We start from the raw sequence: 60948 nt of genomic DNA, 5'->3' as shown, positions 1-60948 counted from the left end.
TCCAGAATCCAGACCAGAGTCCAGAATCCAGTTTTCCAGACCAGAATCCAGTTTCCTCCTGATGACATCTTACCACTTCAAGAAGACAAGAGAACTCAGAGACTTTATATGAACTGTTTTGCTTTATTAGCTTTTACTATCTCCTTTCTGTTATATACTATCTGTAACATGTACTCTCTGCAGAGGCTCTCCCTTTGCAAGACTAATGTCAAAGCGTCGGTTCATGAGGAAAGAAAAAAAATCGTCCCTCTGGACAAAACTTTCCTCTCTTCCTTTTCTGTATTGTTGTTCGCATATTATTAGTCAGCAGAAGTTATTATATTCTTTTTACTGTTCCATCAAGGAAACATTCCATTTCTTGAGGAAGCAAAGGGGGGAAATGTGGTAAAATATGAAAGTTTTTAACAGTCGGCTAGGATAACTGAAAGACGCCAGTTTTTCAAGGACCACCCTTTTGGGGAGGAGATGAACAGTCCGCCTGCTGCGCATGTCAGACTGCCTGCCGGGTACAGTCCGCCTGCTGCGCATGTCAGACTGCCTGCCGGGTTTTTTTGACTTCCGGGGTGGAGAGAAGGGGAGTAGCCTTTTTTTGCCGGCTTGGCGGGACTCCGGGCGGCGCGGCACAGACGGTCTGACTCACTCCAAAGGTGGCCTAAATCGGTTTGGTGAGTTTTTATAAGGAATATAGACTAAGCCTAGATTTAAGACGATTTGTACTGTATTTCTGTTTTCCTATCCTTCTAATCAACAACACCTTATATACAATAAAGGCTCTATCTAGAAAACCAGAAGCTTCTTCCATTTACTAGTCTGGGAGATGAATTAAGGGAAGGGTTAAGTAGGGGAGATTTATGATCTAATATCCAATTTTAAATCTCACATTATGATATCATAGCATAATGCTTAAGGTAGTCACCTAACATTCAATAGTGATTTTGTAGATTTACATTAGCTGGTCTCTAATTTTTATAATATTTCACATTTACAAAGTGTTTTAAGGTTTGCCAAGCTATTTATATAGTTAATCTCATTTGATCCTCAAACAACCTTGTGAGGTAGGTTCAAATATTATCTTCATTTTACAGATGAGGAAACTAAGACTGAGAAGAGTCATGACTTTCCCAGGGTCACCCAGACAGTGTCATTGGGTCTGCATTCTATCCACTTTCCCACCCAGTTGCCTTGAAGAATTAGTGTTTGTTTTTTTTTTTAATTTTAAGAATTAGCTTTATTTAAAAGTTTGAGAAAGAGGATAAAACTCACTGAAATTAAAATTGCAAAAAATTAAAATCTGCAAAATTGCAGAATCATTGGATTAAGAGCTATTTTAGAAGTTATGTAATCCACTTCTCTTTGAAGTATGAATTCCCTTTACAAAGGGATCTATCTGGCCAGCAAGCAGTCATTTGGGCATCCTATTCTATTTGGGGATATCATTGTTAGGAAGTTCTTTCTGATATTAAAGCAAAATCTGCAACCCTGTACTTTCCACACACTAGTGCCTTTTCTGTTCTTTGGAGCAAATAGAATGTCTGTTGTCAGTCCTTTTCTTTGAGACTGCCTTTTGGAGATTATATTTTTCCTTACAATCTTGGTAACCCTTTGACAGCCTTTTAAGTAGTTCTTAACCACCTTATTACCTCAAGTAACTTTCCTTTTTCTCAATAACCTTTTACTTTGGTCTACAAATTTGTTTTACTTACCTTGCCTTATCTTATTCTCTTGAAGTCCTTTTCATATTTCTCTGGTTCTTGTACAACCTGAGTCCTTCATCTCCTTTAGATGGAATGTTTCTCCTCCTCTTTCAAGCTTTTTCCTTCAACTTTTCCTGTTTTCCCAAAATTCTATTCCTTCAATCTCTGACTTTACAATACCAAAACCTCTCTCACCTTCACAATTTTCAAGTTTCTTCACTCCCTTCCTGTTGTTACCAGAACTCAGAATGCATCTTAAATCTTTGTACATTTGCATAAACTATCCTCCATGCCTGGAATAAAGTACTTCCTTATCTCCAGCCCTCAAGAGCATTATCTTCCTTCTTTGTTTTGCTTAGGTGTCATCTCCTCCTTACACACTTCCCTGATTATCCCAGTTATTAATATTTTCTTCCTCTTAAATTACCAAGTATTTATCTGTACAGGTGTATTTTCTTTCTTCAGTCCTCACCTCTCCTAGTGATAAGGGACTATTTCTTTTCTAATCTTTGTGTACCCTGTGTAAAACTGAGGCAAACTTCTCTAAAATGGAATTTAGAGCTCTCATTCCCCAAAGGGGAAGACTGGAGAACACAAAGGCCAGTTCTACAGAGAATTCAAAGGCCAGTTCTACAGAGAATTCAAAGGCCAGTTCTTGAGATTCAAATTCTCTTCTCCCCCTAAAGGGGAAACCAGAGAAAGACAATGCCTGTAAAATTAAAAGGTTTTTATTAAGCAGGGAAGAAAAATTTAACATGTTGCTTGGGTATTATCCTAGCCTATGCTGAATAAGACACCATGTAATAGATTGTGTGGGTTTATATATATTTTAAACAAAGGCAGTTAAGGACGGGGGGGGGGGGGGGGAAGGAATTCTAGGGTTCAAGAAAGTGGTCTTTGATACACTAATCAGAAAGCATCCTTGGTGTTAAGCATTTCACAGTTCAAGGCTTGCTTAGGAGATGTCTTGATAAAGAGATCTCTCAAAAAACAGGATAATTCTGAGATTCCCATAACCAAAGTTGGGGGAGAGTTGAAGACAAAAAGACCATAATATGTTCATAGTCTCATAATTTGTGGTCAAGTAAGATAGGAATGTCTCTTGAAGGTTCATAAACCATTATCACCAAATAGTTCAGGATCTGCTTCAATGTTGGTATAAGTTTAGTTGGCTTCAGAGTTTCTAATTCTCCAGGTAGATTGACTTTGGTTACTGGAAAGGATTGTTGGTGTGTCAGCCAATGCAGCCAGTCTTCATAAATTGTTCTGATTACCTGGATAAGTGGGGGACTCAAGCAAATAAAGGTATCTATTTTCACATTAGTACCTAAAACGGATTAGGAAATTTATGTTTGTTGAATGACAGATGAAGGGAAGAGTGGAGAACTAGAACTAGCTCTAGACAAAATTATGAAATAGTCTTAGTATGACTTTAATTTCTCAATCTCCCATTTCTACACTCTTTCTTCACTCACAGTGGTGACATGTTCCCCTACTTTCTTATTAATAAGGGAGAGTTTGGAGGGAAAGATAATGTATTTAAATTTGGACATGATGTGTTTAGGATGATTATAAGAGAAATTTGTGATGTCTAATAGGTAGCTGTAGATGTGAGAATGGAGATCAGAAGAGGACTTAAGGCTGGGAAAATAGATCTAAGAATCATCAGCATAAAGAAGACAATGGGAGCTAATCCATGGGAGCTGACCAAATAAAATAGTATAAAAGGAGAAGAGAAGAAGGACCAGGGAAGAGCCTTGGGGGGGTGGGGATGGGGTGGGGATGGTGAGACCTGGGTAGAGATCCAGCAAAAGAAACTGAAAAATGGTTAGACAGGTAGTTAGAGGATCAAGAGAGAGTAGTGTGAGGGGCGGCTAGGTGGTGCAGTGGATAAAGCACCAGCCCTGGATTCAGGAGTACTTGAGTTCAAATCCGGCCTCAGACATTTGACACTTACTAGCTGTGTGACCCTAGGCAAGTCACTTAACCCCCATTACCCCGCCAAAAAAAAAAAAAGAGAGAGGGTAGTGTCAGGGGGCAGCTAGATGGCACAGTGGATAAAGCACTGGCCCTGGATTCAGGAGTACCTGAGTTCAAATCCAGGCTCAGACACTTGACACTTACTAGCTGTGTGACCCTGGGCAGGTCACTTAAACCCCATTGCCCTGCAAAAAAAACAAACGAACAAACAAAAAAACCCCCCAAAAAACCAAACAAAACAACAACAAAAAAAGAGAGTAGTGTCACAAAAAGTAAGATAAGATGGCATTTTTTTACTCAAAATAAGAAAAACAAAAGTGCTTGAAATCAGCAAAGAATAACCCATAAACCCACTTCATCACTCAGTTCATTTCAGTCATTTTCAGTCATGTCTGACTCTTCATGACTGCATTTGGGGTTTTCTGAAGAGGTTTGCCATTTCCTTCTCCAGCTCATTTATTTTATAGATGAAGAAATTGAGGCAAACAAGATTAAGTGACTTGTTCAGGGTCACATGGCTAGTAAATTTCTGAGACCAGAAAACTCAGGAAAATGAGTTTTCCTGACTCCAGGGTCAGTGCTCTATCCACTGTGCCACTTATCTGCCCTTATCATCACTGCAAAATCTTTTTAAAGACTGGTTTGTATGCACATACCAAAGGTGCATATTTCAACAAAAATATGGAGACAGAAGTCAGACTTTCACAAACCTTATTTTTTGTGGTTATTTCATTGATACCTTCTGTTTTTATATCACGGTTTTTTGTTTGTTTTTTGTGGGGCAATGAGGGTTAAGTAACTTGCCCAGCTGGGGTCACACAGGTAGTAAGTGTCAAGTGTCTGAGGCTGGATTTGAACTCAGGTCCTCCTGAATCCAGGGCTAGTGCTTTATCCACTGCGCCACCTAGCTGCTCTGATCACGTTTGTTTTAGAATAAATCCCTCACCTCGCTTCCTTACTGAGCAAGCTTTCCTTTGTAACAGATTAAAATAGAAAAAAGGAGGAAAAGTGAACCCAAATTAATCAACACATTAATTCTGACATGTATCATATTCCTCGTACCTATAGGTACCACTTCAGCAATGAAAAGGGAAGAACATTTTTCTTATTTTAGAAAAAAATATGGCATTGAGCAGAACCAGGAAAACATTGTACACAGTCACAGCAACATCATACAGTGATAAACTATGAATAACTTAGGTCTTCTCAGCAATATAATGACCTGAGAAAATTCCAAGGGACTCATGATGGAAAATTTTATCTTTTTCATGTTTTCCCCCTCTGGTCCATTTCATCTTTAACCAACATGACTAATAGGGAATTATGCTTTACATGTTTGCACATATACTTAACCTGTTTAAAATTCTTGCCTTTTTAGGGGGAGGGGAAGAAGGGAGGGAGAAAATTTGGAACTCAAAGTTTTAAGAATGTTAAAAATTGTTTTCACAAGTAATTGGAAATAAAATACTATTAAATATGATCCCAACATAAAAAGAATCTAAAAAAATTGCATAGCAAAAATAAAAAATAATGAACTTAAAAATAGAGCATTTCCACACAGAGCAGACTATAAAAAGACTTTATAAGAAACCATTAATCTCCATGTTGTATTGCTTGCTTTTTTTTAGCACATACAATAATTGTAACATGTTACTCTCAAAATTGTCCTTTTTGCCTTGATTAGTTTTGAAATTCTTTTTGCTCCCTTCTGTGCATTTTCCTACAAACATTAAAATGGCCTTTTTAAAAAAATTCTACTGCTAACCTCTTCCTCTTGACATTCCCCTCACTTACCACAAACATTAAAAACTGAAAGAGGTGGGAAAAACCTCAGTATTTTTAGACAAAAAAAGGGGGGGAAAGGAGCATGACTAGTCAGTATGTTTGCAGTGTACACTCGTAGGCCTACCACCTCTACAAAGGGCTTGGTTGGGAGTATCTTTTTTTGTTTTAAGCCATGTGAATTGCTTATTAATTTGTGGGATTATTAAATGGAGTAGGCATGCATGGTTCTTTGGGTACTTGCTGGGAAAGACCATGATGGCATTGGGGAGTAATGTTTCAATATTTTTTTTTTTTTAGTGAGGCAATTGGGGTTAAGTGACTTGCCCAGGGTCACACAGCTAGTAAGTGTTAAGTGTCTGAGACCGGATTTGAACTCAGGTACTCCTGACTCCAGGGCCGGTGCTCTAACCACTGCACCACCTAGCTGCCCCTCAATCATATATTAAAAAGGCACAGAGGGCCTACAGGGAAAATGGCAAAGTATAGAGAAAAATGGTGGAGGGAGAGGTAGTATAGAAGCAGATAGCATGAACATGGGGAAGAGATGGTGGGGGAAGGCAGGCAGCATGGAGAAATCTGAGGATGGGGAGAAGCACAGTCATTCACATAACCATGGATTAGAGTTGGGAGTACTTAAACAGGATGGACCCTTAGGAGATGGAAAGTTCCAGGTCAGAGCTAGAGTTTGGGATCTCATTTTTACAAGATTTTGATGTGGGGAGGGGCAGACTAAGTCTTATTTGTGACATTTGGGGGTTACTTCATTAACATATCTGCATCATCTCAGTCACTAGCAACATTTGGCATTTTGCAGTTGTTTGTCCTTCATTCTCGCTCTCTTTTTTTTTCTTTTTTTAGTGAGGCAATTGGGGTTAAGTGATTTGCCCAGGGTCATACAGCTAGTAAGTATTAAGTGTCTGAGGTCAGATTTGAACTCAGGTACTCTTGATTCCAGGGTCGGTGCTCTATCCACTGCGCCACCTAGTTGCCCCTGTCCTTCATTCTCAAAGAGGACCATGATATTGGGATGATGTCATGATTTGCAGTGAATTACATTTAAGTGAGGGAGAGCTGAGGTGTTCTGCTAGTCTTACTGTGGATATTTGGAGCTTGGCCGAAGGTTACAGCTCATAGGACCAAAAGATCCTGACAAGAAGGCCTGTCTTCCCTGATCTAACATATAGTCATAGGATGTGATTTTTAGTAAATATATGATAAAGTTTGCAGATTATGGGACAGTCTGTGATTCCTAAGTTTCCCATTGTAGTTTCACTTCCTGCTATTACTACACTGGCTACTTATAAACTTACTATACTAACCAGAAGTTAGTAGTTGTGGTTAAGGGGAGCAGAATAAGATACAATTTTAACACACCATGCTTATTCTTTATAATTTTGCAACATTCACTTTTTAAAAAAATTATTGTCCTGTCTACATTGTTGTTTTGTGTATATTGTTTTCTTAGCTTAACTTCATTCTACATCAGTTCATGTATGTCTTTCTGTGCCTCTTTGCTTCCTTCACATTCATATATATATATATATATATGTATATATATATATATATGTATATATATATATATATATTTTTTTTTTACAGCACAGTAACTCCTTAACCTCTCTTCAGAATCAGATTACATTTAGCTTGCTTCTATTCTCTGCCTGGTATTATTTTCCCTCTTACCTCCTACCAGCTCCCATGCTTGCTCTTTTGCCTGTTCAATTTGATGTATTTCCACAGCAAAATGGTGGTGTGTGTTCAACCTTCCTTTGTCTATTTCACATGAGGTCCATACGATGCTCATTTTCCCCATCTTTTCCTCCATGTCTGTATATTCTCATCTACACAATTATGAGAAAAAACCAAGACCAATCCCCATTTCTGGACTAGTGTCTTCCTGTTTTCACTTCTCTTTTTCTACTCTTAAAACACTGAGAACAGAAACAATCCAACTTCCAAGATATATTTTTCTTATCTAACTTTCTCAATACCATTTGAAGATTTTTTAAGATTCTGAAAGGATATTTATTCCTTCTCCCCCATTACAATGTTAGCAACTACATCATCCTATAGTTTCTTTCAATTGCTCAAATACATTTGCCTTTCTAGGCATTACTGGACTCCTGTGGATGCAGTTCAAAACAATATTTAGATCTGGTCTTTTCATCAAAAATGCTTGAAAGTTCTATATTCAATTAAAAGCTCTATGTTCTATTCCCCCCCCCCATAGGATTATACTCAGCTTTGCATGGTAAATTATTCTTTGTTATAAACTTCAGAGTTTTTTTCCTTTTGGATTACTATATTCCAACATTTACTCTCTTTTTCAGTAGAGGATACCAGGTCTTATGTGATAATGAATGTAGTTTCCTGGTACTTGAACTTTCTTTTTTGGATGCTTGCTGTATTTTTTAGTTGATATATGAGTTCTGGGTTTTTGATTTGACATTCTTGGGATTTTTCATTTTTCATTTTCTTTTAGGAGTTGATCAGTGGATTCTCTCTTTGCTCTCTGGTTTTAACAGATCTGGCAAGTTTTAATTTTTGATTTTTTGAAATTGAGTATTTTTTTAAAATCCTGTTTTTTTCTGGTAAGTGCTGATTGTTAAATTATCTCTCTTTGATCTATTTTCCAGATCAGTTGTTTTTTATATCAAATATCTTACTTGTTATATCCTATTTTTTTAATCTTTGGACTTTATTCTAATATTTCTTGTTGCTTTATGGACTCATTTCTTTTTGGTCTATTTTAGTTTTCACAGAATCCATTTCTTGGGTAAAGGTTATCACTTTCTTTTCTAAGCTGCTTACTTCCCTTCCAATTCTTTCCCATTACATTTTGTCATTTTTAATCTCTTGCTTTATTACTTCTAGGCATCATACTGTCCTAGCAGAAAATCTATTCTTTTCATGGACATTAGAGTCTCAATAATTTTTAATTATGGTAGGTGTTTATTCTGTCCAGCTTTAGTTCCTGATCTGGGGATTTATGCCAGGGTTGAGCTTTATCCCTCTGCTGTGCTTTTGGATGAGCCAGTTGATTTTACATATTGGGTTACTGAATGGACCTTTAATCTCCTGGGGTTAGGCATCCTTGGATTTTTAAAGTTCTTGAATACCAGCTCTTCAGGGCCTTCTCTGATATCTCAGGATAGAATTTTATGGATCTTATATCCCCTGGGCTTGGTATGTACTTGTCTGAAAACAGCAGTACCATACTGGTCACTGTCCACTGTTACTCCTTGGGACTTCCAAGGTTCCTACACTATAGTTTTCTCATTTCTTCCATTCGTGCTACCTCTTAACACAGAGCTTTGCATGCTATATGCATCCCTGGACTTCTCTGGTTGTGCTGGGAGGCTAAATTGTGTTGGTACTAGTGAGTTCCCTTTCTTTTTTATCTAGGGTTTTTGGCTGATTTCTTGTATAGGGTAAAAGGTATGTAGGAGTTAAGCAGCCTTCAAGATCCAATGAAGCAACCATCTTGGCTGAAAATCAGTGTGTGCATTTTCTCAACTCTTTTCTGAGACCAACTGTAGACATTATAATTATACAGGTTTGGTCTTGTTTCTATTATTCTTTCATTATGTATACTTATTTTCCTGGTTTTGTTTACCTTTTTTCAATTCATGTCTTTTTATGCTTTTCTGAATTTTTAATATACGTTCATAGTAATATTCCAATATTGATGTACCACAATTTCTTTAGCCATTTCCAAATCAATAAATATCAACCATGAAGATTTTGAGATAGAGTGGATCTTTAAGCCTTTCTGTATTTGGCCTTTTGCTTAAATGTACTGGGATTTCTGAGTCAAAGGGTATGGGCATTTTAAGTTATTTTTTAAAGCACAATTTAATTTCAAGTTGCTTTTCAGAAGGGTGAGACTAATTTGTAGCTCCACCAATGGTTTGTTTAGTATTACTGTTTTCCCATTGCTGTTCAGTATTGACTATTTCCATCTTTTGTCACCTTTTCCAAATTGTATACTGTGAAGTGAAACCTCAGAAATGTTTTGATTTAGTTTTCTTGCTATTAGTGATTTGTAGTAATCTTTCATATGGTTTTAAAAATTAACCTTTGATTTCAATTCCCTTTATCAGTGCAGATTGGCACCTTCCCTGCAATTTAGAATCTTAAAGCAAGTTGCCTAGGCTGAAACTGCTTCTTGATTACCACTTCCTGATCTGATACCCACCCATGTCATTCTCATCTCTCTATTGTACCTATCCTATTCTCCCCCATCTTCTGCCCACAATCATTTTGTATATAATTGTATACAAGTACCACTAGTACATTGGTACTAGTGAGTTCCCTTTGTATCTGTACCTGTATCTGTACCTATTGTCCCCCAACACACAGAGAATATAAGCTATTTCATTTTGGTTTTGCATCCCTAGTGCCTACCACAATGGCTGACACATAGTAGATTTGAAATTTTAAGTCTGTTGAATTGACTAGAATCCAGAAGTTAGTGCTGAAGATGGGCTCTTAAATTGGGGTCTTTAATTATTATTTAATATTTTGTCCACTATATTTCAATATGTGTGTATGTATGTATATATGTATATATATATATACATATATATATATATATATGTATACACACACACTAAACAATAGGTGAATGGAGACTCTAAGGAATTATAGCGGTTAATGGGATCAGGAAAGATTTTCTGTGAGAAGTGGCACTTAAATTAAGCTTTGAAGAAAACTAGGAATTCTAAATGGTAGAGGTGACGAGGAAGTATAATCCAAGCATGGGAGATAGTCCATGCAAAGGCACAAAGATGGAATATTATATGTGAAGAGTAGTGAAAGACCAGTTAGGCTAAACTGTGAGTATGTAAAGGGGAGTAATGTGAATACCTTAACATCTACACTGATTTTCTGAATCTCAAAAGTTAGAAGGGACACCACAGTTCAACTAGTCTAATACAGAGAATGGGAATCTCCAAAATAACATTTTCCTTTTCCTTATGGCAGAAGAGATATTGTTCAATATCTTAGAACAAGAAGAGATGTGAAAACCTGACAAATATAGAAAAGTGAGAAACAAAACCAGAATCTGACAGTGGTATCCCTTAAATAAAACATTTTAACCCTTCATTCCTGAGACAGAGAAAATTTTAAAACATAATCTTATATGCTGGTCATCTGACTGAATTCCATGGTGCAAAATCTGCCAAATTGATGCAAAATAAAATAATGCAAAGTTATAGATGTTATATAGACTCTGAAAATACAAAAAATAAGGCATGATGACTAGATTTTATTCTCATTTATAAACATAATGCATCAAGGAAAAAATCATAATAAAACCACATATCCCAATTTCCTTGTAGGCTATATATATTTTTTTCTGTACTCATTATTATTAAAGATGCAAACAACAAATTACATTTCCAGGAAAAATTACTTGCATATCTGAAAGAACTCATTCCAAGAAAGCTTATTCTTTTATTTAAATAAAAACAACCCATGTAATTACTGAAATGATCATAAGCTGTAGTAATCATTCATACTTTATTAGGACCTAAAATAACTTTTCTTAATTTTTTCTCATCAGAATATCAAAATTTTTGTTGTTATTAGGGACTAGCTTGTTTAAATATTCTTTGGTAGAATAACCTGTATGATATGCTATTCACAGATAACTAGATATGTATATTACATAAAGGAATCATATCTATATATGTCTATATGCATACATATATACATACACACATATATGTATCTCAAGACCAAGAATAGTACTTATAGTCAGCAAAAATGTGCTATTTTTTTGCAAATATATTTTAATCCTAGAAAATACTTAATATTAACTTTTGCAAAGAGGAACTCCTTCCATTATTAAAGCCAACTCTTGAGCTTCGGTATTTAAAGTATTCGATATAGGCCTTCTTGACAGGAGACCATGGTTTCGTCGGATTTTCCCCACAATATTATTCACCCTTCTGGATGAGCTAGAATTAGTTGCACCCCAGTTTGCCATATGATGAAAAACCCCTGGAAATGTAACATCTGAACTTTCATTGTCAATTCTTATTTTAGTGGCAAGAATCTTCTTCAGTGTAAGATCATCCATGCACTGAGACTCTCTGTTCCTCTTTGGCTTTTGTTCAGGGTGATATAACTTTCTATTTACAAATGGGCTTCCAGGTTTAGCATAAATTCCAGTCTTGGTAATAGATGGAAGAAAAACTTGAGATGACATTTTTCCTGCAGCACTAAGGGATGAATCCTGAAGATAGCTAGGGAAATGGTGATTTATTTTATAATCAAAGATTAATTGACTTGAATTTGAATCACTTGATTGCAAAGGGTGAAGACTATCTACAGTTAAATTCTCATTCAAATCTGTTGAATCTTGATGATTATTGAGTCTTTCAAAATTATCTTTAGATCTTTCAGGTAAGTGGTCAAATTTGCCTTCTTTAAATAGCAATCCAGTACCAGGTATGAAAAGTTCTGGATACACCTGCTTTGACAGATGAGTGGCAGCTGTATGTGGTGTTGGCTTTTGTATGGGTCCATTAATCAGTGGATTTTTCCAAATTAAAGGGTTATAGACAATTTGGCCATCAATAGGGCATGAATTACATATGTTTAGCAACCAATCGTCAATGCACTTCCTATGAAACTTTAAAAAAAAAGATAGAGTTGTAATCATCTCGATTATAATTATCAGTAATACAATATATGAAGTCTCATTAAAACATGAGTGATATAACCATTAAGCAAAGACTAAAGATATAATTCATTTCTCAAGGAGTTATGTTTTAAATTTTTGATAAGCTAAGCCTCCTTAAATACAATTTGAGCGACCATTTTGTGTACTGATTACATTTTGAATCATCTGATAAACACTATTTTTACAGGTCATTTTAAAAACTCAAAATTAAATTTTTTTGAATGGTTAAATTCCATTTAAATTTATCCATATATTTATTTTCTGGCATAGAAATTAATAAATCAGTTTAAAAATTAAATATTGTTAAAAGTTTCAGACCCTAGGTTTAGTTCACATGGAACAATAATTACACATTTATATAATATATAGTATGTACATATATTTGTATATATCATATGTACATGTATAAACATAGACACATATTTGTATATGTGTATAAATTTATATACACACATGTGTGTATATATTACACACACACATACATATATATATAGATATATATATACACATACTCGTATACTTTTGGGGGGAAGAAGACTAAGTCTTCCTATTTCACTCAGGCTGGAAATACTGTGGCAATTCACAGACCTCACCCCACTGCTGGTAGTTATGAAAACTTTGGTCGGCTTCATTTCCAATTTAGGCCTGACCTGTCCTAACTTAGGCATCCCAGTGGCCCTTTGCTCTTGCGGACTTGCCACACTGGTGCTGGGCTTAAGTACAAAAATGCAATTGACTTTAGCCCTAATGCAGTGCTACCCTCAGCTTCCCCAGTAGCAATGTCTATAGGCATGCATCATCATCCAACGGTAGAGGATATTTTACATTCAAAAATTCTAAAGCACTTCATAAGATTTAAAAAAATTATGTAAGTATTAACATCCCACTTTTTTTTTGGTGAGGCAATTGGGGTTAAGTGACTTGCTCAGGGTCACACAGCTAGTAAGTGTCAAGTGTCTGAGGCCGGATTTGAACTGAGGTCTTCCTGAATCCAGGGCCGGTGCTCTATCCACTGTGCCACCTAGCTGCCCCTATCATGGATACAGCATGGCAATAAGGTAAGAACAAAACCTACTGGAAAGAAGGATTAATCCTCATTAGAAATCTTTCCTTACGGGGTGGGACATTCTTCTAAGCTCTAAAGTTTTCTCAGTTCTAAGATTCTATGATATTACAATTCTTTGCTTCAGCTCAAAATCAAATTTCTGCAAAGATTAATAAAAGGATTGAACTTCTCTTCCCTATTCTACTTATTCACTATGTATACATCACCAATAAGTGATGTAACAGATTATTAAATCACTACTGTATTTACTTATATGTGAAGCTATGAAATATAGTGAAATGTTGAAATGAAGGAACAAGGTTGACCAAAATGATATGGATTACTACTGAATTTGTCTTTACCTTGTGATTACATGATAATAGTCTTGTATGCTGACCAAGACAAAATGCCTTCAAACAAAGTCGACACTGGTTACCTGGAGCAAGCAGCTTACTTTTCTTTGTAATTAATATGAGAGGAAGCGATGTTACTACATGCTTTGGTGTGCAAATGATACTGAAATAAGAAGAAACATGGAAGTATAAATAGTTATTTATTGCTACATATCCTACAATAATTATATACTACTGCTATAATGCTGGCCCCTCATATCTAAAGACAATGCTAATTATTACCCTCAGGGTTTTTCTTTGATTGAAGATAATAAAGTTATGTGAATTAAAAAGTTTGGAAAAAAATCTTCTCTCTTATCCTGAACAGTACAATTCTAACACTAGTTGGGAAGATGGAAAAACACTTAGAGGTTTCATTCAGAAAATAATTCTACTATACTTCAATTAAACAAACATTTATTTAACACTATGTATATGTGTAACTTACCTCTTCCAGAATTGTGTTTAGGTTTATATTAGTGCCCCCCAAAATTTCTGGATTGGTTCTCAATATTTTATTGATTACAAATCCTGGTTTATCCTCTGGTTGACCCTATATAGGGTGTTTAATTTTTCAGTCACAGTCATGATTGAAAACAGCACAGTAAGTCATAAAAGGGATGCAATCTACATCAATTGAAGAACAATCAACACTGATGAAATTATAGATTAATGAATAAGTAATTGGGAATAAGAATAAGAGAAGTGTGGCAGGTCCTCTATCTCACAGAAACACAGGTTTATGGGGTAAAGTTTCCTTTTATCCTCAACAACGGGAGAAGGAACTTAACAGATGAGTTTTTCTTTGAATTCATTATTATTTAAGCAACATTAACCTATATATCTATTCAGGGAAATAAAAAAATAGGGAACCTCAAAGGAAAGCATTCTTCTTCCCTTCTGGAAAAGACAATCTTGAAAATTTTATTGAAATAATTCAAATTGTAAAGAAATAACTTGAGACAACTCATAAATGATAGAGAACTTTTTGAATTAAATTTTCTTATAATGTCATTCTTACCTTTTTTCAAGGTGTGTCATCTCTTCTTCAGTCTGATTTGTAAGTTCTATATTTTTTATGACTCTCTCTGAAGGACATAATCCTGAATTTTTTTCTAGTGATTTCCACCTTTGATTTCTCTTCTGTGTTGGGTAAAAAGAGGTGATTATTTTGTAATTCAAAGGACATTTAGTGATATGAAAATCAATTGTAAAATATTTACTTTTTAGAGAAAAGTTTTTTCTTTCCTAACCTACATTTTATTATTTATTTTATTATAATTTATAAATGTTTCACACTGCAACATAAGAGTTGTAGTACCATAGTATATTTTAAGGCAAACTATTAAAAGCAATTAAGTAATTTTCATTAAAACCATCTTGGTTATATCCATGTTTTTTTTTCTTTTATCTAAAAATAGAAGGCAGGTATTATTTTCCATCATTTTTGACATTTGGTAATATTTTTTAAGTAGCAGGAAAACACCATTTCTAAATTTCTAATTAATAGAATTCTTCCTTTCTTAGCCTAGCATGGAGGCATGATACAGTAGAGATGGAGATTTCAATTATTTAGACATTACCTGGAATGTGCTCTCTGCCAAAAGCAGAGAAGCTAATTGACTTGCCTTAATAGTAACTTCATCTTTGAAAAGTGGCAGAAGGAATGTGAGGAAAAATTAATATGGGTTTGATTCTTATCAAGAATGAGGAACTGATTGCTGAGATAAAAGTAATAGGAAACTTAAGCGGAAGTGACCATTCCATTTGGGAAGCTGTATTAGAGATGGAAAGGAAAGGTAGAGTAGTCAAGCAAACATTTTAGGTTTCAGAAGGAGAGATTTTTAACGGCTTCAGAGAAAGAATAAATAGATTTCCATGCTCCTAAAAATCTAGAGAGTGTGGTAACCAGTAGGGAGGGATAAGAAACTCTTAAAAATCTGAAGACATATGGAAAAATGATTCTAATGAAGAAATGGAAGCATTATTTAGAAACACTGAAGAGGACACACATGGAGTTCATTAACTGCTTCAAATTTTAAAAGTCATTTTGTAGAAGATGAAAGCAAAGGTAGGTAACTGAGGATGAATACAAAAGCATGAGATGATTCTATAAGTATAAAGTCAGGAATGGTGATGTTTTAATAAACTAACAACACTGCTGAGGAATGTCAGATACCAAAAAGTGTTATTTATTTAATGCTACACTGGAGGGAAGAAAAAGATCAAAGAAGACGTAAGACTACTGCTTAGAATTGCTATTATGATAATAGATGGCAGGAGGAAAGACAGAACTACTTTTCTTTTGCTTCTGTTTTCTCTAATAAATAGAGTTTTCAGATGGGAAAGAACAGATCAAAAATAGTTAAGTGGGAGCTGAAACCCAAGAATAGGTAGGTGAAATGAAAAGTAAGAGTACTTACCTGTTCTTGGAAAGTTGAGATGAAGAGGCTTAGATGAATGCTTTCTGATTGTACTTAAAGAATCAGTAGATGTGATTACAAAGACATTATCAGTAATCTTTGCAAGATCTTGAAGAGTGGAATATTGGAAAAGAAGAAATGTCTTGATTTAAAAATAAAAATTAGAGGCTGTGAATGAACTTGATTTTGATAGGTCCAGTGAGCTTGATTTTGATTTCTAGCAAAATTCTAGAAAATATGATTAAATGACTCTTTGGTGAATATCTAGACAGTGAAGCATTGATCATCAAAGGCTAGAATGATTTCACAAAGAATGAGTCATGCCAAACTACCTTAATTAACATTTTTCACAAAACAGAAAGATTAGAGAAATATTACATAGTTTATATTTTAGGAAAAATTTAACAAAATCTTCTATCCTTCTATGAAGGACAAAAAATATGGTCTAGATCAGTGGTGTTAAATTTAAGTGGAAATGGGCCACTAAACCAATCATATTTAAGGGTACCTGTAAGCTGTTGCATATTGACTTAGAAAACCACACTATTATATATTTTAAAAATTAATATATGGGGGCAGCTAGGTGGTGCAGTGGATAGAGCACCGGCCCTGGAGTCAGGAGTACCTGAGTTCAAATCTGGCCTCAGACACTTAACACTTACTAGCTGTGTGACCCCGGGCAAGTCACTTAACCCCAATTGCCTCACTAAAAAAAAAAAAATTAATATATGAACACATTAAAATCATAAAAGAACTACATTTTAATCTAGTTCAAGTCACATTAGAGAATGTTGTGCGATGTGTATGTAACACTTCTGGTCTAAACAATAATAGTTATTTGTACTCAATACCACATGAATGACTGAACACAAAGAATTATTATTAATTCAACCTTAGAATGGAATAAAAAAGAGCACCCCAGAAATCTTACTTTGGCTCTGTGTTAACATTTGTATCAATGATTTGGATAAAGGCATATTTTACATTCTCATAAAATGTGGCAGGGGGAACAGTATGGAATGTTATCTAGAATGAATCTAATAAAATGAAATTAAATAAGGACAAATAAAAAGAATTAAGTTTAAAAATCAACTTTATAAACACACTTTGCCTGGCACATAGTAATCAATCACTTAATAAATATCTATTATCTTGACAAGATAAGGGGCTCATGGTTAGAAAACAGCTAATATGAAAAAAAAAATCTGGAAATTTTGGTTAACCTAAAACTCAGTATCAGTAACCAGTATGATATTTTAGCCAGAAAACTTAAATGTATGCACCAGCTGTATTAAGAGATATATATTGGGGCAGCTAGGTGGTGCAGTACATAAAGCACTAGCTTTGGATTCAGGAGGACCTGAGTTCAAATCCAGCCACAGACACTTATTAGCTGTGTGACCTTGGGCAAGTCACTTAACCCTCATTGCCCTGCAGAGAGAGAGAGAGAGAGAGAGAGAGAGAGAGAGAGAGAGAGAGACTTAGGACTAAGAAAGTTAACAGTCTCACTGTGCTTTGCCCTGGGAGGACCACATTTGTATTATAGTGTCCTGTTTTGGACATATTTTAAGACAAGCTGAAGAATATACCAGATACGGAATATTTATAAGCCGGAGAATATCCAGATATGGGATATAAAGATGGTGAAAGATTATGCCATAGGAATATCAATAGAAAGAAGTGGGTATATCAGCCTGGAAAAGAGAAGACTTTTAAAAGGGACATGATGGCAAAGGTCCAATATATAAAGGGTATTATGTGGAAAGCCAATTAGATTTGTTTTGTTTGGACCCAAAAGGCAAAATGAGGTGCAATGAGTGAAAGTTGCAGAGACAGCTTTATGTAACAATTGTAGCTATCCAAAAGGGATTCTGTGGTTAAAGTTCAACATTACTACTAACAGTAAGAAATTCTTCATTATAATGTTTGTTGGCTGAAAGTGTTAGCAGGATAAATTAGCTAATGTTGTTGGAAATTATGTGTGATGTTAATCACTTCTGAATTTAGGCTGAAGTAAAGCCATAAAACATTTACCTTTTCCTAGCTATCCATTTAGAAGTAACTTATGTACAAGCAAATGACTATCTGGTAGATATCAATAAGATAATAACTACACCCAAAATAAAAGGTCTTGAGTCTCAATGAAATGTCCATTATCATTAAGTCAACTTTTCTTAACATTATTTTTTTGTTTTGTTTTTTTTGTGGGGCAATGAGGGTTAAGTGACTTTCTCAGGGTCACACAGCTAGTAAGTGTCAAGTGTCTGAGGCTGGATTTGAACTCAGGTCCTCCTGAATCCAGGGGCAGTGCTTTATCCACTGTGCTACCTAGCTGCCCCCAACATTATCATTTTTTACCACGTATCTGGACCACTTGTGCTTGACCAGTGTCATTTATTCTATTTTGATCTATAATAGCATTTCTATTCTGCCTTTTCTATTACTACTACCCATTCCTCAATTAGCCCTCACACCTTACATCAAACTTCCTTTCTCCTTTTTTTACTTTTTTGCCCTTTCTCTACTTCTTTTGATTATGTCTTTAATTTTAAAATTCATTACAATTGGGGCAGCTAGGTGGCACAGTGGATAAAGCACTGGCCCTGGATTCAGGAAGATCTGAGTTCAAATCCAGCCTCAGACATTTGACACTTACTAGCTGTGTGACCCTGGGCAAGTCACTTAACCCTCATTGCCCTGCCCCCCCAAATTCATTGCAATTTATCATCACAATTCAAATGTATTTTTGGAATGCCTATAGACCCTATACTGGAGAACATAATAAATGTTTGAGATGAATACTATACCTGTCGAAAGGTAAAAATATGTGGAGGATGATAACAACTAACAAAACATTCGTGGCATAGGTGATATTCAGTACATTCAGTGCACCTAAAATACCAAAAGAAAGAAAGTGCTAGATCCAGATGTTTTGGAAAATTATGATTAAGCATCTGATAGCTTTCTTAGCATGCCCTTTCTTTACTTTTCCAAATCCTAGCCATTCTTCAAGGCCTGGCTGAAGCTACACATCTTCTATGAAGTATTCCAGAACTATTTTTGCCCTCATCTCCATTCCTATAGCATTATATTAACATTTTGGCAATTATCAAACATTTTTAGCATTCCTTTCTATTTAACTTGTTCACTAATTGTTTCATCTATATTATTCATGTGTAGGAACAGCTAGATTATATGTTTCTTGAGGGTAAATTTCCTGTTTCATTTGGCACAGTGATGAGTAGGTGGTAAGTGCTCACTAGACACCTGTGGATTAAATAAGGGAACATAATTTTAGCATGTTATTATTACTATAGGTCCCCTGAAAGGCTAAAATCCAAACTTACTACAGGAAAGAAAATTTTATGGAATGTTTTTAAAAAACCTACACTGACTTCTGATTTTATTCAAAGCTGTTGAAACAACACTCTGAATAGTAACAAAATACATTTATTCATTAGTATGAAAAATACAGATGAGAATTTACCTTTTTTTGTGGAAATATAATTTTCAATTGCCATCAAATTTCTGTTACAATGCCTCATCATGGCACAAAGGTGATCTGGGTTCAGGACAGTAGGGTACAAGCTCTAGCATGTTCTACCCAACTGGAATGGGCCCCCAAACAGACTGTTTCTGCTTCTGTTCAAGGACCAGCCTAGCTAAATATAGAGAGAGTAATCATTAAAAAACTGGCCTAGAGGTGAAAAAAGTTTTGACTATGGTGTTCCAGGAAGCGCATAAAATAAAAAATGGTCTCCCAGTCCTATACAGGTTCATCCTGTTTTTATAGGGGTCTTATGGAAAAGAGGGGCAAAAAGTATTAAGAATTACACAGTTTTTAATTATGTTATAGCATTAACTATTAGTGCTCTGAGTTGGTTTGATTTTTTTTTTGGTCCAAGACTAATGAAGTAATGTACAATATTTATGTTCATATTTTTAGTCACAGGAAGAACTAGATCTGTGATTTCATTGGTATAGGGACTCCTGGGTGAGGAAGCTTCTTCTACCAATGTAGGTCAGCACCTTTTCTGCAGCTTAGAGTCTTAGAGAGTTGCTTAGAATACTGAAATATTAAATGATATGTTTCAGTTTACACATCTGGTACATGTCAATGGTGGGACTTGAACAGAAATCTTCCTTGTTTTGAGGCCAGCTTTCTATAGCCATACTTTTATATGTATGAAATCAGAATGCAAGTATAGGACACAACTGTAGTTTAATAGAAGGATGTCTCAAAGGTTCTTCTAGGAAAGGCAAATAAAGGACTTGGAAGAAATTGTTTCATCAGGTGTCTGAAGGTAATAAGTAACATTATTTCATGGGAAAATTTGTCATTTGACTTAGCACTCCTAATGATAAACACAAGCAGACAAAAATAAAGACAATTATAATTGATGTTCCAGTATTTTTAGATGTTTAGGACATAGAAAAAACTCTAAGAAGAGCTAAATAAATTCCAGAACAAGTCAAAATATACCTTGATATTAATATTTTCAGTGCAAAGATGGGAACAGGTGAGTATAGTGAAAACTATGATAGAAAGTGGCATCTAGGAAGTACAGTGAATAGAAGTAGACCTGGAATCAGGAAGGCCTGAGTATTTTCTTTAAAAAGCGGCATCTTAAAAAAGAAGGCATCTGACATGGTAAGCACTGAACAAGTCATACCAAAAAAAGTGAAAGTCACTATAAATAAATAGTGAATTTAGTCCAGAATTAAACAGGAGATCATGATGGATAACATTTAGGAAGCGAAATAGGTATTTCAATGAATTCAAATGGCTTGCTGCTTAAAAGCTCATCTTTTAAAAACTATTATTCTTTGGTTGATGGTATATGGCTCCGACTCAAGGAACATCATGATCCCTGAAAAATCAAAATCAGAGGTGTCACAGAGAAAATGGTAAGATGTATGATGGGTGTAATTAGGCTATAGCATATTGCCTATGATGAGCTGTGTGAAAGAAGAGATTGTCAGTGATATATATGACCAGAAAAGAAAGTGGGGTCAGTCTTGTAATGAGAGCAAAGGATAACATATACATAGCCTGAATATTGCTCTAGTATTCCCTAAATAGTAAAAGAACCAGAAGAAAGTCTCTGTTTTGGGTGAATCTTCTGGGGAAGACTTACAAGACATAGGCAAGACAGAAATAATTGTGACTTGGGCTTATGCCCACCAATAAGTTCATGAATCTATCTAAATGGATTTCCCTTAAAGACAATACTGGATAGGTTCTGTGATTTTATTTGTAAAGAGAACCACTGCAGGATGAAAGTCTCTCTATCAATGGATATCAACATCCTTTCTGTAACTTAAAGTCTTATAGAATTTTCTAAAATACTGAAAGGCTAAGTGACTTATCCAGGGTTACAAGTCAATTTGTGTTAGCAATGGAATTAAAATTCAGGTGTTCCTAGCTCTGATGCTAGCTCTGTCTTTATGACCTAAGCTATATAGTGTCTCAAAAAGGTAATATTTCTTGTTGAATATATTCACCAATAAATAAATGATATTTTCTATCACTGTTTTTACTTTTTCTTGCTTACTATTTACACTCATCTCTTGTTATTCACATTAAAGAAGGGAATCAATGGGGAAATGCAATCTTTAACCTAAAATTTCTGTATAATTGGCTTTGGAACACTTAGGGTATTATATTAAATATATTTTAATATTCCCAAAATTCATTTCATACATATGTCCTTCTTTGACCACCTCACTTAGGAGGGGCTATAAAATAATCTCACTGCTCAATTTCATACTGCAATGTATTGGAAATGAATAGTTTGGATTTCAGACTAATGTAAAGCAACAACAAACTGGGGCAGCTAGGTGGTATGGTGGATAGAGCACTGGCCCTGGAGTCAGGAAGAACTGAGTTCAAATCCAGCCTCAGACACTTAGCATTTACTAGCTGTGTGACCCTGGGCAAGTCACTTAACCACAATTGCCTCGCAAAAAAAAGAGAGAGAGACTGTGGAGAAGTTATATGTGATAAAATTGGGGTAAAAAAAAGAAGGTATAAGCAACAACAAACCAAAACCCTTATACCTTTAACATTCTTGAAGCAAGGAGTATTCAACAAAGCTAATAATTATTTAGGATCCTCACTAATTGATGATCAATAGGCTTAAGATGAAGACTTCCTAGAATTCAGGTAATCTAAAATAATAAAACAGTAAAATTGTTGATATTTATAATAAAGTACTTAAATGTTTGTAAAGTCTATACAGAAGTTTAGCTCACTTAAACCTCACAAAAATGTTTGAGGTAAGAGCTAATTAAATCCTCATTTTTACCACTACTAAGTCTTGGAACCAGGATATAAACCCAGGTCTCTTGATTCCAAGTCTAGCTGTCTCTTTCTACTACACCAGGCTGCCTCTCATGAATATTATTATCCTCTATTGTTAGAGTATAATGTTATATGATGATCATTCTTTTATCTTCTAATAAATTATATCCTGATAGTAACAACTATATATGTGGTACTTTAAGGTTTATACAACTCTTTGCATAAAACAACATTGTGAGATCACCATTGTGAGTGTTATAGTTCATGTTTTACATGTGAAAATTTGAGGGTCGGTATAGTAGAATGGCTATAAGTGTTGGATCTGTTATAGTCAGATCTTCTGATTTTAGCTTTCTACCTCACCCATACACTTCTTTATCATATGAATTCTAGTCTATATAGATAGATATCTATGATCTATGGACTATAGTAGATATCTATACATGTAGATCTATAGATCTATATCTATAGACTATCAATCTAATTAGCTGTTATCTATCAGCTTTCTTTCTTTATACCTATTTATCTAACTATCCATCCTTAAAGAGATGGAACAATGATCACATAAATTTTGGGTCTTCTTCCACTAGCACAGGTCAAAGGCCCTGTGCTCCCTTCTTAATCTCTGTAATTCTCTTCCAAGTCTTTCTATAAACCCTCCATAGGGAATATATTTAATATACCTTCCCAATTCTTTCTAAACCTTGAATATTTTAGTGTAGCATTCATTTATAGCAGGAATGTCAATATGGATACGGTCTACTTCTAGTAATATGTCAACTCACTGGATGAAGTTTACACTGAGAATACTAACAATTAAATCAAGGTTAGTTGATGGTCTAAGAACTATGTAATTCTTATTAACTTCTGCCCCCATTTCAAATGTTAAAGTATTGTCACTGCAGGACTGATGGCTGTTTTGTATTTCTATTTTGCGGATCACCATGGAAAAAATATCACCTCTGTATATACTACACTAAATTTTGTTTATATCACCTTTGACCTATCTCTCATCTACCTAAGGCAATGGTTTACATGTCTTCATTATATCCTGCTTCTTTCCACTATACTTCTCCGGTTTGCACAGGACTAATTAAATTCACCTGCATCTCTTTATTGCTTCTCAACCAATCAACAAGTATTTATTAAATATCTATTGTGTAACAGAAACTATAATAGATACTCGGTATACAGATACAAAATGCAACAGACCCTATACTCAAAGAGTTTACATTTTATGTACATATCTAAGTAGATGCTGAATATATATACAAAGTAAATACAAAGTCTTTTTTTTTTGAGGGGGAAAGAGGCAGTCATACAGAGGGGAGAAATCATGAAAGGCCACATGAAGGAGGTGGCACTGAAGCTGAGTTTGAAGACAAGTACGGATTCTCAGATGTAGAAGTGAAGAGTTAACAAATGTATTTCAGACATGGAGAGAGCCCATGCAAAAGTACAGAGATGGGATTATGATTAAATAGCATGTCTGATAGCTTTCCTACAAAGCTCTTTCTTCATTCACTCTTCCACTTTTCCAAATTCTACCCCTTTTTAAAAGCCTGGCTTAAGCAAACCCTCTCCATGAAGTATTCCATGACTCTTTTCCCCCTTGTAATCATCCTTCCTATAGTATTAGGTTATGTAATATATGAAGAACAAAGTGGTCAGTTTAGCTGGAAAGTATGGAATAAAGGTCTTTAAAGCAAAGAGAAGTATTTTTATTTGATCTTAAAGACAATAGGTAGCTACTGAGCTTCTTGAGCAGAGACTCAGGTACTCCTGAATCCAGGGCCGGTGCTTTATCCACTGCGCCACCTAGCCACCCCCATAAATTTAATCTTATCAAATCCTCTCAAGGTTCAGATAAGGAAACAGGTCCAGGGGGTGAAAGTGACATAGCTGTCAAGTGGCAGACTTAAAACTTGAACAGCAGTCTTTCCACTATAGCATCCTTCTTCCTAGGCCACCCTTTGTCATTGGTAGTTTCTATTCTTTAAGTCTGTTCCCCTCTCCTCTGCTGACTTTCATTCAGGACACATGGTATAACCTAGCAGTTATTAATTTAATCAATAATTATTTAATAGCAACTATATGTACATTGCTGACCTGAGAACTAGGCTAGGTGGAAAAGACACAAATATACTCTAAAAAAAGATGTTTCTTAGGAGGCCCTGATGATTAACAAGCACACAGTTATTATAATGTGTATGTAAGATACATATATACACAGAAACATATATGCAAAACATATATAAATATATTTTCTTGCTCTTCTGCTTTCTTTTAATTTGTTACTTATATACCATACAAAATTGAAAACTGAGCAAGAATAATAATTTACTTCAAATATATAAAGATAAAAGTAGTAGAAACTTTGAATAGCTTCAAGAATTAAATTCTGTAAACCACAAAATTACTGTTTTAAGTATATTTCTAATTTCTGAAATCACCAAAATAAATTCCCCAAATTCCTCATACTATTCCTTCACTAAAAACACTAAATATAAGAGCAACATATTCTTGATAACTTTTATGAAGTTTATATCTTTACTAGAGGAAGAAAATAAGCATTATGATAATTTAGTTACTTTTTCTTCCAACTTTAATGTTAAAGACAACACATATTTATATAGTAATGATATTTAAACAAATTTGTCATATAAATTATTTATATAGATTGATATGTATTTGTTATTTATAAAACAGTTATTTAAGGAATTAAAATACTAAGTTATATGTATTAGAATATATAGGTATATCTAAATGTAATAATGTAGGAAATTTACATTATATATGTTATATATGTGTCTTTGTACATATTACACCAATATTTGATATATGTATAAAATATAATTACATATCACAAATAAAATAAAAAATTAAAAAATAAAGGCAACAAAATTTCCTTAAAAATGACAATAAAATATTGATAAAATGGGATATGAAATATTCTAGTAAACTAAAATTTCTAGGTAACTAAAAATTGCCAGAATACTTTTGTTTCAAAATTAATGAAAATCTTTATTGATTCATTTTCCTAGTGAGCATATAACTGATGATCTTAAGAGTGTTTTTCAGTCCAATAATCTGAGCATCAGTTAGAATTGTAGTATATTTTAACAATTAAACAAATATTAATTAGTTAATAACTGTATGCTGGATATTGTCTTAGGAACAGATGGCAAAAGGATGAAAATTGTAGCCCCTACCCTCCAGCAGCTTACAGTCTAATGTGAGAATATATATTACACTTGATATCAAGAATATATATGTGTACATACATATATACACACATACATACACATATACACACATACATGCATATACAAACACATATATATTAGATTGGAAATCTAAAGAAAGTATAGAGGTTTAAATAAAAACAAAAAAAAATATGACATAGAGATCACTTTTACTTGTGAGGGAAGAAGGGAAAATATCATAGGAAAGGTGAGACATCAAGCGATTCTTGGAGAAGATAAAAGATTTTACCAGGTGAGAACGTGGCCAGGTTAACATCCTGGGTAAATGCATGGGATTAGAAGACAAAACTACAAAGAACAATAGATAATAGCTTGGTTTGGTTGGAACATAAAATCGTACTCCCACGTGAGGGAGAGTAGAGTGAAATAAAACTGGAAAATCCTTTTTTTTTTTTTTTTTTTTTTTGTGGGGCAATGGGGGTTATGTGACTTGCCCAGGGTCACATAGCCAGTAAGTGTCAAGTGTCTGAGGCCGGATTTGAACTCAGGTGCTCCTGAATCCAGGGCCAGTGCTTCATCCATTACACCTCCTAGCTGCCCCCGAAAATCCTTTAAAAAAAAAAGACAGAAAAATAACAAAAACCAGATTTATTCAAAACACATGCCAAAAATGCTTCAGTGGAATGGACAAGGAACTAATTCCTTCCTAAAAAAATATATGGGAAAGCTGACAGAGAATATGCCAATAGATTGTAACAGTCCATTTAAAGAATATGGTATTACCAGAAGACTTTTGATTTGTTACACCTTTGCTGCAAATTGTTTATGCTGGCTGTCCCCCATCCCTGGAATTTTGTCCCTTCTCATTGCCACCTGTTGACTTCCTTCAAGTCACAGCTAAAATTTCCCCTTATGCAAGAAGTCTTTATCCTTAATACTAATGCCTTCCCTTTGAGATAATTTCCAATTATTATCCTTTATGAATCCTGTCTGTACATAGTTGTTTGCATGTGGTTTCACCCCTTAGATTATAAATTCTTTGAGAACAGGTACTGTTTTTATCTTTTTCTCTGGAGCTTAGCACAGAGTACTTAATAAATGTTGATCGACTAATATCACGTCTAATTGACTTGATCAAGTCTGACTGACTAATATCAAAGTACAGGTTCTCTTCACTGTGGTCATGTCCCTTAGCTCTGAGTTTCTTAACCTTTTTGTGTCATGGACCCTTTTGGTGGTTTGGTGAAACCTATGAACTCCTTCTGAGAATGATAAATTAAGTGTATAAAAAATAAGTAAAATTACAAAGGAAATTAATTATAAGTTGTCAAAATATATTTTTAAAAGTCCACAGACGGGGACAGCTAGATGGCGCAGTGGATAGAACACCGGCCCTGAAGTCAGGAGTACCTGAGTTCAAATCCAGCCTCAGACACTTAGCACTTTACTGGCTGTGTGACCCTGAGCAAGTCACTTAACCCCAATTGCCTCACAAAAAACAATGAAAAAAAAAGATCACAGACCCCAGATTAAGAAACCGTGAGGCACAAAATTTCCAGATCTCTCACAAATGGGAAGAGTACAAAAAAGATCAGAAAGGTAAAGTCTGAAGTACTCTTTAGTCGACTTTCATAATATTAGAGTCATGAAGCACCAAAAAAAGATGCCATGCCTAGAACTCTTGTTCTGGAGAGCCATTTTAAAGCCCCAAGACTTTATGGAATCGAAACTAGGAACCAGAAGGTGTGAGGATATCAGATGCTCCCCTGATAATTAACTCTGAATATGTAGTTTTCCCTTAGGTGAAAATACAATAGCAAATACTAGGGAGAGAAACACTTAGCTTGGAACATGCAATGCTGCCAGGAAGTTAGTATTCACTTTAAATGATTGGTAATTTGATAATCTCCACCAATGTAGCCTTAATGTTTCTTTAATTTCTGTGTTTTAAAAATTCAATACCCTAGTGGTCAACCTTCTGGCAATGATAATTTCTGTTAAGCTGGTCCTTGGGCAACAGATACATAGTCAGTTTCAGGGTCCATGCTTTTAAAAGCCTTTCTAACTTGGACACACCTATCAGAGCTTGGGTTCTTCTTGAAGAGGCTTACAGAGTCACTTGTATGCCAAGATGAGTCATTAAAATAGGACTTAATGAGTTTTTTAAAACAAGTTTCAATTCTGTGAAAAATAAAGGCTATTTTTAAGCTAACCCAAATTTAAAAAATTAATTTTAATTGATACTTACTTATAACATGTTCCCTCAATTGGAAACTGTCTGCAATTGTTACATGGAATTCCAAGGTGTTTGTCAAGTCTTTCTTTCTCTGCTGCTGTCACAAGTCTGTTGGAATTTCTGAATTCATCTAAAATAAGTTTTAATGGTGCAAACTCTTCCCTGCACAGAGGGCACTTGACAACAGAGTTTTTTGATGACTTATCCTGATGATCAGCCCATATTTTCATACATTTTATATGAACACTATTACCGCAACCATACCTGGTAGAAATAATAGAGAATTTTTCAAAAGTTATTTTCTACCAATAACATTATAACTGTCCCACTCAATTATTTTCTATGTATCACGTTACCATCAGAAAAAGTTACTATAACTCCCCCCTTATGATAAGAAATAGTTCTGAATTGATTTCCACGTATAACTTCCTTGTCTCTACAAAATTATACATTTCTAGAAGTGCTAAGCAGAAGAGTTAGACCAGAAAAATTTCAATTTATCCTTTCGGTTGATTTATTGTAGGGTTTTATTTCATTAGTGCTTCTTTATTTGTAAAATAAAAATACCAATTAATAAATCACTTAATAAACATTTATTAAGCACTTATGTGCCAGGCACTTTGCTAAACAAGGGGGATTCAAAAAAAGGCCAAGACAATCTCTGCCAGCAAGAATCCACAATCTAATGGGAGAGAAACATGAAAACAAATATATACAAAGAATCCATATACAAGATAAAGAAAATAAAGATGAAATTTTAATTGGAAGTTTATTCAGTAAGAGGGTGACATGGTCAGACCTTTACTCTAGGAAAATTACTTTGGTGGCTGAATAGAGGATGGAGTGGAGAGAGACCTGAGGCAGGGAGACTCACCAGCAGGATATTCTAGTAGTCCAGGTGTGAGGTACTGAGGGCAGACATTAGCATGGTGACAAGTGTCAAAGAAGGGGGCATATTTGAGAGATGTTGTAAAGGTAAAATCAATAGGTTTTGGCAAAAGATTGAATGTGGGGGCTTAGAGATAGTGAAGAATTGAGGATGACTATTAGGTTTTGAGCTTGAGGGGCTGGGAGGATGGTGTAGTTTCCTTATAGCAAAAGGGAAGGTGGGAGTGGGGTTTAGTAAGAAAGACAATTTAGATATATTTAGTTTAAGATGTCTACTGGATAGCTAAAGATGTCTAAAAGGCAGTTGGAGGTCAGCAGAGAGGTTGGGGCAGGAATGGTAGAATATTGGGAGCATTAGTTATTATGGTTTAAAAATCTTATCCACTTACCATAGTTATATATTGTTATATCTTAAAAATCTCGCATTTAAAAAATTATACTGTCTTCAAGGATTTGTAGTATATAGGGGAGATGCTATAGGACTTGAGGCATACAAACAATAGATTAAAAAAAGCTGTGGAAGATAGAGACTTTAAATAATTCTTGACTGTTGACTAGTGAGCTTGTCATTGTTTCCTGGAAAAATTCTAGAATGAATTATTTTTAAAGGGGCAGAGTATAAGCAGGTAGTCACTATGAGTCAATAGAAATGGATAGAGAATTGTATAGCAAAATTCATTTTTTTTTGGACATGGTTACTTAATAGGATAATGGGGGAAATCCATGGATATAATATAAATACATCTTATACAGGTTATCACTTGGTCAGTCTCTCATAATACCCTTACAGAGAAATGTGTTTAGAACTGTTTGATTGACCAAACCTAGAGTGTTGATTAATGGATCACTATGAGGAGCTCTCTAAGGAACTGCTACCCCAAGGTCCTGTCTTTAACTGTATTCTCTTCAACATTCTATTAGTGATTGCAGTGAGACACAGATAATATGCTTCTCAACTGACACAAAGTGGGGGAGGAATAACACAATGTACAACTAAGTCAGGATTCATAAATATCTCAATATCTCACTCCTAAACAAGATGAAAATTAATTGGATTAAATTCAAAATTCTATTCCTGAGCTTAAAAAACAACTCATAAATGCAGTTTGCAGAAGAAAGGAATATCTTGGAGTATTGCTTGTGTCCAGTTTTGGGGGTCACATTTTAGAAAGGCTAAAGACAAACTAGAATACATTAGCAGGGCAAAGAATGTGATTAGACTAGTAAGGAGACTCAAAAACAAGTCATACAAGAATTGAATGAAGTAACTAGGAATGTTTAGGAAGGGGAAGAGGAGACTTGAAGGGGTATAGCTTTCAAATATCTAAAAGGTTATCATGCAACAAAATATTAAATTGGTTCTCTTTGGCACCAGAAGGCAAATGCCATACCAATTGATGGAAATTAGGGCAGCAAATCTTGGCTCAAAATATAATAAGGAATATCTTGAAATAATTGAAGCTGTCTAAAAATGGAATAGGTTGCATTGGAGGATAATGAATTGTTAATCAGTGACAAGCAGAGATCTGAAATTGATGGTTCAGGATGAAGTGAACAGGATTTATGTTTCGAAAAGGCTGGATTAGATTACTTTTAAAGTATTATCCACTTCAGCAATTCTATGATTATATGAAGTTCTGTACTAACACTTCAGGAAACACTCTGGAAATGGGATATTTTCTTAGAGAAGATAAAAATTGATAAAATAAGTATGGAAAACTAAGCTCCCTAGATATTTTGGGAGAAAATTATTGATGGAAATGAATGGAAGAGAAAGAAAATAATACAGTATTACTTAAGAAGCTGGATTAGCATGAACAACTCTATAGTATTTTAAATGGTTTTATATTTGAAGGGTAAATGAATTATTGCAGTACTTACCAATATTTAAAAATAAATTTTGAAAACTGTAAGGTATTTTACCATAAGCAAAGAGAGATAATAGCTTTATTTTTAAGTACTATGATAAATACAATATTATTACTTTATTTCACCTTCAAAGTCTATATACATGTATATATGTGTATCTGTATATATGTACATGCATATATATATAAAACACTAAAATTATTTTGAAATTTTAGTAAATTAAAGGCTAGGATTGATTTTGCAAGTCAATTTAATTTTTGACCCATTAAAGTTTACCATGGAAAACAGTATGAAAATAATTCTTATAACAAGCTTTTTTTTTTTTTTTTAAGTGAGGCAATTGGGGTTAAGTGACTTGCCCAGGGTCACACAGCTAGTAAGTGTCAAGTGTCTGAGGTTGGATTTGAACTCAGGTACTCCTGACTCCAGGGCTGGTGCTCTATCCACTGTGCCACCTAGCTGCCCCTAACAGGCTAACTTTTATAGAACAGGTTTAGTTTTTTTTCATTTTGGGAAACCTCATAATTAATGGGTTTATAAATTAAAAGAGCTGAAAAGGATCCAAGAGGTCTTGTAGTCCCCCTCCTTCTTTTTACAAGGATAAAACTGAGGCAGACAGGTAAGTTAACTGTTTTGTCCAAGGCTTCACAGATTTTAAGTACCATAGCTGGGATTTGAATTCAGGAACTTTGATTCTTAAGCCAGCCTTTCCATTGTATCACCATAAGTAACTCTAAATCAACTGAATTGGCACTGAAATCACCTTCAAAGTTTCATATTATTTCTGTATTAATGAATCACAGTATGCCATTTCTTTAAATGGTAAAGACAAGCCAATTTAGAAAAAAATTCCCTATAACTTTCTAATCTCAAGAGAAAAATAACCTGCAATAGGTGACTGGTAGCTTTTTTTCTAGTAGCTCTTCTTGACATATGGAGCAGACATCATCTGAACAAATTTCCTTCTGTTTGATATGTCCATCTTTTTCAACATGTGGTCTCTTAGTTGGCCCTGGAGTCTGGACTTGATGTAATCCCCGTAGCAATTCATTGATTTCTCGTTCCACAAGACCCAACTGAAAAGCATCTGAGGAAAGACCACTCAAAATTAAGATTCATTGATAAACATTTTAAACTGTAAAATTTTATATAAAAACTGAAATTTTCTTTCAAACATTAGGAAAATTACATTGGATAAATGAAACAGCTAATTCTGACTGATTTTTTGGAATGTCTATTTTCTGCAAAAACAAAGAGAAAATCAGGTTATTTATGGAGAGAAGGGGGGTTAACTCTTTATCACTACTAAGAAAAGAACACGTGGGAAGGGTAATGGTTTGGTGTTAGTTATAAAATAGAGAGTATATTAAACTTTGGAGGCTCTATTTGTCATCTGCAAACTCTCTCACTGGACATTGCCCTAGTAATAGCTAAAGAAGAGCAAATACATACAACATGCAAATAATGAGTTTAATAGAGGAACTGGAGCAAGAATTGATAGAATAGAGTATAAGGCCATAAGAACAGGAGGAAAAGAAATAAAAGAAGTATCAAAGAATGAACAGCAGAGGAATGCCAGTGATTTTTTAAAGGTATATATTTGGAAGGGGAAATAAATGTGAAAAAGAATTGCAAAATGAAGTTAAATAAAACCAAAAAACCAAAAACAAGGTTTGTTGTTGATGGGATTATAGATGAGTATACTATATGGGGGACGAATTATAGAGAGGCACTTCAGAGTAAAAATTACCTAATGAATGGATAGGAAGATAAAGCATACTATAAACCATAGAGGGAAAAATTTGAATGTACTGTCTGTAAGAAATGAATGTATTCCAATTTTAAGAGTCATAGATCATAGGATCATATTTAGAGTTAGAAGAGACTTCTGAAGCTATCTAGTCCAGGGCTTAAACTTTTTTCACTCACAACCCTTCTCCCAAGAAATTTTTACATGACCCCCAGTATATAAAATAATTATACATAACCTTTTATTCTTGCCAAATTTTTGTGACCCCCACATTAAGTTATGTGACCCCCACAGAGGGTCATGACGAATAATTTAAGAAGCTTTGATCTAGTTTACCCCTCTCTTTTTATGATGCAAGAACTGAATCCCAGAAAAATTGTTACTTGCCCAACATCACACAGGTAGTAAGCGGCAGATCCGGGATTTGAGCATAGGCCTGGACTTAAAGTCTCCTCCACTTATTAAGTTCTCCCTACTTAGCTCTCCCAGATTTAGACACATTTCTCCTTAGGGCTCAGGGACAAAGTTTACAAGATATTATTGAAGCAAGGGGGCAGCTAGATGGCACAGTGGATAAAGCACCAGCCCTGGATTCAGGAGGACCTGAGTTAAAATCCGGCCTCAGGCACTTGACACTTACTAGCTTTGTGACTCTGGGCAAGTCATTGCCCCGTAAAAAAAAAAAAAATTGAAAAAAAGATATGATTGAACCCATTTACAAGTACCTATGTATTTTTCTTTCACTTGGATTATAAGTACCATGTAAATAAACTAAGCCTTTTATTTCATTTGCATTACTTCACAATGCCTAATAAAATTATATGTACAAAGTCTGATGCTAATTGAGAGAAAATGCATCACTGAAAACAGAAATTATTTCAGCACAAATTATACTTTTTCAGTATCAACATTAATATTTTGTTTATTTCTTTGCAATTATAATCATGCTTTTCCAGTATGAGTCAAATAAGATTATGGTCATAAAAAGCTAAAGAAAACAACTGATTCATCGATGAAAAAGCATATATTAAGCACTTATTATGTGCCAAGCACTGGAGATAAAAAGAAAGGCAAAAACGGTCCATGACCTTAAGAAGCTCACATTCTAATAAAGGACAGAATATGTAATTAGGTACATGCAAATATGTGTGTGTGTATATATATGGAGAGAGAGAGAGAGAGAGAGAGAAGATGGAAGGCACTCTCAGGGAAGATATTATGAAGGAAGGGAGATGGGAGGAACAGAAAGAGCAGCAGATAGCTGAATTTAAGTTACTCTTGAAGGAAGCCAGGGAAGCTAAGAGTTAGGCATGAAGAAAAAGTGCTTTCTAGGTGTGGTTGTTAAGAAACTTCAAATGCCAAACAAATGATTTCATATTTGATCTTGGAGTTTTTAAAAAGAACCCACTAGAGTTCATTGATCAAGGGTATGACATGGTCAGATCCATGCTTCAGATAAATTAGTTTGGCAGCTGAATTGAGGATGGAATGGGTTGGGAGAAACCTGTCATGAAGATCAATTATGAGGCTATCAAAATAGTCTAGATGAGAGGTGACATGGGCCTGAACTAGGTAGGTAGCTGTGTGAAGACAGAGAAGAAGATATATGTGAGAGGATGATGTAGATAAAGAAATAACAAGATTCTACAACTAAACTGGATATATCAGGTCAATGAGAGTAGTTGAAGATGACATTGGGGTTGAGAATCTGGTTGAAAGGATGGTGGTGCCTTGAAAAGTAACAGGGAAATTAAGAAAAGGGGAGGGGACTTGGGGAGAAATATAGTTTATGCATATAGGACATCTGCTTTGAAATGTCTAACAGGTAGTTGGTGATGTGGGACTAGGGCTCAGGAGGGAGAGCTTATGGCTGGGCAGATATGCATAGAGATGATAATTGAATCATAGGAGCTGAATGTAAGTAAGAAGAGTATTAGAGATAAAAAGTAGAAGGCCCAAAACAGAGCCCTGGAAGATACTCAGAGTTAGTAACTGTGACAATGGTCAAAATCCAGCAAGTGACTAAGAATGAACTGCCAGAACTTCTCATGGTAGGAGAACCATGAGAATCATGAAAACCCAGAGTTGAGAAATTATCTAGGAAAATGAGTTGATTAACACTGTCAAATACTACAGAGAAGTCTAGAAAGATGAGGATTGAGAAAAGCTCATTTGATCTAGCAATTAAGAGATCCTTGGTGGTATTGGATATGACAATTCAGATGAAAGATGAGGTTGGAAGCTAGATTGCAGAGGATTCAGAAAAGAGAAGTGAAGAAGAGATATACTATGATAACTATAACATGAATCGACTACAACTCAGTTTTTTTTCTTTATTGATTAGAAAATGTTTGTTCTTTATAAATTATGTCTTAATTGAAAAATCTTTGATTTTTAAAAATGATTACTTTAATTACTTTGAATTTACCCATAAATACATATTAACATAAGAATGTAAGAAAGATCATATGATTTATTTTATTCAATAATTACTCATTAGGCAAAGTAAAAGGCACTATATGATGAATAAGAAATAGTCCCAAGTCTCATGATTATTATCTAGTAAGGGTGATATGTATATGGAAAATCAGAATACAAAGCAGGATGTATCAAGTACAGAAGACAAGTTTCATAGGATAAAGAAATCACTTTCAGCTAAGGAGACTCATCTAGACTGGTCATGGAAAGGTTAGTAGGTTCTTCTTGGTAGAGAGGAGGAAACTGCTTTTCAGCCACTACATGAGAAAAGGCATAGAAATGGGAAAGTATAGGAAATAATCAGGGCACATGTTCAATTTGGCTTGAGGTTAGGTAAGGCTGTTTGGAGCTAGAATGTGGAGACCTTTGAATGCTATTGAAAGCTTTAGAGCAAAGTAGCTGATGTAATCAAAGATGTGCATTAGGGAGATTAATCTGGTACTAATGTACACAAAGAACTGGAAACAGGAAAGATTGAGGGTTTGGTAAATGCTCAGCAGGTTGCTGTAAAGGGGTAATAGCAGTAAAGGTAATACGGAGAAGAAAAATAGCAAAGACATTCTGGAAATACAATCAGCAAGATTTGACATAATCAAATACAGGGCAAATAATAAAACAATAGAAATTAACTTCCAGGTTAAATCCACTGATGACAGAGAAGTGTGGTATTGCTGACTGAAATAGGGAAATTAGGCTGAGGAGGTGGTTTTGGAAGGAAAGAATGTGTTCTATTTTAGAGATGTTAAGCCTTAATTTACAATACTTCCTTCACATAATCTATCCTTTCAAGGTGTTAGAGAGACATACAAATAAGATGTTGAGTAAAGAGTTGGCAATGGGAATCTGGAGGTCAGGAGCTAAAAAAACTTGATGCCATTATGTACAAGGAAACTATACTTGAAGTCAGAATGCATTAAGTTTTTCAGTGACAATGGTGATAACATGAACTTACATTTTATAGTCTGTTTTTATATCTACAAAACACCTTCCCTGTAACAAACTTGTGAAGTAGGTTTTTGGAGTGTAAAAAAGAGAAGGCTGAGATCAGTGTTGGGAGAATGTCTATATTAAGGGAGCAGTAGAATGATTTGTAAGTGAACACAGATACAGAGCAGATCGTATTGTGCTACTAGCCAAGCAACTACTACTTTGAAAAAGACCTCATCTCTAAAGGCCACCTTTTTATTTAACAATTTATTAAGGAAGGGAGGAGTCATTTTTGCTTGGGGTACTGTTGTAAACTTCATGAATGTGAGCAAAATGACAAAGTATTTCACTATTAGAAGTGCCATATTTTGCAAGAGGCCAATATTTCAGTCAATAAACATTTTTGAATGATATTTTCTACCAGCTGCCCATTTCTGGATTCTAAACAGATGCAAAACAAAATTTCATTCTACATTCATCTTCCAACAAAAAGTTTTAGATCCAAACACTGAACACTGCTTAGCAAATATTGATAAAGTTCTGTCTGTTCAATCACTGACCAAGCAAAAGATACTTTATGTTTAAAAGGTGCCTTGAAATTTAAAATAGCATATAAAGTGCTTTTTACTTAAAGACTATGAAAGAATTCCAATTATCTCAAGTAATTTGTTCTACAGATACTTGGCAGTGTGTTCTATTTGTTTGGGAATGTAAGGAAATTATATTAGAGGCCAGACATTTTTTTTTAATCAGCTATATTAAAACTTAAAGTTATAGAATTTCTGACATTTGGAGTGGATATATACTTTATATTTTAATAAATGAATTTACTAAAAGTTCCTAAATTCAAAGTTTTCAAATATATAAACCTAGATAACATTAAGGATACTTACACTCATGATTTCTTGGAAGCTTGAATTTTTTCAATAATATCCTAATCCATAATTAGACAAATGGAAAGAAAAAAGTTAAATACAGACTACATATTTTAGAGTTTAAAAATCATGAGTTACATAATGTCACCCTAACTTTAGGACAATAAGAGTATTAATAGGTTTATACTATTTAAGCAGAACAGTGTGAAAGTATACCTTTAAAAGCAATTAATTGTTTAACTGCTTTGATTAACAATTTAATTCTTTCAAACTAAGCAATAAAAGAGGTCATTTGCCTAAGTAAATAAAGAGAAGGAAATTTATAGTTCATAGATTTGCCTGGGGGATTGTGTACAACTTTTGTGTGATATAGTTACAATTATAGGGATATAAAGAAAAGCTAAATATCCAAACAATATCAGATCTTCCTTAGATTAAATGATAAAATTCTTCTGGTATGACAAATAACTTTTTTACTATAAAATTTCACATAGGAATTCCTTGCAAAAAAGGGTCAGACTTTAAAAGAATGCTCTAATTCTCTAAGATATATACTTCCAGAGAATCTTGTTTATATTCTGTCACACTGATAGGCCAGCTATTCATTATCTGAGGGGAGGGTGTTTGTGAAAGGATAAAAGGAGAGGTATAAGCCTTTCATTCTTGGTTCATAGGGAAGAATATCAGAAGGAGGAGATTTTTATTCCTTTGTTGATATGTGGAAAGACAGAAGTCTTTGAGATAGCAGGAAAAAATGATTCAGAAGTAATAATCTTTTGTTTTTTCAACTATATAATGAAAGGTGGTTGAATTAGAGAATCTCTGCATTCTATGATTCTATGAATTAATTCTTAGTAACTTAGAGTGATATAAGGTCAGTGAGACTTTAAATTTCTAGTTCACATTTCAATTCCTCTATCATCATTTCATAAAAATCAGGAAAGCCAAATTTTTGTACAGTAACATTTTGTCACATACATTAAAAATATATCTAATATATATAGCAGCTAGGTGGCACAGTGGATAGAGCACTGGCCTTGGAGTCAGGAGTACCTGAGTTCAAATCCAGCCTCAGACACTTAACACTTACTAGCTGTGTGACCCTGGGCAAGTCACTTAACCCCAATTGCCTCACTTAAAAAAAAATATATATATATATATATCTAATATAACCACATGATGTCCCAAAATTTATGGTAGATTCTACTTCACTTTCTAAGCATTACTTAATATAGCAGAATTAAATAAAAGAAAAAATTGATTAAAGTAATTTTATCTGTTCTCATAATACCAATTATTATACCTTTAATCTAGTACTAAGCAAAATACTGAAAAGGCAAATTATAGACGTATGGCCTTGAGAATTTATTTGTAGCAAACCTAGTATACTAAATCACTTACCAACAGATATGCTTACAAAGGTCATTTCCTTTCAGAAATATGGAACAGTTACATGTGTGAGGATCTCCAAGGAAAACCTTTTAAAGAAAAATACTTGTATTTTAAAATCATAATTGTAATTAATCATCAGTATTGTTAGAGAAAAAAATGGGTTATGTTTTGGGGCTAGAAGAAACTTGGTCAAGGCATCTAATACAAGCATTCCCAGGTCAATCATAATTTACTGGTCAATTTTATGTAATGCAGCTAAAAGCCAGCTACAGCTGTTAGGTCTGCTTTCTGCATCAGCAATCTGCAATGTAATAATGTACCCATTAAAGTGATAACACTGGGGAAATCAATAGTAGTTCTTTAGAAAAGGCTGGCAATCTCCTAATCCAGCAGATTCTTTTTTCAGGCAGGTTGCATTTACATTTGGAACAGGAAGAGATTAATGAATGAATGAGTAAACAATCAAATAAATAAATGAACAATAAATAAGTAAATGAACAAAGAATGAAAAAAATAAGTAAATGAATGAATGAGTGAATAAATGAATGAACATATATATATATATGTATATATTTAAGTTTTCTTTAAAAATGAAAGTTCATGCCCACTACTTAGGAAATCACAGGATTTAGAGTTTGGGGATGGGCTAGTACAACACCCTCACTTTACTGGAGACAACAGAGGCCCAGAGAAGTAGTTTGCTCAAGGACACATAGGTGATGGTGTTATTATTGTTTGTCCTTCATTTTCAAAGAGGACCATCACATTGGGGAGGTGAAGTCATGATTTGCAGTGAACTGGATTTAAGTAGCAGAGCAGGGAATGACCCTGGACATTCCAACTCCAAATCAAGTGTTTTTTTTTAGCACGGTATTTAACAACATTGTCAAAAAGCTCTACTTATATATAACCCAATCTCTTTGGAGGACAACTGTTCTTATTTAGATGGAACTCAGGAAGATTCTTTATTGCTGCTTTATTGAGTCCAGAGAGGTCCTATATTGTAGTGTAATGGTGTCAAACTCAAATAGAAACAGGGGCCACTAAACCATACACAGGGCTGTCTGTGGACTTCATACTGACTTAGAAAATCTCTCTCTCTCTCTCACACACACACACACACACAAACATCAATAAATTAAAATTAGATAGGAACTAGATTTTAATCTGGTTTGACCACCTTGGGAGCATTGTGGGCAACATATGACAGTAGGTTCCATGTCTGACACCTCTAAGGCAGCTACTTTTGAAGTCAGGGAGACCTGGGTTCAAGTCTACTTTGACACATAATGGCTATGTGACTCTGGAAAAATCACTTAGTGCTCTAAGCCCTCATTTCTTAAACTGTGGGTCTTCACCCCATATGGAGTTGTGTAACTGAATGTGGGGGTTATGAAAAATTTGGCAACAGTAAAAAAGTTATGTATAGCTATTTTATATAACTATATACCCAGGGTTGTGTAAAAAGTTCTCTGGCAGGTGGAAAAAAGTTTAAAAAGCCCAGCTCTAGGCAACTCCTTTACTATGAATTACAGAGGTGGTAAAGATCTGAATTTTTAGAGGCAGGTTCCTCACCTGGGAATTCCCTGTTCCTATTTATCTGATTGAATCCAAAGAATGGATACACTGTTGCTTATACAATCTCCTCAAAGAACTGGGTTTTTTTTTTTAGCAATAGAGTGTACCTGTGAGAAATGCTTTATTCATTTAATGAACTGGATTTATATTTATTAAATGTATGCTTTTTATAAATTTTCCATTCTTGAAGGGGACACTTTAAAAAATCATCTAAGAATATATATGTTTTATACAGATCTGTGATTTCATGATTGGGTGTGGACTCTTAAGTGTAGAAATTTTCTCCAGTGATGCAGATTGACAAGCTCTCAGTATTTAATGTTTGAGAGTTTTAAGAGGTTAAATGACTTTTCCTCTGCTCACAGTTGGTAGGTTTCAGCAGCAGAACCTGAATCCAAGGCCAAGAATATTTGAAAGAAAATACACTTATATGAAAAACTGCTAGATCGCTCACAAATCAATAATGGCTCTAACAAAATTCATTTTCTAATAACATTTCTCTAAAAGAGATACTTTTTGTGCAGAACTGTAGCTCCTAAACTAAGTAGAAGGTGGAAGAACTGCAGAGACTGTCCTTAAAATTTGACTAGTTAGTAACTAAGGTAGATGGAAGTAGTATGGCATTCATATAGATAGAATTCAGCCCTTGGGAGTCAGAAAGACCTGCTTTCAAATCCTGCCTCCAATTGGTAATAGGGCTGTGACCTTGGGCAATTCACCTAAGTTCTCCGTGCTTTCGGTTTCTTTATGTGTAAAGGCTGGACTTGGAGTCAAGACCTGAATTTAAAGATATTCATTTGGCACCTAAGTGACAACAGTTGATACTTGGAGCCAGTAAGAAGCAAATCTACCCTCAGACAATGTGAAGATGGGCAAACCACTACCTCGCTGCCTGCCTCAGTTTCCTTATCTGCAAAATGGGGATAATAATAGCACCTACCTGCCAAGGTTGTTAAGAGGATATAATGAAATTTTTGTAAAAGCGTTCTGCAAACCTTAGAAGCTTTATGCGCAGTCGTTATTGCTCGAAGTGTAACCACTACCAATGAATTTCCGAGCTAGTGAATCACCAGGCTATCAAGGTGTCTAATTATCTCCATTTATACAGATATAACGACCACAGTCACTCCAAGCTTCAGGAGTTGAGCTTGACTTTCCCTGGGTCCTGTGTATGTTGGGAGCTCTACAGTTCCCTTTCCCTCTTAATTCTGTGGCTCTTAGGATGTCCGAAGGGGCGGCAGGGTCGGTACCCGAAGCCTACCCTGGGGGAAGAAACTTAGTTTTCTGGGGCGGGGGGGGGGCGGGTAGAGGAGTTTTGGCGGGGGGGTGGGGTGGGGGGGAAGGGGACGGGGTTCGCGCCTGACGGGGGCGGCGGTTACTCTATAGTTGCAGCCGTCGGGCTCGTTCTCGCTCAGCAGGAAGCCGGTGGGGCCCATCTCTCGTAGCAGGTACATATGGCTGCTCAGGGCCTGGTCCTGGTGTCTCTTCAGACAGTCGCTCACACACCGCCGCCTCTCGGATCTCCGGCCTCCGCCCCCGCCGCCGCCCCCCAGTCCACGAGGCATGTTCTCCGACAAGCAGCAGTCCTTCCGCTGGCCCCAGGCCGGGATCCCACTGCACAGGAGAACCGGTTCCCAAGACAACCACGAGCGCGCGCACGCGCTGGGCCGGTTGTCTGGAGGCTTGGTGAATTCCACCAACTCTAGGCCAGAGCTGGGTTGTGGCGGCGGCGGCGGAGCAGAGCAGGAGAGCGCTTTAGCGTCCTCCCACCCCTCCTACCCCCTCCCTCCTCTCCGCCCTCCTCCCACCCCTCCTACCCCCTCCCTCCTCTCCGCCCTCCTCCCACCCCTCCTACCCCCTCCCTCCTCTCCGCCCTCCTCCCTCCTCTCCGCCCTCCTCCCTCCTCTCCGCCCTCCTCCCTCCTCTCCGTCCTCCTCCCTCCTCTCCGCCCTCCTCCCTCCTCTCCTGCCTCCTCCCTCTCTTCTCGCCAGCTCCGCGTGAGGACCGTCGGGTTGGAGCCACCTGCTGGCGGGTCTCTGACTATTCTCAAAGCCCATGGCCTAGCTGGCCTTTTTGTGGCTGCTTCGAGGCTCCTTCTCTGCTTGCTGTCTCTTGAGGAGGGGATGTTGGGGGAGGGGTGGGGGGGGGGTCAGGCTTTCTCTGACAACGTGGTCATTCCACCTCTAAATGATTAAATCCATTTGCCTTCATTCCTTCCCGAACCAATCCGTCTTAAATCCAGTGCTTCTTCTCTTTTGTTGTTGTTGGGTTGTTTTAGAGGCGTTTCAGTAGTGGCCAACTCTTGATGACCCCATTTGGGGTTTTTTTCGGCATAGTTGGACCAAATAAGGGATCAGCTAGTGGTATATTCATTTAATTAAGTTGTGATCAAGTAAATAGGGGGTGGTCATGGTAACCAACTAGCATTGTAGGGTCCATGAAAATAACGAAGCTGAGGTGTGTGTTTTGCTGGAACAATCACATTGTGAAGTGTACCTTTTCCATAAGGTACTTGTTTGCAGGCCACTTTTTGGTGTAGGTAAGATGCGATGGTCTTTGGCTTATTTTCTTCAAGTTTCTTTGAGTTGGAAGCTAGGTGGTGAAAGACATGTACCACTGGTTCCACTTGTCTGTAGAAGAGACTCGTGCCCCAGGGAGCTGCTACCATGTTTGTGAACAGTTAGCCATACCCAAAGCCATGCATGCCTTTAGAGACTGAATGTCCCCCTGCCATCCTGCCACTTCCTGTCCAGAAGATGCTCTGTTGCAGCATAATAAAACCTAGTCCAGAAAGTTTTCCTGTGCTGGCTATTTAAATTGGCCGTTCTCCAGCTTTGCTGGATTGTTATTTGCAGAGCTATGCTTTTGGGTGAGACACTGCTAGGGACCTCATGTTTAGATCCATTCAGTTGAGGAACTCTGCCCTTTGGTTATCTGGTGGCCAACCATCTGTCCCTCTTTCTCCTGTGTTGAAAATCTGTGATTTTTCAGGGGGCCAATCTTCTGGGCAGGGATCCAGGAGAGATGAATCTCATCTAGCATGTCTCCAGGAAAGCAGAATTCCCTTGTGAGAATCTGCTTATCTCTGTGTATATGTGCTTGGTTGAAGCAATTCAAGAACAGAGGTCAGAAGCTGATTAAATTACCAGAGGTCGGCAACCACTAACAAAAGTGAATCTTAGTCTAATAGACTCATGAATGAAATTGTGATTGTGAAGTCCCACCTATATCTAATATTAAAGGGATTAATGAGGGAAGAGACAGAACCTCAGAATATTGCCAACAGCTAACAGGACATTTCCATAGGACTTTTAGGTGTTGGTTTGAATGTCACAACACTTGGCACAGTACACCAATCCAATCCAATCTGATTCAAAAAACATTTATTTAGCTCCTACTATGTGCCAGGCATTGTGCTAAATACTGGGGATACAGTTAATAAAAAGAAAGATGGCCTCTGCCCTCAAGGAGCTTACATTCTAAAGGGGTAGACAATGCACAGAATGGGGCAGGGAATAGGGAGGGACACCAGGGGGTGCCACATATGGGGGCATCTTGTTTCTTGGAGTTAAAACCAGGCAGAGCAACAGAAACAAAGTGGAATGAACTGAAAGTCCAATTTCTGCTCTCTTTAACTTATTTTTTGCTTGTTTGTTTTTGGTGAGGCAATTGGGGTTAAGTGATTTGCCTAGGGTCATACAGCTAGTAATTGTTAAGTGGCTGAAGTTGGATTTGAACTCAGGTCTTCCTGAATCCAGGCCTGGTGTTCACTGTGCCACCTAGCTGCCCCCTCTGCTCTCTTTAAAAGAGGACATGTGGAGGAATTTGGTACTCCATCTTTCAGTCCTCCAATCAGAGAGGAGAGGAAGCTGCATAGTGGTGAGTTTGGAAATAATGAGCTTATCCTGGGAGAGTCATCTTGCTGTGTGGAGTTGAAACCAGGCAGAGCACCAAACTCAAAGTAGAATTAGTCCAATAGAAGTGCTGAATCCATGTCAAAGTAATGGCACCCATTGAAGTCCCTGGGGAAGCAAGAAACCTAGATCTTCCCTCCCCCCTCCCCCTTTTGAAGCAGGGCAAGAGAAGACAGTGAGGTACAGCAAACTGGTGTTCAATACATAGTCATCATCCTTCTCCTTGGATCTGGGATAGGTGTTTTTTTGTGACAGCCTGTACTGAATCAACCATTTATAGAAAAACAGAGATCTGATGTATATTCCTACCAGGATTTCTGGCCTGGCTTTGTGAAAAGTATTGAGAATGCCCACAAATCTAGTATTGTTGTGGCTGCTATGATATGAACTGGGCAGCAGTGATGGCCTCTGCTAAAGTATGCTGGCATACTCTGAATTACATTGCCTTGATTTACAATGTTGAATGAAAGCTCAATATCTTCCTACTATGATCCAGGAACATTTGTAGCAGATTTACTAACTCAGGTCCATGGCAGGGGTTGGACTCCAAATAGATGTATGTAATCCTCTAAACTCATTTGGTGTTTCCAGGACTTGTCTTTGTTAGAAGCTACAGATGGATCTTGTAGCACCTGGAAGCTAGCCCAACCTGGAAACAAATGCAAAATAGTCAAGATATTGTAATGATTCCTGTCCATGACCTGTTTTAACAGGTAGTTTGTCCTTGGATACTTCTAGCTCCTTGAGATAATCACATAATTAATAATGAAAGGGCCATTCAGAGAGGAGAACAGCAGGGAGTCTTTTTTATTGATCTTTTACTGATATACTGGCACAAGTTATCCTTTTTATTTGTTTCATTTAAAAAAATTGCTGAAAACTTTTATTTTAACTTCCATTAATACACATAAGCAAAAATACATTAACAAAAATGAAAAAGACAATGCAAACAGAAAAAAATGAGAGCAGCCATCTCCCAAACAACCTAGAAAAATAAATTAAAAATCGATTATAAAGGATGGTACATCTATCTACCTGCACCCCCCCTTTTTTGCGGGGCAATGAGGGTTAAGTGACTTGCCCAGGGTCACATAGCTAGTAAGTGTCAAGTGTCTGAGGTTGGATTTGAACTCAGGTCCTCCTGAATCCTGGGCTGGTGCTTTATCTACTTTGCCACCTAGCGACCCCCTACCTGCACCCCTTTGTTATCTGTTCCTAAAAGAAACAAAAGTTCTGCTTTTCTTGCCTTGGTGTCCCTGTTACAGTATGTTGTGTACATAGTTGTTAAATTGATATTCCTCAAGCACAGATCTGATAATATTACTCTTGTGCTCAATAAATTTTATTGGATCCTTCTTTTGTTAAGAATCTTAGATTTAGAGCTAAAAGGGACCTCAAGGGACATCTAGTCCAACCTCTTCATTTTATAGATAAGGAAACTGATACTCTGAGGCAGTAAGTGGTTTTCCCAGGGTTCTCAGAGCTAGTGTCAAAGGTCACATTTGAATCCAGGTCTTCTTGGCTTCAAGTTCCCCTTGAAATGCACTCCTTCTTCATCTCTGCATATTAGAATTCATAGTTTCTTTCAAAGCTTAGCTTAAACACAACCTTCTATAATAAGACCTTTCCTGATCTCCCCTGAAGCTAGTGCCTCCCCTGCAAATTACCTTGTATTTCTTTTGTATATATGTGTATGTGTACATGTTGTCTCCTTGAAGAGAATGTGAGTTCCTTGAGAGCAGGGACAGTTTCATTTTTGTTGTTGTATGTACAGTGCCCAGCACAGGGTTTAGTACATGGTGCTTAGCAGAAGCTTGCAAGTTGATGGGTTAAATTGAATAATATAATACCAACATTGTCAACTCTATTTAACATGAGTTTTCAAGCTGTTTATTGTTTTTATTTGCACAGTCATACTCAACATGTCTATTATTCTTTTGACTCTATTTTTTCCCTTCAATATTTCATATTTCTTCTAGTGTTTCTTTATATTAATAATTTGTTGTGATGTAATAATATTTTAATATATCATAATTTATTTAGCCATTCCTCAGTTCCTGGGCCAACATTAAAAAAAATCTATTACAAATAATGCTGCTTAGAATATTTTGCTACAGATAGGTTTTTTTCCCTCCCTGTTAAGTGACTCTCCTAGGTTATGAAAATAATAGTAAGAGCATCAAGTATGGACATTTTTATAACTTTTGTTGGGCAAAACCATTCACAGTTCTGCTATCAGTAAATTAGCATAGCTATTTGTTATATCCCACTTTCCATTGACTTTTTAAACCTTTAGCTGTCTTTTCTATCATACTTTTGCTATCTTTGGAAAGTTTTTCAGGAATTTCAAATAGGGATCTTTCCTAATCTCAGTAAGGAAAGATCAAAGGCTCTGAAACAGAGCCTGTATATTACTACTGTTGTCCTACTATTTCTGGTAGCTTACTTACCCTGGCAAAGAAGAATTACGTGATCATAGACCATGGGCTATTAACACATTAGAACCTCATTAGAAACTGCAAATTTTTATCTGGAAAGGATGCATCATTCATGATTGACCATCAGCACCTCAGCACCAGATTCCTCAGATTCCAGATTTCTGGAGTTAAGAATATGCTGTGGGAGGGGCAGCTAGGTGACACAGTGGATAAAGCACTGGTCCTGGATTCAGAAGGACCTGAGTTCAAATACGGCCTCAGACACTTGACACTTACTAGTTGTGTGACCATGGGCAAGGCACTTTACCCTCATTGCCCCACCGCCCAAATATATATGTATATATGCTATGGGATATTCTAGTGGTCACAGAGCTTTGGGAAAGAATAGTTCTAAATGATTTCTTGCCAATTGAATTTGTGCACCAAAGTCAGGGCGTCAGGAATAGCTTTGGTTATTTTATCATTAAGGATTCATAGTAGTACAATAGGCTTGCTGATAAGAACTCATACAGGCTCATCGTGATGCCATGTCAACAGGACACCAGGTTAGAGCTGGACAGAGCTGGCATGGTATTTTTAAAAGGAAATGAAATGGCTTCATGAGTTACTGGTACAAATATTGCTTGAATTAAACCCATAATTCATGATTCAGTTTTGGGAGGGGTGGTACATGGCCCTTCTCTCTCAGGAATGTGTCAGAGAAAGAACAGTTGATGACTGTAGTGTACTTGAATTAAACATGGGCATCTTCCAAGCCTCTGTCCTTAGTTCTACCATTCCCAAGCTCTGGTCCTGCTTTTTTAACTTACTGTTTGAGATCTCCATGGGGGTGTACTATCAATACCTCGCATTCAACATATAAAAAACCAGAACTTACAGTCTTTTCCCCCAAACCTATTGTTCCTCCTTGTTTTTCTGATTGTCCCCCACCTTTTTCTGTCCCTTAAATCCAGACCTTTACATTTAATGTTGCTGAATTCTGTGGACATATTTCTCTGGTCTTCCTTCTATCCTCCCCACTTCCACTGTTACTACCCTAGTTCAGTCTCTATCTCGCACCAAAACTATTGTTGTAGCCTCTTAACTATTCTGTGTGCCTCTAGTCTCTTCTCCAATTCATTCTTCATGCCACTGTCAAATAAATTTTCCTACTGCCTAGAACTGAAATACTCTTGGCATGTCATGCCTCCCCCACTCCAAATTGAAGCATGTTATTTTTCATTGATTTTATTGTTCTTTTTGAGAGGCATATCAAGGGGGCATCCCTCAGCAGTCTCTCCTTCTGACAGGCTGATTCTTCCTAGAACCTCTATTTTAGGGAGGAGGCTGGGTCAGCCATGTCTTCATTCCTTTCCAGCTGTACTCTTAACTCTCCAGATTTTCTTTACCAAGTCCCCATAACAGGCACCTTCATCTCTTTGACCCTCCCCCTGCAAATTTTACTCTGGGACTTCTCAGAATTCCTCTGAAATCTATAGGCCTACTTTTTTCACATCTACAATTTTTTTTTTTGAGATTGGTCCATCCATGAATCAAAGTTTCCTTAAAGAGAACACAAGAAAATAATTAGGTACTTGTAGATAATTTCCTGTGGCAGATCACATCATCAGTGCTACAGAACTGACTGAGAAGTATAGACAGAGGTGTTTTGGGAAATGTTTAACAACTAGCTTGACAAAACTCTTTATTTTACATATCTCTTAGCAGTCCTTCCACAAGCAGCAACCTAGGAACTGTGAGATTTAAAATTGGATATTAGATCATAAATCTCCCCTACTTAACCTTTCCCTTAATTTATCTCCCAAACTAGTAAATGGAAGCAGCTTTTGGTTTTCTAAATAGACCTTTTTATTTATAGTTATGATAGTCACAAGGTGATGTTGATTAGAAGGATAGGAAAGTAGAAACACAATACAAATCGTCTTAAGTCTAAGCTTAGTCTATATTCCTTATAAAAACTCACCAAACCGAAAAAGGCCACCTTTGGAGAGAGAGTCTGTGCCGTGCCGTCAGGAGTCCCGCCAAGCAGGCAAAAGGCCTCCTCTCGTTCTCTCCACCCCGGAAGTCAAAAAACCCGGCAGGCAGTCTGACATGCGCAGCAGGCGGCCTGTACCCGGCAGGCAGTCTGACATGCGCAGCAGGCAGACTGTTCATCTCCTCCCCAAAAGGGTGGTCCTTGAAAAACTGGCGTCTTTCAGTTATCCTAACCGACTGTTAAAAACTTTCATTTTTTACCACAGGGCCTCCACTGGCGGGTTTCACCACAGCCTCTGGGCCTCTCGTTCGGAGCAGGGTGAGCATGTCTTCCTCCCGCATGGGGCCTTTCATGTTGCAGATGATGGAGCAGCTCATGTCGTCCATGAACTCCACGCACAGCTGGGTGCACTGGCCCTGAGAACCGGTCCGGCCCAGAACTTTGGTGACCCGAGCCAGCTTGATGGGCTGCAGGCGGCCAGTGTCCATGACGGTGGCGGCAAACAGAGGAAAGAGGGAGACGAGAGCAACAACTAGCTTTTTTAACATACACATGATACACATTCAAGTTTAATCTGTATTACTAACATTTTTCCATCACTTTCTTAAATCTAGACAATAAACAAAACAATAAACCAAGCCCTGATATATAGAATTCATTTCAGAGGTATAAAGGCTCATGCTGAAAATTTAATAATTAGCTCTGAGGTGCCCTGGCTCCAATATGCTCCCCCACCCCCACCCCCAATAGCTGCTCTGAAGGTATGCATTATTGGCTGGATTTAAAAGACCACTTGGATCCCTTTTAAATGGAAGTGAACAGTAATAATGAAGGGAATTAAGAAATTGTCTTATTTATGAGGTGACATCTAAAGTATTCAGAAGAAAGTGAAGTGACACATGTAGGTTGTTTTTAGGAAACCATAGAGGAGAGACTAAGTGTCAAGAGGGACAGAGTAGTCAACAAATGTCAAAGGCTGCAGAACAGTCAAGAGGGGTGAGGGCTGAGAAAATGGTAAGGTAACTTGGTAAATAAGAAATGATAACTTTGAGGAGACAGGTTCAGATGAGTGAGGAATAAATAATAAGGAGGTTGAGAACCTGAACCTATAAGAATGGTGGTGTTTCTAAGGGAAATAGTTAGAATTGGAAGAAGAGTGGATTCTTTTTTTGAAAAGAGTTCTGCAGTATAGTTCACAGGCCATTCATGTGTGATTATCCTGTCTTACTTACCCTTTCCCACCAAATAATGAAAGGTTGTTTGGGAATGTTGTACTCACTGCCTATTGTATTACCCTAAGCATAAAGCCCACCTTATAAGAAGGTTCCTGTGGCAGTCATGATATGATCTGTGGAAGTACTGTGTGTGTATATTTGTATGTGTATGTGTCAGTGTTTGGTGGGCAGATGAAGGGTTGGTGGAATTTGGCCTAAACAGTTACCTGGATCAAGTTTTGTTGTTGTTATTGAGTCATTTCAGTTGTGTCTAATTCTTTGTGACCCCATGTGGGATTTCCTTGGCAATGATACTGGAGTGGTTTGCCATTTCCTTATCCAGGTCATTTTATAGATGAGGAACTGATGCACACAGGGTTAAATGACTTGCCCAGGGTCACACAGCTAGTCTGGGTCCAGATTTGAATTCATGAGGATGAATCTTCCTTACTCCAAGCCCAGTGCTTTATTTCTTATGCCACCTAGATACCCCTGGATCAAATTAGGTTGCTTTTATTTGCAGTGAATTAATTCATAGAGTGTGAAGGTACACAATGGCTTAGTTCAAAAGACCTTGTCAGAGTCTTCCTAGAATTTTACAACTTTTTCCTTCAGCTTTCTGTAATGGATATCAGTGCACATGCCTCAGTTATCTTTAGGAAGGTCAATTTGCTCATGCTTTTCATAAGTGCCATAAATGTCCTATGGAAGGGATCCATTTTATTTTGAGGTACACAAAGAAGCTGAATCTATGAGCTCCCTCATTTGCCTCTTTTATAAGAAGCTGAGAACTGACCTTCCATTTAGTTATCATTTCACTCATTTCTTCTCCAGGCTACCTCCTGACTTTCTGGACTTTATACTGTGCCATAGAAACCTCTTCACCCTGGAATCTCACTTCATTCCAGCACTTCATACATTGGAAGAACCTTCCCTGGGGGCCTCTCTCTGACTGGCTCATTCCTTCCTGAACTTCTGTTTTATGGAGGAGGTCCAGGCCAGCTATGTCTTTATTCCTTTCCATCTTTACTGCAGACTTTTTTTTGTCTTTTTTGTCTTTTTTTTTTGGCCAGGTACTCATGCCAGGTCTCTATGACCCTTTCCTTTCTTTTTTCAGGTTCTTTTTGTATGCTGTCTTCCTTTGTTGGAATAAAAGCCCCTTGAGGGCAGGGACTGCCTTTTGTTCTGCTTGTGTTTTTATTCCTGGGTTTTGCCGTGTGTGGCAAACAGTAAGTCTTTAATAAATGCTTGTCGACTTGACTTTACTCACTCATTCATTCATTCAATAAGCAACCACTATGTGAGAGGCAGCATGGTGTAGTGGACAGAAATCTGACTTTAGATTGAGGAAGCCCTAGGTTCAGTCTTGCTTCTGACACATTGAGCCTGTGTGACCCTGAGAAAGCCACTTCAATTCTTAGTTTTTAGGCACCTCTCTTAAATTATGAATAGCAGAATAGGTTTGGATCTTCATTGGTAGAGTGAGTTGCTTCATTGTGTTTTTTGTAAAACAAGGAATTCTTAAGTCTAGTAAAAAACAAACAAATAAAAATTGTGTAAGGCACTAAGCTGGGTGCTAGGGATGGACAAACCAATGAAATAGCCCCTGCTTTAAAGGAGCCCAACTTCCATTCATACTGGGAATATGAGAATGAATTCAGTTCTGTTTCCTCAGAATGTGTTATTGATTGTTGGACAAAGATCCCACATTTAGTATTATCCTTTAAATTAATATTTATAGCTAGGCCAAGAGCTAGCTGAGTCTTAGTATGTTCCATCTCTTTGTCTATCACTATGCTACCCTAGTTATAGAAATAGAAGGGTGCCCTAAGAGGGAATCTAGTTTTATGTTTTATTTCTTTTATGAATCACAGATTACCAAAAAGCTATCATCCATGCACCATCCATCTGGTGATGACCCTCCTAGTACTCAGCTAGTCTGGTTCTTGGATAGAACATACAGTCTGTTACAGGGCCCATAGTTTAAGTCTTTTCGGTTTGCATTTCATTGTAACAATCTCCAAAAATTCAGAGTTGCCACGAAATCAAAATAAGGGATTATTCAGGATTTCTGTGACGAAGTTTCTTAGAATGATTGAATGTTTTGAAATTGTGTTCTGTATGGTGTCTAATATGTTTTAGAGGCTCAAAAATATTAACAGTATCCTTTCAAAACTAATTCTTAGTAAACTGACCCTGAGATCAATTTATTGTTTGAGTACTTCCATTTATTTATATGTGTATACTCATTTCCATTTATGCATACACACGTTTCATTTGTTCATGTAGGGGATGATAGAAAATAGGAAATAAAAAAAATTGCCTATATAACATAATGTGCAACACTCACACCTAATTTTTTAAACCACTAGGTGTCAGTGCAACATAGTGAATATAATAGCAAAGTATTAGAAGCAAATTTTTTTCCAAATCTATTTTTGTGTTTCTTTGAGCAGATTCTAAAGTAACTAATTTTAAAATGTAAAGCTAACTAAAAGAAAAAAATATATATTTTGCATTATAACAATCATTATCTTTTCAAGTTCTTAGACCTGTATCCATATCAACTAAGTTTTAAAGTTGCTTTATCTCTTTTGTAATCTGCAGCTGGGGAATAGAGATAGAAAATCATCACATACAGGAATAACCCTAATGAGCATATTTCCTGCATCTGTATCTTTGCTTTTCAATTAGGAGCTCTCTCTCTTTTTTTAAATTATTATCAAAATAGGTCATGAAGGACAATTGGCTAATGTGGAAGGTCAAAAGTATATTTTCCCCTTCCATCATTTAGTTTATAAATATGCCTTAAAGGATATGAGCAAGACTTGACTTGCTTCAGTGTCATGGTGACGGATAAGCTTTCTTGTAAGGAAGATGTGTTGGGCAATTCATAATTTAGATATTTTGAATTTTTTTCTTGCCCAGTTACTATGCTATGCAATACAGCTTCATTGGTTTCTGTTTTGTAGTTACTTGACCTTGATTCAAATGAGGATCAGCTGTATGCTACATTAAACTGCAAAAAGATGCTTTAAGACATATCTTCATTGGCCCAGCACAGCTTAAGATTTTTCAGCTTGTAAAATTCAACTGTCACTATATTCCAAAGAAGATGCCTTGTTGAAGTGTTTTTAAATGACCATAAATGAAAAATGTGGCTAAACGTACTATTTTAGGCTGGATATGGGCAAAATCTTGATATATTGACAACTAAAGGAAAACAGTCTTCCTTTAGATCACTTCTTGGCAAGGTTTTCCAATTTTCATTATGTCTCATAAACTTCTTGTCTAGGAAGGGCATTATAATAATTTATTACTTTAATAATTCAGTTGTAATAATGCTGTTGCTTTCTTTACTGAGTGCCAATAACTTCATGTTTCTGTCCCTGACCCTAACTTTGTTTGTGAATAACGTGTAATAGATCATACTACTCTATGTATTTCCTTTAAGTAAAAAAGCTCTTAATTTCTTTATTACTTATACCATAAAACTCTTCTAAACAAGTCTTGTAAACAATCGGGGACTGTACTCAAAAATGGATAGTCCAACCGAAAGAGGAGTCATTCATGGAGATTTTTACTCATTGTATTTATATCCCCAGGTCTTAGCATGATGGCTGACACATAGTAGATGCTTAATTGATAGATTTTTGATTGATAATTGATAGATAATGGTTTGATGTCTAGTTGTAAGGAGTCTCCAGTAGATTGCCCATGATCTGTTCTTGGTCCTGTACTGTATGACAATTTTATCAGTGATTCCAATAAAGGCATGAATGGCAAGCTTATCAAATTTGTAGATGGCACAGTGCTGGGAGGGATAACTGGCACATTATACAACAGCCCAGATCCAAAAAAGTCTACAACAGGCTTGGACATTTTGGTGAATTGATTAAAATGAAATTTAATAAGAATAAACTTAAAGGCTTACATTTGGGTTAAAAGAAACCAGCTTTATAAGTACAAGAAGAGGAATCCCTTGTTAGGCAGCAAGCAATTCATCTGAAAAAGAGTTGATGAATTTAGTGAACTACAGAAATAAACAGTGTGATAGAGTAGTCAAAAAAACTAACATGATTTTAGTTGCCTCGAGAGGCATAGTGTCAATCAGCGAGTATTTATTAAGTACAAAGTTACCATCTAGGTACTGGTGATACAAAGACAGAAATAAAATAGCCTCCCCTGCCACCCCCACCCCTCCACCCAAGGAATGTACATTCTAAAAAGGGATTGGTATGAGGGAGGTTATAGTCCTGCCTCTTTTACTTTGCCCTGGACAGAATATATCTGGAATATTGTGTTCAGTTATGGATATCACATTTTAGAACAACTGATGAATTGGAGACCATTTAAAGATGAATGATTGTGAGGATGGATGAGGACTGTGAAGGCTCTCCAGATCATAAAATATGAAAATCACCTGGAAGAACGGGGATGTTTTGTCTGGAGAAGACACAGAAGGAACATAGTTGTGTTCAAATATTTTAAAGGCTGTCAAATAGAAGAGGATTTGGAATTATTTTGCTGATCCTAGTGGGAAGATGATAAAATAATTGTTAGAAGTTGTAGACAAGTAGATTTAGTCTAGGAACTTATTAATGTTTATATTATATTATATTATAGCTATCAAAAGGTAAAATGGACTGCCTCAATTAGTAGTGCAAATTGAAACATAAATGATCACTTATGTAAGTTGTTGAGAGGATATTGTTATGGGTTGTGTTTAATTTGTCTCTGAGGTTCCCTTGAAATTCTTAGGTGTTTGTGATTCTGTCAAAATATCTAGGACTTTGGGAGGGGGCACAGAAGTTTGTTGCACAGAATAGACATCAACTTGCTCCAGGATTGGAGTATGAAGAAATGAGAGAAGAAATTTTATAGACATCCCCATTGATACTTTTGGTGAAATTAAACATATATGATTTTTGGGTCCTGTGAAGATAATTTTTTTCTGATCCTCATGACCTTTCAGACCTTCCCAAAACATAAATCATGTGCCAAAGAGGAAGCAACTTCAGATGTCTCTATGGACTACTATACCCGGGATCCAAAAGAAGGTTTAAAAAAAAGTCCCATGAAATTTCCCTACTTTAATAGCACTCACAACCTTCTCTCCTACAGCCCACCATGTTATTTGCAAGTGAGGCTGAATTAGCCAAACAAAAGACCTGACCCATGAGCTTGCAACAAAACTTGGGTTTTGTTCATAGCCTGGTTTCTTCCTCCCTCTTTCCAATGCTGTGAAGATCTAGGCTCGTGGCTGTGAAAGTTTCCTGGGGCTTCAGTGGCCAGCTCCACAGTAGTGTTTTATGCTGCAGAAGATCTCTGAAGATCTCTGAGCACAGGAACATGGGGAATAGGGTAGAACATATATCGGGGCTTTATAATTTAGCTCCACACACCTGCCCCAAGTCCTTCTCATGACCCTAAGATATGCAAACTCTAAACTACAGAAATCAACCCTGGCTATAGTAGCACCAAGACAGAAGCACTCTGAACTTCTGGGCCAGAAACCTGAGGAATAGAGAGAATAGCACAGGACACTGAATCTGTGTGGGGACCACTAAGCCTAAGGGAATAACTCAACATCCAACTGGGGTCAGTTCTATCCCCTGAAATTCACATGGAGCAAAGATCTAAGATGGTGAACTGTGAATTGGCCACTGTGGAAAGAGGCTGAGATGCTTTGAGATCAAACCCTGAGGTAAATCACCATCAGAGGGGAGGAAGTCAGAAAATAAAAGGAGAAAATAATTGGGGAAAAAGACTGAAATTACCAAAGCTCTCAGGAGAAAGAAAACTTAAAGACCTTTAGCATTAGAATATAAATCAACAAGGAAAACATTAACAGTAGAAGGAAATATGGCCTTCAGATCTAGCAAATGAGTTTAGACCTCTGTGGATAAGTATTGCAAAACAAAGGAAAATGACTCAGAACTTGATGAGACAAAGGACCCTGTGGAATATAAGGAGACTATAGAACCATAGCACACTATTTCTGAATGGATTAAAAGAGAAATTAGAATCATGTGAGTAGAACTTGTGACCTATACAGCAGAAATAATTGGTAAAATAGAACTTGAATCCCTGATGGCAAATCTCACCAAATAAACAAAAGAGAGGACAACTGATTAGGATTGGAAATATACAAAAATAAAGGACAATTTAGAAGAAGAAAAGAAAAAACAGTAATATTAAAAGAAAACATTCTCAATTCAAACAAAAGATATTGATCTTGAAGACAGGATATGTAAAGAGAATCTAAAAATTACAGGTCTCCTGGAAGAATATGTCAATTAAAAAAAACACAAAAAACCCTGAACACTATAATGCAATAAATAATACAAGAAAATTTCTCAGAACTTCTGAACCCAGAAAAGGAAATTCCAATGAAAGAATATATAACTCATTGCTAGGAACAAACCAAGCCAAACCAACCAAACAAAAAAACATGCAACAACAACAAAAATAAGCCTGTGAACTCAAAGACACCTAGTGCTTAAATTTAATGATTTGTTTCTTTTAAGAAACAATTCAGCAACCAAGTAGAAGGAAAATTCTTCAATACAAAGGAGAAGAAATTTGAATAACAAAACTATTTTGTAATCACCAGAAAACATAGGACAGAATGGAATAATATCCTTCGAAGAGCACTGATGCTCAGGATACAGCCTAGGATGAATTATCTAGCAAATATGTGCTTAACCATGAATGAAAAAAGGATGGACATTTGATAATAAAGTCATATTCAAAACATTTTTGGAATGAATGCCAGAACTGAAGAGATTATTTGTTTCTCAAACACCCTAAACAGTAGAAAGGCAGGAAGGGTGAATGAATGCAGCAGCCAAGGAGAACAACAGAAAGAGTGACAGCAGAAAGACTGGTAAGAGACTTCCTTCTAAATGTACACAAGGAGAGAGAGGTGAAGGTGGGAATTCAGGTGAAACTAATGGTGGAGAGGAGGGTCTGGAGCTTTATGGACCAAACTTTGTGACACCCTACCTACTAGTGCAATTGAACAGACAGTAGTAATGCTTTTCAAGCAGTATCACTTGAGAAATGTTTGAAATGTCTGAGAGGTTTTAACCCAGAGGAAAGAAGACTAAGGAGAAATACATTTTTATTGTCTTTTAATATTTCGAGAGATGTCAGTCATAAAAGGGTTGACTTGTTCTGTAGAACAATGCATGGAAATTATAGGGTAGTAAATGGTGGTTTATTTTAAAGAACCTTCTAACAATTAGAATGCATTAGCAATGCAACTGGCTACTTTCTGAAGTGATGAGTTCTTTATCAGATTATTCAAGAAGAGGTTGACTAAGCTATCTGGTTGGGATATTGAAGTAGACCAACTTCAATATTCTATGATTTGCTATGGAAGTGGCCTTTGAAAATGTCTGCTGAGATAATCTTATAAATTCTAAAGAAGTGACAGAATATATTAACAAATGTGAAAAAGTATTAATTGATAGCTCAAATGAAGACATTAAATTCTACCAGAAATCCTTAAGTAAGTTATTCTTATGGTTGCATATTAAGGAAAAGAAGTTTGTTTTAAGTAATATGTTTATGTTATTTGTATAAGTGGAATAGAATTTTTGTTTAAATAAATTTTCTTTGATGTGTAATAGCTTTATAAAAGATAATTTTTTGTGAAACACATGGATTATTTTTTACACATTGCATTTATATGATTTATTGTTAGCAGCATGCTGGAATTTGGGGGCAGTTGAACCTTGGTTTGGATAGAAGAGAGAAGGGACAATAAGCAAATGCATATGATATTGACAGCTGATGATGAGCATTTGAAGATAATTTTCCCTTGAAAGGAATTGGTAATTACATGAAGGATATATAACTCATGTTCTAGTAGCAGGAGGTCCTTGGTGATTTTGAGATCAGTCAACTGAAAGGCACACAACCAAATGTCTATAGGGGTGGGAGAGTAGGAAGTGTTTTCCTATTCAGTACAAGTAGAATTGTACTGATATAGCCTATAGTGCTACTTGGGATTCTAGGGTTTAAATCCTCAAGTGTGTTTCTGTTGTGTTCAGGTTGTTCAGGGTATATTGGGTTCAGGGTATATTGTATCCTTTGTTCTTGAAACCTAGTGTAAGACAAATAGCTTCAAACTGGTCATTTGTAATTAAAATTTTTTTTTTTTAGTTTTTTAGGTCCTTTGTAACGTTAATCTGAAAAAAACCAATCCTGAAATGTTAAGTATATTTAGATCCTATGACCAATCATCTAAAGGGAAAGTTAACTTGAGAAAGATGGGAAAGGCCTCAAGAAACAAATTCTGATAATAAAAATCTTTCCAAAGGGGAAAAAAGTGAGATTCATTTAAAGAGAGACTGCAGTAATTGCATATCTTTTAAAGTATTACACATACAAGAGAAAGGGAGGGAAGGAGAACATCACAAGCATTTATTAAGCATCTACTATGTGCCAGATATTGTGTTAGTGCTTTACAAATATCTCATTTGATTATAATAGAGTTGATGGAAGAAAAGACAGATAATTCAAAATGAATATAAAAAAGTGACATGGTTCTAGAAAAGTGTAAGCACCCCTAAAACAGAGAACAAACTTAGACTTGGAATGAATGTTAAGGAAAATAAAAGGGGGTTTAAAAACTATTTTGGGGGAATGAAGAGTCAAGGAGAAATATGAATTCAATCAATAAGTATTTGTTAAGGATGTACTGTGTGCTAAGCACTGAAGATACAAATAGAATAAAGTTATGCCTTTTTTTAAAAAAAGCATACATTCTGATGGGGAAGAGAAAAAAGACTTAAATATAAAAAGATTAAATAAAAATAGTTAATAGAAGGTAGTCTGAGAGAGTGGGCACCAGCAGTTGAGATAATCAGGAAAAGATTCTAGCTCAAGCAAGTGAAGACTTCCCCTAGAGGAATGGGTAGATGAGAACAGTTTGTTCCAGTGACCATGAAAGCAGCTGAAGTAGACCTTGTGGAATACTTAGAGCTTGGTCAGATACTAAAGACACCAAGGTCATTCACTATATTCTGGGTCATCACCTGTCATCTTGATATTTGTTTTGCCACTGGACTTTGATGACTATGGAAGAGAAAGGAAAGCTGATGACTGTGCAACTCTGCCTCACTTAAATCCAATTCATGCATGAGTCAAGACATCACCCCATGATGTCATTGCTCCCCTTTGAAAATGAAGGACAAACAACAACAGGTAGAACGTAATACTCAAGTTGCATCTTGAAGGGAGAGAAGGACTCTGTAAGGTGGAGGTGAGTTGGTAGAGATGAGGATGGAGTATGTTCTAGGCTTGGATAATCAGTACAAAGACTTAAGAGTGTCTTATATGATGAACAGGGAGAAGTTTGGCTGAATCTGTGCAGCAGGAGGAGTAACATACATTAATATTGAAAAGATAAGTTGTCAGCACTTTAAAAGCTAACTGGAGTAGTTTATATTTGATTCTAGAGTCAGTAGGAAGCCCTTGGGGTATATTGAGTTGGGGAGTTGGGGAAGAAAATCACTTTGTATGTGGAGTGTGTGGAGATTTTAGAGCCTCTACCCTATTGATGATATCCAATTCATCCCACATATATCTTATTTGTACATAATTGTTTGCAATTTGTTTCCTCTGTTAGACTTTGAGCTCCTAATAAGCAAGGATTTTTTTTTTTTGGCCTTTTCTTGTTTGTTTGGTGATTAGCACAATACATGGTAGATGCTTAATAAGTTCTTGTTGATTTGGAGGATGGACTGAAGTGATGAATGGCTGGAAATGAATTGGGATTCTATGGGAGTAATCTAGGTAAGAGGTGATAAAAGCCTGAATTAAGGTGGTAGGTATGTGAATAGACAGAAAAGGCTTATATGTGAGAGAGACTGTAAATGTAGAAGCAACAAGATTTGGCAACTGATATGATATGAACCTGGTAGACTGGAAGAACTAGTTCCTTTGCCAGAAATAAAGAAGTTTAGCAGAGGTGTGTTTGGGAAAAATATAATGAGTTCTATTTTGAACAAGTTGAGTTTGAGATGTTTCTGGGACATATAATTTGGACATTTCCAATGAATATTTATGTGAGAATGAAACTTGATAACAGATTGGGACTCAATATATACATCCAGGAGTCAGCAACATAGAGATAATAATTATACCTGTGGGAGAGGAGATTACCAAGAGAGAGGTTATAGAAAGAAGAGTAGGGGGCCTAGAAGCCTTGGGAAACACCTACAGTTAAGGGCACAATCTAGATAACAAATGTACAAAGGAGACTGAGGAATGGTCAGACAGGCAGGAGGAGAACCAGGAGACAGAGTAGTGTCACAATTAGTTTCCAATTCAGCATATAGGTTGAGAAAAAGAAGGATTAAAAAAAGGCCATTCAGCTTTACAATAAAAGATCATTGGCAACTTTGGAGAAATTAGTTTCAATTCCATGGTTAGGGCAATAGCCAGAGTACAAAGAGCTGAGCAGTAAGAGGAGAGGAAATGGAGGCAGTGAGTGTAGATGTCTTTTTCTAGGAGTTTTGCTGAAAAGAGGAGGAAAGAAGCAAGGCAATAGCTTGAGGGCATGGTAGAGTTTAGTGAAGATTTTAAAGGATGAGGCATATTTGAACAGGTTTAAAGGCAGCAGAGAAAGGAAACAGTAGCTAGAGATTGAAGATTTGGGAAACAGGTAGAGTCATTGAGGTTGCAATTTGCTGGGAAGACAGGGAAAGAATCATGGGGTGATGGCTTGATTCATGTGTGAATTGAATTTAAGTGAGGCAGAGTTGCACACAGTCATCAGCCTACTTTCTTCCACAGTCATTGAGGTCCAATGGCAAGACAAAAGTCAGGATGACTGGCAATGGCCTGGGAGGCAGTGGAAGATCTTGGAATCTTTGATATCTGACCAAACTCTAAGTGTTCCACATGTCTGCTTCAGCCAACTTCATGGCCATTGGAACAAATTACTCATATTCACCTGTTCCACCTGGGAAATCTTCACACACTTGGGGTAGACACTCCAGTAACTTACCAACGGGTTTGAGGCCTCTCAGTAAGCCTTAACCTGGTTTAGCGAAGATAGTTTAATGGAATGTGGTCACTGCATGTGCTACAGATTCTTGGAGCTACAGGAGAGAGTTGAGTGCCAGGTGGACACCAAAGGTGGATGAGCAACCCTGAAAAGGGCTCAGCAAGCCTTCATACCAGAGGTGCTAGTCCAGAGATTGAGGGAAGGGAGGAAAGAATGGGGAATGATATCAAGAGGTTCTAAGAAGAAAAGGGAGAAGAGGTAGCTTATGCTGAATGGCCTTAGTTTTTTCAGTTCTTTTTCTGAAGTGGAGAGCATTTTCTCCACTAGAAGCCTTGGGAAACACCTACAGTTTCCATGAGGAGTAAAAGGGTGATCTTAAGGGAAGGCTTTGTACAGGAAAGGAGGGATGACTAAGAGAAAACATGGATTTGTTTTGAAAAGGTTATGCTAGACCAGTTTTCATATCCTAAGTGTCCTTCCCTAGGCAATGGGAACACAAACTGTGTGTGTGTGTGTGTGTAGTCCATAATAAAGACCAAAATTATTGGGACATTTTGAATCCTAACTTCCACATAAATATACAATGTGTTATGGGCTAAAATTCCATCCAGTCTGTCCAAAACATCCAATGAGTGGTCGCCAATAAATTGTAAGCTGTAGCAAGAGTTAGACTTTTAAGTGTTTATTAAGGAGAATAAGAATTTGGTAAAGAGAGAAGGAAAGGCCTAGATTCCTATCTATTAAAGGGAGAGCACATTTCTAGCTCCGCTCTCCACCAGAGTCCAGAGGAAAGAGTGAGACCGAGCGCCAGTCTCTTCCTTCCTCCTCCCACTAGCCCTCGTCACTTCCTGACGCCAAAGAAAAGACT

At 36.4% G+C, this 60948-nt stretch overlaps 2 protein-coding genes across 2 annotated transcripts; both read right to left on the bottom strand.

The window, feature by feature from the left end:
• Nucleotides 1-10788: 10788 nt before the first annotated feature.
• Nucleotides 10789-41266, bottom strand: ZSWIM2 (zinc finger SWIM-type containing 2). The gene is made up of 9 exons (XM_043996481.1): nt 40896-41266; nt 37948-38024; nt 36565-36605; nt 31402-31603; nt 27772-28023; nt 18821-18905; nt 14612-14733; nt 13561-13714; nt 10789-12102 (listed from the first exon to the last, which is right to left on the bottom strand). The coding sequence occupies exons 1-9, from the start codon at nt 41079-41081 to the stop codon at nt 11281-11283; spliced, it is 1941 nt and encodes a 646-aa protein (XP_043852416.1). The 5' UTR covers nt 41082-41266; the 3' UTR covers nt 10789-11280.
• Nucleotides 41267-48082: 6816 nt separating this feature from the next.
• LOC122747747 (40S ribosomal protein S28-like) lies at nt 48083-48450 on the bottom strand. Its single transcript, XM_043993605.1, has one exon. It carries the CDS (start codon nt 48404-48406, stop codon nt 48083-48085), a length of 324 nt encoding a protein of 107 aa, XP_043849540.1. The 5' UTR covers nt 48407-48450.
• Between the last annotated feature and the right edge of the window lie 12498 nt (nt 48451-60948).

This window comes from Dromiciops gliroides, chromosome 3, assembly GCF_019393635.1.
Source record: "Dromiciops gliroides isolate mDroGli1 chromosome 3, mDroGli1.pri, whole genome shotgun sequence".
Classification (NCBI taxonomy): domain Eukaryota; kingdom Metazoa; phylum Chordata; class Mammalia; order Microbiotheria; family Microbiotheriidae; genus Dromiciops; species Dromiciops gliroides.
Note: the sequence above shows the minus strand (reverse complement) of the source record. Positions and strands in the feature narration are given on the sequence as shown.

What these genes read in the sequence shown, in the direction of transcription:
- ZSWIM2 (XM_043996481.1), bottom strand. Translation starts at nt 41,081, where the DNA reads ATGCCTCGTGGACTGGGGGGCGGCGGCGGGGGCGGAGGCCGGAGATCC. An exon ending in CTACCAGTCACCTATTGCAG is followed by an intron (nt 28,024 to 31,401) that starts GTTATTTTTCTC and finishes TATTTCTACCAG; the next exon opens with GTATGGTTGCGGTAATAGTG. An exon ending in ATGACACACCTTGAAAAAAG is followed by an intron (nt 13,715 to 14,611) that starts GTAAGAATGACA and finishes TTCTTATTTCAG; the next exon opens with TATCATTTGCACACCAAAGC.
- LOC122747747 (XM_043993605.1), bottom strand. Translation starts at nt 48,406, where the DNA reads ATGTGTATCATGTGTATGTTAAAAAAGCTAGTTGTTGCTCTCGTCTCC.